Source organism: Lepisma saccharinum, chromosome 24 (assembly GCF_977018435.1).
Source record: "Lepisma saccharinum chromosome 24, izLepSacc3.1, whole genome shotgun sequence".
Taxonomy (NCBI): domain Eukaryota; kingdom Metazoa; phylum Arthropoda; class Insecta; order Zygentoma; family Lepismatidae; genus Lepisma; species Lepisma saccharinum.
Window position 1 is genome coordinate 36372447 of NC_139252.1, and position 54335 is coordinate 36426781.

General features: G+C 38.4%; 1 protein-coding gene across 1 annotated transcript; it reads left to right on the top strand.

The window, feature by feature from the left end:
- Window positions 1-10320: 10320 nt before the first annotated feature.
- On the top strand, window positions 10321-49853 carry LOC145978401 (synaptic vesicle glycoprotein 2C-like). Its single transcript, XM_083111020.1, has 11 exons — window positions 10321-10399; window positions 13822-13863; window positions 16155-16316; window positions 27493-27655; window positions 33485-33606; window positions 37076-37314; window positions 39295-39482; window positions 40549-40811; window positions 43680-43839; window positions 46445-46572; window positions 49380-49853. Exons 1-11 carry the CDS (start codon window positions 10396-10398, stop codon window positions 49433-49435), a joined length of 1527 nt encoding a protein of 508 aa, XP_082967146.1. The 5' UTR covers window positions 10321-10395; the 3' UTR covers window positions 49436-49853.
- The last annotated feature ends 4482 nt before the right edge of the window (window positions 49854-54335 follow it).

The window sequence follows — 54335 nt, forward strand, 5'->3', positions numbered from 1 at the left end:
CCATTTCGGTGTCATACGAAATAAGCTGCGATCTCACAATGTTGAAACTTTAATTGAAAACTGCGAACTAAACAGGTTAACGTGTAAGATCTGAAGCGAGATGCCGCCACGAACGTGGGTGGGGATAAACAGCGGGCGAGTTGTTTTTTCGTCCAATCACACTCAACCTTCAGCCAATGGGCGCAGCTGTCATTCTGCTCGTCTACTCCACGTGGAGTCCTTGAGCCAATGGACGCAGCTGTCATTTTACTCGTCTAGTTCACGTAGAGTCTCAACCACAGATTAGAGGTCTCAACCGTGTGTTGAATGTATTGTTGGAGCTGGTGGGCGCGCTCCGTCGACTTCAAAGCCAGCCGCTCGTCAACGTAGCTATAGCCTGACAAGTTAAGCCCCGATATGCGCAGATCGCTGCGGAGCACTTCCTATTACGTCATCCTCCCCACCACTCTTCTACTCACTGGTCTGGCGTTGAGAGTACCAGTGGTGCCAACTCAGGAAAATTAAGCTAAAACAAATATGACAAACAATTTTCACTGTTTAGCGTGACGGTGCATGCAGGCTCCTATTATATCAGTGGTTCATTTAATTTAATCCGGTCTTTGAAAATGCGTGCGGTGCGCCTATCGTAAACTGTAGTATTACGCACGTGCGTTAAGGTTTATAACGAAGAGAAACTACAGGGCGAATGACTTCATTTTCTGAATGCGACATCGAGCAGTGGCAAGTTTTTTTTTGTTTTTGTTTTTTAACTAGTGGGTGGTGGTTCGTTTGTTTATCCTACAACAATCACTACGAGAAGGTAATCTGATAACACGCTTGCCTGTGTTCTTTTCTAAAGCATTGAAATGTTCATGCTCTTTACTCTTGGCTGCAAGATTCTTACTTTGAAAGAGATGGATTTATGGACGAGCGTGTAGATGAAGTGAATTAGACTTGGTGAAGCCGATTCAGACACGGACACAGATTCATCGGTAGACACAGACTCGGATGAGTGGGAGAGTGAAACTGAAGAAGGAGAACGGGAAAACATTTAGAAGGTGAGCTCAGTTCTATCGATTATATATTTTTCATTTTTCTATCGTTTTATTTCATACATTTCTTATGCTGGTAAGAAATATCCCTAATATAACTTAATTCATTTAAGGTTTAAAGGGAAAATATCAAAATGTATTTAGAATTTAGCGTAATCAATAGGTAACGTAGGTGACGGGATACTAATTCATGCCTTTCACATTCAAATATCGTTGAAAATTCTCAGAGAATTCCGCTCCCTCCAGGTTGCAACACTGCGAACGAACGTCGCCGCAGACAATGGAGTGGGGAAATGCGATGTGAGGTGCGCAAACAATGGATTGCAGCGTCTTGTTTTTAAACTTGTCAAGTTATAGCCGTCGACTATACCCGAGCACTGACTGCTTAAGAAAGAGAAAAAAAGAGAGAGGGGAGTGAAACGAGAGAAAGAAATGGGGTGAGAGATATTTAACTTAACGATGCCGCAGCTCAATGGACATGCTGACAACAAATAGTAATAAATAGGACTCGGAAGTTGAAGACCTATAAATTGCCAAAAAAAGAACTATAAAAATATCAAAAAAAGGACTTAAAAACGGAAAAAAGGACGTATAAATGTGTTCCAAATTAATTAATAGCTTCAGTTCTAATTACATATTTAATGAATATGTGCGTGCTGTCTGGTCGTATACACCGTGCTGAAAGCTTCAAAACAAGATAAAGTTGCCACTTACACCTTCCAGACAAGTTACGGTTAAAGGACCTTGTACCGTACCTGCTTCAGTCTTCGAAATATATATATATATATATATATATATATATATATATATATATATATATATACAGAGTGTCATTTTAATGGCGCCCACGGACCACAGATTCGTATAGAGGACATAAAAACAAACAAGATGTGACAATTACTTTTGTCACCAGTCTTTTTTGTAGTTTATGTAAGTGTATTTTAGAATTTCGTAAATACTCTTAACAACTTTCTGTAACCAGTTGTGCTTTTTGGCTTTTCTTGGATTTTCGGTTCCTGACGGCGAGGGTAGGAAAACAATAGCGAGTTGTGGAATTTTTGACACTAAGGGTGACTTTTACATGCTCAACGAATGGAACAACGTCCAAGTTGCTGACCGAGGGGGAGTTCTTTCGCAACACGTGTGAGGACTGCTCTGTTTTTTTTCTTCACCCCCAAACCTCCCAAGTGGACAACGAGCCTGGAAGAAAGACCACCGTCCAGCATTTTTTCTAAGCTAACGAACTGCGAGGCGGTTGATTTTTGAAGTTTCAAGTTTTCCTTAAATACCCCTGGACTCCAGAGGACCGACACAGTTTAGCGCCATATTCAGACCGAACACCATCTCCGCGTCACTTTGCGCGAGATACGGAACTTTGCTTTGTTTTAACTTTTCGACCGCGTCGTGTTAATTGTCGTGAGTGTGTGATCACAGTGACAGTGCCAGGAATTGAGGCCGTGTTAAATACGTGTTTCACGTGCTCCATGTGTGTTTTTTCCCCTTTTTGTAAGGAGGGACATTGAATAACCATGGGCGGTTAAAAACTACGAGAGGGACGGGACCTTCGGGTTTCCGATTACTGCTGCCATGAAGCCAAGAGAAGAAGCCACGACGCCTGCTTAAGTATACGACGCCTTAAGTCAAGAGAACCGCACCACGACGCTTGCATAACGGCGTCTGAGATGAAAGCCACGCCGCAGCGACAACTCGCATTGCCAACCCAGATGAGAGACGAAAGTACCACAACGGTGAGACGGATGTTACGCCGAGAAAAGAAGAAGAGATAGAGAAAAGAGAGAGATGAAACGACGTCCGCCCTTAGACGACCCGACGCCCTGCGTATCCCCGAACGGCCATTGAAGCCACGATCGGATGCAACGCCCCGAGCAGACAGATGGAAGCGAGGTGCTTTTTCCGCCCATCTTCGTCGCCGCGATGGAAAATAGGAAGAAAAATGAATGTTACGTCTAAGTCGAAGAGACAGTTTTTGCCCGCCAGGAGGACAGACTGTCATAGCCACGAGTATCGTCGGGAAGCCGCAACGAGGACAGTTGACATCAACGAGGACCACGCCGCCATTGAGTCGGTATAGTATCCTCCAGTTATTTCTTTATGTGTGAGAGTGAACATTTGTCCACCTACGTCGCTACTGGTTCGTCATAACACAAAGCGAGATGAAATCGAACAATGTTGCCTGCAATTACTAATTATTTTGGCCAATTAAATCAAAAGTAATCTTCATAAATTAAGAACCTATTTCGCTCACCCTTCGAAATTCTATAAATGTAAAAGACCTACTATTTGTTATTGTTTTCCTATTCTCGCGCCGAGTATTTATATAATTAATTATTTGATTTTTACCGTGCTCTTTGATATATATAGGTATTAGAAAACTAGGTACTCAATAGTATAGCTGAGTTAATCATTTTGAATATATCCTAGTTTATATTACAGTTGTTTGTATTATCAGCACTCGTGTACTTGTAATCAAGTTAATTTCCTCTTGTCACTCATTTAGTGTATGCTAATTCTTTTTGCATAGTAGTGCCTCAACAAGTGTAAGGTCAATTATTATTTACTTTTGGTAACTATGACGCCTAGCTAATCGCGTCTCGTATGTGACAGAGCGCTGGCCGCGCGTATTTACATTGAAAGCAAGCCTAAGGGGCTAATAGAAAATCTCAAATTCGAAGGTACACGGGAAATAAAGCAAAGAGGCGGTTAGATATTTTATCATGTAATGGTATATTGTGTTCACCCCTGAAGCGTGTGTGTGTGTGTGAGTGCATGATGGAATGAGAGCGAGGGGATATGTACAAGTAATGTATTATATTATCATTGTTGTGTTTATATTTGCCGAATACACGTATATATTCGTTATCCTACAGGTGTTTTTGATTCATTTATATGTATGTATAGATGTATATCCTCGTATGGTCAATATTTTTGGTTTTAGTCCTGAGTTTGAAGCTGTATAGCTTGTCTCCATTGACCAGAAGGGTTATAGTTTTCTATTATTACAACAATTATTATTATTATTATTATTGCTATAAATGAATAACAGCACCACTTTATGCACGACGTGGCTTACCGCCGGAGGTGTAAATAACCGACCCGGTGACATGAACCTGGAATTAAACCGTTAGCTGGTGGTAGGAATCGTGTTTCCTTAACCGGAGACGCGAACCAAGGACCGACGACCGTCCAATCGGGCGGCCGCGGAACCCTGAACCTACGGACTAGCGGTAGAGTAGTTTGGCACCTCGAACTGGGGACTTCGGTCTTCCGGACGAGTGGTCAAACCCCGTTACAAACTTTTCTCAGTAACATTTTTCACGTTGGTGCGTCAATTCGACGCTACAGCCGTTCAAAAAAGACCGTTTTGCCGCCTGGATGCTGGCAACCCAACACAACATTTGATCGTATCTGTGACGTCATTTCCTGCGGCGAAACATCGCACGGTAGGGTTGCAAGGAACACACAAATTTTGTGAAAAATGACAAACTTCCAACCACATTATTAGCTGTAAATCGAAGCGAGAAACGCGTCCAGTAAACCGAACATCATAGCCTACCAGCCAGCAGATCAGCAGTCATCTCAGGGGAAGTGAACCAACGATATGAGAAATGGTAAAAACATATTGAAAATGAAGAGTCAATATCGGATTTTGTCTCAGCCTACATGTCAAATATCAACAACAATAACTTTTATTGTACTTACAACTTACATGTGGCTGTTTACGCCCAGCTACATGTCAATTATATTTGCAAATCTCGTGGCAAGTGGCCGCGGTGGCTCAGTCGGTAACGCGTCTGACTACCATGCTCAAGGTCCCGGGTTCGATCCCCGGCCGGTTCAAATCCGGGAACTTTTCTAACGGTGGAAGCGGCCCCGGCGCCTACCCAGCGTCGAATAACATGGGTACCTGGGGGAAACCCTGGGGGGTAAAGGCGGTCAGGGGCGTGATGCTGATCACATCACCCCACTCACGACCGGATCAAGAAAGTGTGGGCCGTTACCCCCTCACCCCCTATACGCCTTCATGGCGTGGTGCTATGCACAGGGGAACACTTTACCTTTTATCTCGTGGCAAGGTTGATATCTACAGGTTTGTGTCCAGATGCCTTGTGGTACTTTGGGCTGATAACGGAAGTATCCGAGGTTCACGTTGCTACATTACGGCTAAAACACGTACAACCACAGTAACAATCTAATGATGAATCAGTAGCGAATATACTGCCGTGTTCAGAGTTGCAAACTATTACGTGTGTATCCGGTGCGTAGATAAACACAGTCGTCGGAGAGTTTTTTTACTACTACTTATATCCCTGTATTTTCAACCATTTTTGCCACTTGCCTCATAATCCCCTGAATATACATTATATTACGTGTTGCTTACCTTTGGAATTTTGAGTTGTTTCATTTCTATTTTGTCATCTGTTCAGTGTGTCACAGACAACTAGTATCAGAAGGACGAAGTGGATAGACTAAATTGTAGATGCCAACTTGGTAACTAGATTTGCAAATATTTGACATGCAAGCTGATACAAAATTCGATATGACCACTTCCACTTGAATTCTATTTTCTTTCTACCATTTTTCGTATCGTTTGTTTACTTCCTGTTAGGTTACAGAACGTGTTTTCTCGTTTTGTTTTACGGTACATAATGTGGCTGATTGTAGCTATATCATTTTTCACAGAATATGTGTGTTCCTGGCAACCCTGTAACGCATCGCTTCACGACGGGATATGACGTCACAAATGCAATGAAATGTTGTGTGTGGTTGCCAGCATTCAGGCGGCAAAACGGGCTTTTTTGAACGACTGTAGCGCCGAAACGACGCTCCAACGAGAAAAATGTTACTGAAAAAAGTTGTTTGTTTTGATGTCCTCTATACGTTTCCGTGGTCCGTGGGCGCCATTAAAATGACACCCTGTATATATATATACACACACACTATCTACCAAAACGTAATTGGGCACCTATGATGGTGGTTAATTTAGTATCTAATTTGAATCATTTAGTATCATTTAGTGGGACCACTGGTGGTTGTTCGTGGCACAATGAACTCACAGGCAGACTGTACAATACTAGACAATGAAATGCTCCCAACCTTGTGGCGTTTTTACGGAATGGACCCCTGTTACTTCCAGGATGACAATGTTAGGTGGCATGTTTCGGAGGTTACTATGCAGTGGTATGCCGACAACAATGTTCACCGATTGGTCTGACATGCACAGAGTCCTCATCTCAATCCCATAGAACACCTTTGGGAGGCATTGGATTGGCGGGTGAGGTCTCGGGAGATGCGGCCAAATTCCATTGTCCAACTGAGTGAGATCTTGCAAGAGGAATGGCGACACATTCCAATGGACAAACTAGTCGAGAGCATGCCTGACAGGGTGGCTGCTGTTATAGCAGCAAGAGGTGTCTCCACGAGGTTCTAACAGGATTCGCACCACCAGACAACCATTTTGTACACGTGCCCAATTACTTTTTGGTAGATAGTGTGTGTGTACATATATATATATATACATATATCTATTATTTCTTTACTACAGAAAGGATGTTTAAGAGGTGATGGTGATGAACTGATGAAGATTCGAATTGAGAATGGTCAGTTAAAACCTAGTCAAAAGAAGGTGAAGTTGCAAGAAAAAGCCGTTAAGACCTAAAAATAGGCTAAAAAAAGACCAATAAGCCAAAAAAACTCCGAAAAAGGCAAAAAAAGGACAAATGAAAAATACCTTTTTCTGGCCTACAATGAACCAAAATGAACATATATTATGTTGGGCCTCGTCTTTGGACACTAGGAAAAAAAGGATTTCTCCTCAACTGCCGAGCCCCAGTAATAAAGCTACCTCAATTTTCTTCTGTTTGCAGTGCTCAATTGCTGTTTAGATTCCCATACATTGTATAGGAAGCTCCTCTCACTCCCTCTGTGTCTCTTTTCTCTCTCCTCCCTCTGTTTCTCTCCCTCTCTCTCCCCCCTTACTTCATTCTCTCTCTCAGGAGAGTTCCCCGAAACGACTCATCCATCAACGCAAACACGTACAGGGAGAGGGGAGAAGATGTTGGGGAGATAATTGAGAGAGGAGGAAAGACAGAGGCAAATAGTCATAGGAATAGAGTCGGATACAATGAAAGGGAAACAAAGAATGAAATGGAATGAGTCAAAAGAGAGAGAGAATGGAATAGACCGTACTTCACAAAATAAGATAAATAGAGGGAGGGGGAGGGAGAGAACCGGTTAGAAAGGAATAGAAGGGATTAAACGTGACAGAGACGAAAGAAGATAAAGGAATTAGTGGTAAGATACACAGGGAGAGAGAGAAGAAGGGGGAATATGCTCAGTTCACAATTACCTTGTACTTTTATTATGGTAATAATTATGAAACTTGTCAGAGTACCAAATAAAAAAAAAGCATTGAAAATGTCATTACAAACCTCCTTCGATTAGGAAATGCTGTTCAAATTATCTTAGGTTTTGGCTCTGGGCCGAGATAGCGGATGGCATGGCGCAGATGCCGGCATTTTCGTCCCGTATTTCTCGCTTATTTACGCACGTACATTTAGCATGTAGACAATTATATTTATATTGCATAACAAGTACTAACCTGTGTTATAAGAGTTGTTCAAAGTTGTTCACGCGCTATCTCGGCCCAGAGCCAAAACGAACGCACTGTATCTCAAGATTACTAAACTTCGTTTCAAAAATTGTTCACAGACAAAATTGGTAATTGGAGGTCATTTTTAGGGGGATTGCATTTATCGTTTTGGGATGTTCCCAATCTCTTTACTGCTTTTATTCGAAAAATTTGATTTTCTCAAAATTTCGGGAAGGGTCTGTAACCCCCTTCAGCCCCCCCCCCCCCCGCGTACACAGTGTTTTAATAGGCGCGTCTTGTTGCATTCGCCACCATAAATTGCCAAAGAAAAAAATTATGACAATTGCACGCCCTAAACTCAGCTCGAACTTGTTTCAATCTCCATGTTTACATTATTCTGTGGAAACTGTAATGCATATGGAGTTGAACGTACGGTGACGTCGGCCTTGAACTGTTAAGTATTTGTAGTTAACAAACAATACCGAAATGCAAGATTGTTGTTTTTGTGAATCAAAGCTTCGAATTCCAGTCTCAATGCTCGGATGTGGCGTAATATAAATAACGTATGTTTACATTCGCTCGATGTTGAATCACAGCCTAAACAGCACTTGAGGGTTGGAAAAACGAAGAAAACGGCAAAATGTTCGGAAGAGTGGCGTCAATTAGGGAGGGAGTGGGGGTAGATGCCTCCCCTTTTTTGCCACCTTTGCCTCTGAACTATGCTAAACCTTATCTACAAAGGAAAGTAAACTGTCCTTGCCCCCCCCAGTTTCGAAACCCAATCGCCGCCACTGGTTCGGTATATAATTAGAAAAAAGTGCATGACTTCAGAGGGCTGCGCGTCGGGGGAGGGGGTGAGTAAGCACTGCCCCCTCTACGGTACTAATAATAAATAATTAAATACAAGTTGCACAGTACACATTGTGATAAAGTGATGTTCTAAAGTTTTGGCAGTCCAAACTTCTAGCATCACACTCCTGTTTAACTGCTGTGTTAGAAAAGGAAGTTTATTCTAAAACGATTGATTTCTGTTTTAGAATCAATCTTAGTTCCTTAATGGCTCATTTCATCATTCTATATTTTGTTTACATTAACAATTAATATTTTAAACAGTCTTGACATTGAAATCTATTTCACGCATGTCGATCGCAAACAGCAGTTATTTGCCTTAGCGGATGTAAGAACATTTTGTGTCACTAACAGCCAATCGCAACGATGAGAATTGAGGACGTCATCACGTAAATTTCAGGATTTGAGTCCCAGCCTGGGCATGAGTGTTCTTTGTGAGTGACCCTTCATCAAATTCCTTCCAATTATCACTCATCTTCAACGTCGCGATTAGCCAAAATTGGAAGAAAAGCGACGTTAAGAAACAAAAATACAAATACAGAACCGATGATTAACTTCATGAAAGGGAAAAGGTGATGGATATAAATAACAATACGGAAGATAAAAATTCGGCTAAGGGAAAATGGGAATAAGATGTTAGAGAGAGAAAATATAAAATTGGAATCGACATTGAGAAAGAGAGAGAAGATAAAATACGAATTATTGAGAGAGAGAGAGACAGAGAATAGAAAATGGGGGAATATGTAGTGAGAGAGAGAGAGAGAGAGAGAGAGAGAGAGAGCGAGAGCGAGAGAGAGAGAGAGAGAGAGAGAGAGAGAGCGTATAGATAATGAATAAAGTGAATGGTACACAAGCTGAGGAAACGAGGCAGATAGCTACACATGGGAGAAGAGCAAGAATGTAGAATGTAGAAAGACATAGAATGAGATGAACGGAGGAAGGAACAAGGAAGGTATGGAGGAGAGAGAGAGAGAGAGAGAGAGAGAGAGACACTTACGAACTGAGAAACAGTCAGCGAATTATGAACTTTCTTTCTTTGGTGTAGGGGGGGGGGGTGTTAGGTTATCCGTTCTCTTTTCGGGATCAGAAAAATCCAGCAAATTATTATTATTACTTAGTAGTAGTAACAGTAGTAGGATCAAAAATAGCTAGAGGAAAACATTAACATTAAAAGTATTATTAACAGCTATAATAAATCATTCATTCGTCCACAAACACATTACTTATTTTGTAAAAAATTTAGCGAAAAATTGCGAAAAGACATTGTTTATTGTTCATTCACGAAGTGAATACCGTAGCCTACATTATTGGGAGTTCACTGCTCTTGTGCGCTAACCGCAAATGTTATGGACACATACAGAACTAGATTTATGTTTAAAATTCTTGTGTACCATGATGAAATCAGATTACACAATCGGTACCTAGTTTTTCTCTATCGTTCGTGTGTCTCAGTGCCCCCTAGAGTTTAAACATTTTAAATCGATCACAGAAACGATTAGTCAATTGCCCTCAATACAAACTAACCTAACCTATCTCAAGCTGGATCGAATCCCAGTCAATTGCTTGTTTTGATCTTTCACAATAACAACACTGTCGACACGGCAGAAATTGCAAAGGCTACACAAACACTTAACGAGTTACACAAGACATTAAAATCAAACGATAAATATATTGAGGACGACAGCAAAAGGGTAATACTTAATCCATATAACAAAGCGGCATTAACAGCCTCTTTATTGCGATGTCCGTAATGTTTGATGACGTCAAGTTCACCCAGGAACGCAGAGTCGATTCTGATTGGTTGGAGGCCGAACCTGGTTCACTGCGCAACAGCTGAGCAAGAGACATTGACAGGTGGTCGCATTAGTAGCTGAATTTTGATCGAGGGCAGCGCCACACTTGAACATGGGTGAGTAAGAAGTTACTAATTGCAACCTTTTAGGTTTATTTAACAAGTAGAATTTACAAGAACACCTTCCAGAAGTACGTTATTAAAGTTATAAGTAACGTTCCATTTGATAAGCCTGTGTAAGTCATCAAAATGCAAGACAGGCCAACTGCTTTTTGAAATTCTTAATCTACACGATCGGAAGTTCAATGTAATGAAAAGTTCAGCTGCCAATTTACGGTTCAAGCTGTCCAGGGTTCGATTCCCAGTGGACTCAACAGTGTCTCGGGTCGCATTTGAAACTGTAGGTCCGGTCCCAATTATTTTATAACCTGCTCGGTTGCCGAGGGCTTTGACTTGCGATCTCTGCATGGTGTTCGTTGCGAGTGTCAATTCATCGCTTCATCTAATCATCAAATCAAGGGGTCCCGGGTTCGATACCCGGTGGAGGCACAGTGGTTCGGATTCCACTTTAAACTGTAGGTCTATCCCGATTAGCCTTCCTGTGCATAAAGTGGACTTAAAACAACAAATCAATCAATCATCTAATAATCACTTACCCCCATCGTCGCGATTGGGCTATATGTGGTCTTTAACTTTAATAACCTTCCGGTGTTTTTGTGGTAGGCCCTGCTGTGGGTTCGAGGTTACTGTTTATTAGATGAGATCACAAATTAAACTGTAGGGTCAGTTCCGATTAACAATACCTGTGCTTAAAGTGAACTCTGAACAAACTTTGCCAACATTTTAGGTGACTTCCAGATAGCGTATTGGTTAGCGCTGTAGCCTTATAAGCATAGAGTTCCTGGTTCGATTCCAGTAGTTTGGATTGACCGTTAAACTGTAGGCCCAGTCCCGATCATACGTTTCTGTTCATTGATTTAACTTGTACCAAACTACGTTCTGTCGCCTAATAGAATAATAGTTCTTTTATATAATATTTTGCTGCTGTTTGTAAAGCAAGGTTTACACCGAATATTACCAACAAATGTTATTAACTTTTTGTTACCAACACTGTTAACAACAGATGTTGTGAACAAATGTTGGTAAACAGAACACTACTTTGACTTTAGTTTTGTAATAACTTTGTTAACATTTTGGCTGCAAGATTCACACTGTCGAGGAAGTGGCATTATGTGTCATTTTGGCGCAAGATAAAAGACCAAGAAGATTCTTGGCGAGACCTTCACTGCGGGCAAGAGCTAATTATAGCGGAAGTGACCTGTTGGTTTTGTCTTTTCGCGGAACAATTCAACTAAGTTCTGCACTTGATCCTTGGATCACCCCATCTAACTCGAAAGATTTTCCATGATAAAAAGAAACTGGCACGAAACGACGTCACTGGCGTGATGGCGGGAGGGAAGCGGGGGAAATGTTACTAACATTCTATGATCTTTACCGACTTCTTATGGATAACAAAATTTTTGTTGCCAACACAGGAAATCTGTTGCTAACATGAAATGTTGATAAATTCACATGCGTTTTTCGAAATGTTACCAACATTTGTTTGTTGGCAAACCCGGTATAAACACGGCTATATTAGCTATTCAATAAGAAGAGGTTTGAATCTCGAGAAAGGAACTTATCAGGTAATAGACCACACTAGTAATAGGGAAAAGCAACGTAAAACACAACCAAGTTGTAGTCTAAGTGAACAGGATTTGCTTTCCTATTTAAACCTTATTTCAAAGATCTGTATGTGTGTTTGAATCCGGACCTTGGCACTTATACGTCATTTAGCTCCTAATGCATATACCATAGTCGCCGAAGTTGAAGACCAATATAAATAAATAATCACCAAATTAGACTCTTATATTTTTAAAAAGTACGAATGTGTGAAAGACATAATTATTTTTCACTTTAGTAGTGATTAAAAATTATTGAACAATAAAATTAATAGCATTTTCTATTACAAACTCCTAGCCAACCACTTTGTCACAAAAACTCTCTCAGCTTACTCTATGTTCATAAATATGAGAAATATAATGTCTCGTTAATTAAAAAATGGATATTTGTTAACTATAAAATATTTTGGTCCAAGTTCCTTTTGTTTTATTGCGATTTCATCATGCTACGAATGCAATTTGAACATGGTTCGATTTCGATTTAAACTACTTCAGAGTTTTAGCGATTACTTAAGATTTTGTTCAATATATACTTTCGTAGTTAGGTTAGGCAGGCAAGGTTTGGTTCTCTTACCATTAAAATAAAGTCCCTAAATGCATTCTACTAAGGTTGCAATTTACTTCTACATTAATTCCCACTAGTTTGCAATACTTAGTCGCTTATCAGCGGAAAATACATTGTTCATGGGAAGCGCGCATGCTTGCGTAAGGTAATTTTCAAGTTGTACTTTTCAACATAAATAACTTTTTTTCGAAATTCAAACCGTGCTCATTACTTTAAAGAAAGTTCAAATTTATTGTGACAATGATTGCCAAAATTCTACGATAATTAGTCTTCCTGCTAGGAGAATTTGAAAAAAATCATAAAACAATCTGAACAGTTACCATTCCAGTCTCATTTTTCGACTACTAATTCCGAACACCGATCTGTATCTAAATGTAAACTGCTGGTCTGGACTAATTGACTTTTGCGTGTAACTTGGACTCGAATGGGGACTTGGAGAAAATGTATTTTCTGTCTTTACAATCCATGTACCGTCGAAGCTCTTTTTATATAATAATGGTAAACATGACACATTGCCTTGCAAGTATTGAAAATAAATGTACAGGCATACCGGTATGCAGTGACCAAAAGGTATCGCACCTACACACCCTACTCGAAGTGAATCAAATTAAGATTGGTGCACTTAACTTTTGGTGCACCAATTGACGCAATTGAACCTGAAAAATTGATTTCTTTGTAATGATCGTGGCTGATATTGTCAGATCATGCATTTTAGTACTGTACGGAACAGTAACTGATAGAAGTACCCTTTTATGCATTTCTGCGTGTATTTTGATGGAACAAAAGTGCATCATGTACTTTATGTACTTTAATGTGTTACTGAATTCAACATATTTGTTCCAATTGACACACTTTTGGTTCTGTGTTGCATATTGTTATTGACAAATGTGAATTTCGAGATAAGCTGCCGTGCAATTTCATATTCTTGTCATTTAAAGAAAACAACTTATATCTACGCCAAGTTGCAAACAGTTGAACATTTTTTAAAAATAAGAATAACTGCACTCCGCTGTATAGCGGTTAATGTCTCGGTGTGCGATGTTAGCGGTTCTAAATTCTAAAAATCTGCCTGAAGAAAATGTTCTTCAATGTACAAGTAACTTGTCAATCGTTATGAAATATGAATATTTGTTACATGCATGCGTACCTGCGGTACATTTATATGTTTAAGTATGATATTTATATGGTAAATTAATAAATATACATTATCCTATTCCAGATATGTTCTAAGTTTGTCTTTTTCTAATTTTCAGAAGGAATTGGAGCAGATTTTGAGACTGCAATCACATCAACAGGTAAACACCTATTTCAATTCAACTTTCTTCTGGGGGGTGTCCTTTTTCTGGTTAACTGCCCTGTAAAATATTTGAATAGTTTGATTGATTTAATTTACTTTACTTCGTGTTTTGTGCCTCTTGGTTAATTTGCGAAGATGGGGATGAGTGATGAAATTGATGAATGGACATTCACAAACAACCAAGCCCTAGCGGGATTCGAACCCGGGACCCTTGGTGTCGCAGCGTGATGTGCTAACCACTCGGCCACAGGGCCAGGCTTGAATAGTTTGATTAGAGCAAATAAAAAATATGTAAATGCATATATTTCTATTTCTGATACTGTATACATATATGAACCTACTATAGAAATGTTTGTTGGGTTTGTTAATGAAACCATAATATTTTCGGTAACTTTTCTTCCAGTAATAATAAAACATTGTGGATGTATTATATAATTAAAATATTTTTAGATTTTTTTGTAGCTGAATTTTGGTGATATTTTTAATGATAGTTTACAAGATATTATCTGCCATGTTTATTTATAGTTTAATGATGACACAATTTACGGTTTAACATGTATATTTTTCTACACCAAATGTTTGTTGTTTTTGTTCATAAAAATTATTCAATTTTAAATCAAAATAAATTTATATGTGCTAAAAGTAACATATTACATTTCCTTTCGTATGAGCCTCACCCCATCACTACATACAACCTCTGACAAAATAGTTCGGTGAATGATCCTGAATATCGAAAGTAGACGAATTCTTAATGAAACCAACCTTACTGTCCTTCGAAGTAGTCCCCTCCCATGGTTATGCACCAGTTGAAAACTGCTGTACATGTCCTGGAAACGTTTAGAAAAGTCTTCTTTCGGGATGGTGTTCAAGACCCTCGCCACGTTCCGTTGGATGTCCGGAATATCCTCAAATCTCTGATCTTTCAATGCGATTTTGAGGCGTGGGAAGAGAAAGAAATCTGGAGGATTCAGATCTGGCGAGTATGGTGGATGGTCAATTTGCACCACCCCCTTCTTAGCCAGAAACTACTCACAACAAGGTTCATGGTTTCTCGTACACGACAATGTTCGCCCTCACACAGCCACTATCGTCCGACAGTTTCTGGCTAAGTAGAGGGTGGTGCAAAGTGACAATCCACCATACTCGCCAGATCTGAATCCTCCATATTTCTTTCTCTTCCCACGCCTGAAAATCGCTTTGAAAGATCAGAGATTTGAGGATATTCCGGACATCCAACGGAACGTGACGAGGGTCTTGAACACCATCCCGAAAGAAGACTTTTAATGTATCAGTTGATGCACCTTCTTGCATCTTCTTGGATGATGCATTCTGGTGCATCAAAACGCATCAGCTAATGCATTAAAGTTCATCTCGACTGAAAGATATCTTCACTTGAATCAAATAATGCACTCTGGTGTTTCTTTCACGACATACAAAATTTCATCAAATGTGAATCTGATTTTTTGAAGAAGCTACAAAACACACTTTAGTGCATCAATCGATATGATGCCTTTAGTTCTCAGAGTGTGGTTGCAACCATGCTCTGTGTAAAGGGAGGGTCCAACGGCTCCAAGCACCTCCCGTTGGCGTAGCAAACTTTTTCATTAATGGTATATTTGCGACAACATTTGGTCAAATCACTATGTAAGTTGGAAGCAAGTTTCAAAAGTTTATTTCTGGTTTAGATTTGGCTTACTGACAATCGTCATACATCACTTAATTACAAAAAATGTGCAAATAGCCTGGACGTTAATACACGTTATAATTTCTTGCAGTTAATCAACCTAAAACTTGAGAACTCAAATTCGTAAGCCGCTGTAATTTGGAAATACAGGGTGTGGTAAAAGTAGCTTTCCCCCAAAATGTTAACAAGGAACAAGTTTCTTGTTGACAATGACAATCCAACATAAATAGCAGCGATGGAACTTGCCATGGCTGCCAACCCCATGGAAACTTGTTTATTTGTTGCGTTTCTTAAAACGAAAATATAATTTTTAAGGAAGGTGACTTTTATTTCACCTTGTAAAATTCTAATTTAGGAACAATTATATTTGCATTTTTATAGTTTTCGTCGCTTTTTTGCCCCTCTGGGCTAATCTAGAAGAAACGCAACCCCAACGTTCACTTATTGGCAGAAGAGCAAACTTCCTTTTCGAGTATTCAGTCGTCAATGTCAACAAATTTGCGTTCATCCTAATCGGCACGATTAACCAAAAGTGGCGGAAAAGCGACGCTAAATACGAATTAAATAAACGCACATGATAACATCACTCTTTGTGTTCATTTCAGAGTTTGGAAGATTCCATTATTTACTACTTCTCCTTTGTGGCGCTGTGTACTTCAATAGTGCGATAGGAATCACCATTTTGTCCTTTGTTTTACCATCTGCACAATGTGACTTCCGTATGACGTCAGAGGACAAAGGCTGGCTAAATGCAGCTCCACTTTTAGGCAAGTATTTCTCTCGTTCATCTACTTGAAAATCTTAATTTCTATTGCTTTCATGGCATTAAGAGGACATCTTGAATGCTGTAGTAGTAACGGTGTCGTATTGTAATCAAGGGATCCCGGGTTCGATCCTTGGAGACACATTGCACGGTGGTTCGGACCCCACTTGAAACTGTAGGTCAAGTTTTGATTAATTTATCTGAGCACATGGACGTCCGTGGGGCAATGGGGGGCCACCGCCGCCCCTGGAAAATGAATGCCCACCTGAAATGTATATATTTCACACATAATTTCATTTCAGTCGCAGTAATTTGTTAATTATAAGGGCGTTGAAGGAACATGGTAATTTCAGACTGAAGCAGTGTTTTTTGAGAGGGCATTACTATTATGGGGGAAAATATGCCTCTTTTGCCCCCCTGGAGAAAATTACCTTCTGCGGATGTCCATGTCTGAGCATAAAATAGACTTAACACAAGACAACGGTTTGCCCATAAACTGTGAAGTTAGTGTTTATGAAGGTTTTGAAGAACGGGGTCAACTGCGGCAAAAAAAAGTCCAGAGAGTGTATCTGACACTCATAAACGCCAATGGCGTGTCAAATCGATATAGTCTTTTAATCGACAGTTTTTTGGTTCGATTCCCGGTTTTTGGCACATTCCAGCGGTTTCGCATAGTGTTGTCCACGGGACGAGACGGGACAGGCTTTTAAAAATTCGAGACGAGACTAGATTGACCATGTGTCATGAGACAAACGAATATTTTCGAGACGAGACAGCATTTCCACGAGACGAGACAGGCCAAAGTCTCGTCTCGTGGGCAACACTAGTTTCGCATCAGGTATCAACTGGCAATCATAGGAATGGTATAGAGTCTTGACAGGTTCTCGTATAGTGCACTCCCGTCCAGGTAAAGTTGCACATTCTTCAACTGTTCAACCTTATAAAGTGTGGTACTTCATGTGAAAGGGAGTGTAAAAAGCAACATACAAACTTTGTCAGGCAAATAACTTTTCTTAATGATGTTTTCGGTTTGACGTCTTGTTTGGACCCTGTGAGTAATCAAAAACGCACTTGTATCCTGAATATATATGCAACCACGCAGTCACAATAGCTACTATACCCTGTCGCCCTGGAGCAGGCGAACGAAAGCAAGTCAGCGCAAGTAGTCCTTCAATGAACATGTGAGAGGGAACGGGATTTCGTGGAAGGGGGAAAGCAACTGCAGTTACCAGGCATCGCTCTGCCCAATCGATCTCCTCCTCCTCCTCCTCCTCTTTGAGCGGCTTTGCTCCAGAGATGACTCCAAAATTGAACAATGGATCAATTTTGTAATTACTACAAACAAAATATATGACTTAAGACAACTGCTTGGCATGTCTGAAGAAGTCTCGCAGAATGTAAATTTGTTTTAGAAAAAAAATCTCAATATCGCATCAAAGTCTCGAACGAGAATGAAAGTCTGACACTAAATATTGGTCTCCTCGTCTCGATTTCACAGACCTGACTCGTTCGAATTCCAGCCTGGCAATAAATATTGCTTTAGTTTCTGTATTCAATTTCATCATTCGTGCTTATCGTCGTAATTAGCCTAAATGTGTAGAATAATGCTTAAAGTCCACAGAAACACACACATTGTAACAATAAATCCTGATGTAAATGTAATTGTTCCCCCTCTACGAGCCCAGAAAAGATAAGGACGACGAATATTGAAGAATGAATAGCATGGAGCCGGATTGGTCCACCAGAGGGGCATCTACCCCATTCTGCACCCCTCTGGCGACTTTACTGTCCTTTGGATTTTTAGAATTAAGCAGACACGACCCTGAAACTAATAAAACTTTAGTGGGCATTGGGATGGTAGCTTTCAAAAGCGTTTCCAATTGCCCAGTGAAGATCGTCAATGCGCTACTGCTCCTCTTTGGATTCATATGAAATTCGCGCCAAAATCGCACACTACTAAAAAGCGCGCCAACCGAAGAGCTAATCGGAGTGCGCCTGTGCAATACGTAATTGAAGCTGTTTAGCCGTGCACGCCATGACGTTGACAGTTTTCGCTGGAAAAGTTATTCCTCACAGTCTATAGTTGACTTTCTCCTCATTAGACTTTCTTAGTGTCCTGTTGATATCCTGATATAAAATGGATTCTCTCTGTATTCAGGATTTCTCAAATAAATAAATAAATAAATAAATAAACCTCCAGTGCTGACGTCATTACAAGAGTCAGCGTTTCCTGTTTAAACACTAGAATCATGAATTATGACAAACGCCTTGAATTGTGTCGTCGATTTTGTTTTCAGCTGCTGTTGCTTCTGCTAAAAAAAAAAAAAAAAAGGTCGTCTGAACGTGTTGAAGCATTGGAAATCTACGTACAGTATGAGCTCATATATTCATTGTCGACCTTGACAACAGTCTCCAGTTTGCAACGTGCTGTTTGAAGTGAACGAAATGTAAACCGGAGATCAGAATTTGGCCGCTATTTTAAACAATTCGAGCTTTGTTTACAGAACAGAAGGCAATTCATGGCATTTGTCAGTGGTAGAAACAAAAACACGCTTTAAAAAATTTCCCATACATAATAATATATAAATTGTAATAACCAGTGGCTCTATAGCCCTGGAAGGGCATTGTCCTATTCAGGGGTGCCCCTCCCCCCCAAGGCCCAGATTCACTCCCCCCAAAAAGGTAGAACATTTGCCCCCTCCCCCCCGTTTATGCAGAATTAAATTACTCAAATTATTTTTGTCAGACAAAGTTTACGGAAAAATATAATACCAGAGGTGCAACCACGAATTTTTGTCGGGGGGGGGGGGCAAGTAGCAGGATAAACGTACCAATAATAATAATAATAATGGTAGTAGTATCAAAGACGTTATTGTCCTCATAAATTACTCAAGAAGAGGGTAGAAGTCTGTGCTAAAGCATTTGTTTGGAACAAACAAACAAAAAAAAAAGGTAAAGTGTTCCCCAGTGCATAGCACCACGCCATGAAGGCGTATAGGGGGTGTGGGGGTAACGCCCCACACTTTCTTGATCCGGTCGTGAGTGGGGGTGATGTGATCAGCATCACGCCCCTGACCGCCTTTACCCCCCAGGGTTTCCCCCAGGTTCCCATGTTATTCGACGCTGGGTGGGCGCCGGGGCCGCATTTTAAATATTTTTTTTCAACACCGTCAATTTCACATTAGCTAATAATGGAAATCAAGCACAGAAACTGTATTTTTGAATGGCAGAAAATGAATGATAAATGCATTCCGAAGATGCATGTGTAACTTTCATGTACAACAAGCTAACACTAAATTGTGTACATATTCAAAGCTTATTCAATACAAATATAAAACACATAATGTTTAAATACATTACAGAAAAGAATTAGACTGCAAGCGAAGACAGTAAGAAAATTTTTAGATCCAATTTTTGCATTTGAAAACCGTATTGATTTAATAGGGCTCAAATAATTTCACTGGACACCATGGCATTCTCTCTTTTACAACTTTTTTTTTAAAATTTAGATCATTCGGCGCCCATGGCCGACTACCGCTGTCCCTAGCTACAGCTCTGAACTTGACGAAAACGAGAAAAGCAAATAATGCGAGTGAAGCAAGCAAGAAAAGTTTACAAATGAATTTTTATTTGCATAAAATTTGCAGGTTCCCTTGGCCGTCAATGTTTGACCCCCCATGCTACCCTAGAATTGACTTCCGTTGAAGGTTTGGAGGGTGGGCAATAACCCCCTGCCCCTTGTGGTTGCGTCACTGTATAATACAGACATATTTAGGCAATATATGTATACTTTAGATACTTTAGGCTCACTGCCATTGTTAGTCAACCTTATTGTCTGTTCGAGTAACCTTGTATTAATGCAAATACCATGCCTCCCGCCATCCAAACCGATTCTAAAGGTTTAAGAGGTGGTGTTTAATTTCAATCCTATCACCGCGATCACCCACAGGTACGTAGAAAAACTATACATAATAACCAAAACTAGAAATCAATAACAAGTCAATCAAACTATACGATCCCTAAAATTTTGTGTGAAGATATATAGTATTGGTATAAATTTTGTCCCCCCTAAAAATTCCCATGATGCAGACGTGTCATGAAACCACCCTGTGGGTATCCCTGGGCCTATTGCGTTTCATTCAGTTATCAAAACACTATTTTAAAAGTAGCTTCACTACCACTACTACTTCTCGCCCAAAAAATGTAGCTTCGGTACAGCTACGGCTACATTTTATCAAAAAGTAGCTTGCTACACTACTCTTGTTCACTTGCTACTTTACATAAAAAAATAAACAACCATATTGTCAAAAGAAGCCCTTAGCGATTGTAATTACTAGATAATAGATTCAGTTTTTTTATTAGCATGAAGACCAGTCATTTGATATATTTTGATAGCATTGACTTATTTTTAATATAGTGTTTGAGAACGATAATGTGACATATAAATTCAAATTTTATATTGTGAGTATTGCAATAAGGATGCTACCAAGTTATTGCTTATGACTATAAATACAATTTGCGATTATTTATATTTGTGTAGCAACGTACTTTTATTGAGAATAATAATTTCATTTTTAATAGACTAATATGAAGATAGTATTTTTCATTCAGATACTGATCAGAATATCTATCTCCTGGATTATCCAGATTGTCATTATCTTATAATAGCCGTGCTCGTTAGAAACATCCTGAACAAGTAAGCATCATTGTTGACAATCTTTTAACACTGTTGTCACACACAAAATTTAACTCAAACTACCATAAATAAATGTAGCTGTAGTGAAAGGGTGAAACCTTCTGCCCTCATGAAGGTCACTCTCTGGATGGTGAACACTTCTGCTCACCGATGACCTCAAGAGATGGTGTTGCAAGATTGCAAGCCACCAATCAACTCCATCCTGTGCATTTTCATCCGATGACAGTAAATTTTTGTAAATTTGGTAATTTTGGCTGTGGTTCCAATGTTGGGCCAACATACGGTTTTACATTGGGCCAACGTACTGAAAACTAAAGATTGAATAGGTTTGTGTTCTGATATATACATTATAATTTATTGAGGCAAAATGTAAACAATAGTAGCCTGCAAGTTATTTATGAAAATGAAAAAATACACAGCACTTTTCTCAGTCACATGGTACCATTGTTTTCAAGGCACCATACCTTCAAGTGGTAGCACAAAAACCTTCTAGAGTTACTTAGTTTTCCACCTTTCATGGAATTTAGTCTGCACATAACATTGTTTAACCACCATCATAATAATACCTGTAAGAATGTTGTTGTTCTACTATAGCTAGAGAGACAAACAATAAGCAATTCCCAACACATCTTTCATCCATGGCATTTGGCATGACTGACAAAGGACCGGTGAGTTACTGCAAGTTAAAATAGCTTCTACTTTCATTAAAAATATATTATATTTCCAGTATGTGCAGTGACTGAAATATTCGGAAAGAAACTGTTACATGTCACTTATTTTTCACTTTAGAATTTTCAGCATACTCCTGAAAGGTGTCTTAGCATGAAAAAGTTTGTTTTTAAACTAATTTTGACTCACTTTTCCATGGTTGGGCAAACGTTGGCAACAACAGTTGGCCCAACGTAAGAGCAACGTCAATTTGCCAAGCAACGTAAAGCCAACCTTTTCCACGTAAAAACTGACCTTTGCCCAACAGTGGTAGTTACAAGCGACCACAACTTAATACTATTCGACTTAATCTACAGGCAACATCAGCTTGAACAGACAAACCAGGAGAACATATTGAACTGGAGAAAAATCGATCATCAAAAATTCCTAGAAAAGCTCATTATCCCTGAACAATTGGACCAACAAAAATCACTCAACACGCTCGCAGAGGAACTCTCTGCAAACATCAGACAAGCAATTGAAAATTCATCACCCAGAAATAACCAAAGGAAAATGAAGAGGAAGCCATGGGCAAAGAAATTAACCAACCTTAAGAAACAAATGCAAAAAGCCAGGAAACTATATCAAAAATCCATCATCGCACAATACAGAAATGCCAACCTCCAGATTTACCGTGCCAAAAAAAAGCAATACGAAACCGAGCTACTAAATTATAAGACACAACAATGGAATATCTTCATCGAAAAACGTCTGGAAATAAATAAATGGGGCACCCCGTATAAAATCGCTACCGGCAAAATAAAAAAACCGCAAACCATTTCCACCTTAATTAATGACGAGAACAACACGAATATGACAAAGGACTTGGAAGAAAGCATCAACTTCTTAATGAAGAATCTCATACCAGACGACAAACCTGAAAACGACAGCGAGGAAAATAAGGATACAAGAAAAATCTATCACCAGCCATATCCAGAATCACCAATATTACCTTTCACTACCCAGGAAGTAGAAAACGAAATAAGCAGCATGAAAATGAAGAAGTCCCCGGGACCAGACTGAATTCCTGTGGAAATAATACAAGAAATCACCCCAGTACTTACGCCTTACATTACTCAACTATTTAATGAGTGCCTTGTTCAGAAGATATTCCCAGAAACCTGGAAGGAAGCAAACTTAATAATCATCAAGAAACATCCAAATAAAGATGAAACCAGGGTCAATTCATACAGACCAATATGCCTTCTCAACGTTTTGGGAAAACTCTTCGAGAAACTTATCCTAAAAAGACTCAAAGAATTTCGCCTGCTCAAACCCATATCAGGGATACAATTTGGGTTCACGAGAGGTAAATGCACTGACGATGCATTACGCCTGCTATCGTCTACAACACAAAACACTCCAAACAAGTACATGGTTGGAATCATGGTGGACATCGCCGGGGCATTTGACAACTTGTGGTGGCCCAGCCTTTTTCAAACACTTAAAAATATGAACTGCCCAGGTACACTCTTCCTACTTCTGAAAAGTTATTTCTCTAACAGAAAAATTAGCATCAAATATCCGGATCTACAAATGAGTAAGATCACGTCAAAAGGTTGTCCTCAGGGTTCCATTCTGGGACCCGAGCTTTGGAATACTAACTTGGAGCCTGCGCTTATGAAACTACAAGACCATCCAGACATAGACCAGATCATAGCTTATGCGGATGACATTATCATGCTCACTTCCGGTAACTCAAGAAGGGAAATCGAAGATAAAGCATCCACTGCAATCAATACGCTATCCAATTGGTGTGATCATGCTAAACTCAAAATAGCTTCGGAAAAGACTCATTATATTATCCTTAAGGGGAAGTTACAAAGAAACCCTCAAATCAAACTCAGAGAAAGAAATTTAAAAAGAGTAAGAGAAGCTAAATACCTTGGCATTACTCTTCAAGAGAAGATGTTTTTTAACAGACACATAGCCCTGGCAACAACCCAGGCCGAAACAACTATAAACAGTCTAGCCACATTGAGTTCAGCAAACTACAACCTTCCACTATCACACATAAAAACATATCTCATTACCATATATAATTCTATTATTTCCTATGGCTCGCCCCTGTGGGCCATGGAAACCAGTAAACAGTACATTAAAAACAGATTGAGATCTTCACAACGCAAAGTGATACTTCGCCTAACGGGTGCATTCAGAACAACCTCAACCCTGGCTCTTCTCATGATTGCGGGCCTACAGCCTATTGAAATCGTTATTAAAACTAGAGCATCAAAGTATTACTTTAGAAATGGACAAGAGGACGAAATCTATAAACTAATTGGAATACGCCCTGCCACGGTACCAGAAATTTACAACCACTTGTTTAGCGTCTGGCAACAGGAATGGACACAAGCTACGCAAGGAAGGAGACTTCACAGCTTCCTTCCAAACATAAAAGAACGACTTTCGATGGACCATTTCCATCCCACGAGAGGTCTCATACATTTCCTAACGGGACACGGTCCCTACGGTCAACACCTATATAAGCATAACCTCAGACAGACTGATAAATGCCTGAAATGTAAAACCGAGACGGACACACCGGAACATAAAGCCTTCTTTTGCCAGACATCAAACAAACAAATCGAAGATTTAAGACAAAAGCTACCAAACTTCAACACGTACCAGTTAATAAGAAATCCCGAGCACTTTACGTCACTAAACGACTTAACAAACCTGGTGTCGAAAGAGGAACATTCCCTCTTCAAATCCGGCATCACTCACCTCCCCATTCAACCCCTACCTCCGGAATGTAATATACCCCCCAGAAGATCACAAAGAATTCACCTTCGACAAACTCAACAACAGGACATCCCTCCTTAGGACTAAGATCACCAAGAGGATAATGAAGCAGAACCTCCCACAGGAACATCAAGAAGGAGACACTAATACAGAAGACAGTGATACGCCAAAACGAAAAAAGGTTATGTCTCCCCGGAGAAAGGCAAAGGATAACACTGCAAGGACTCGACCTAGGAACCAACCGAATTTAACCAAGATTCTTCTTTTTCGTTTCTTTCTTAAATTGTAATCTTACACCCCTTCTTTATTCTCGTTACTAAACACACTGCAAACTTCTCTCACTGATTCTTGACAATTCTCTATATTTCCACTACCGAACGTACTAATGTACCCGATACTTCCCAGGAAATCCCTCCCTACTTCTTCCCTTCCTGATGATGTCCCGGGTACCAACCGTCGTACCGATGTTCATCCCAGTCCGACCAACTCTTGCTGGTCTCTCGCAAGTCTCCTTGCATCAGGTACCACTCGTTCTTTCATATCTCTTCCTACTATTAATACGTACATCTCAAAGCCAATAATACTCTCACTATCTCAAACATAACATACTAGAACATAGACCCTGCTTAACATTCATAGAATCGTGTTAATGTCCATTCCTCATCTCATCCATCAACACTAATGCACACGACACACAATAAAACTTATCCTAAGAAAACATTACCCACCCAATTACACACTTATGTAATTTCGTATCTGTGATCATAAATAATATTAATGTTAAACACTAACACTTATTTACTTCCTACTATTTCTAACCTTTATCTTAATCTTCTTACCTTGTAGAATGATGTGAAACCAAATTTGTTCAGGAAAACCGAACAAATTTGGTTCTTCACACTGGGACATTCTTGCCAATGTCACAGTGAATTATTGTAATTAAAAAAATAATGGAAATCAAGGATGAATCAAAGAAAAGCGGGGGAATCCGTAAAAAATTCACGGAACTGACGCCCTGGGTTAATTTTCAGGTACCAGGGCATAAGCACATACCTCCGAAAGTAGTTTGACTACTTTTATCCGTATACATAAAAAAATAATAATAATAATAATAATAATCGTTCTATGTAACCATATTTTGTATACTGTTTAGGAAATAAAATTCTTTGTATTCTTACTTGCGTTGGCTCATAGCTGGTAAATCCGTTTTTGAGCACTCCTTCGAAAACCGTTGACCAAACCAAAAGAATGCTTCATATGAAAGTTGTTTGAAATTAAACCCTATCAAAAGTGGTACCAAGGCCACCTCATACATTCAATACACTCCTCTCCCCATTCATGTGTAATCTATTTATCAGTTTTGAAACTAGTAGCATATTTGTATTTTTAGTTATTTTTAAGTTGCTTCTCTGCCCATTTGTGTTCAATGTGACATTGACGATGAATGGTGAATGGATGAAAGGCCAGGATTTGAACCTGGGGACCCTTTCGGGTAATATTCTATTGAGAAATAATTGGCAATGTTATGAGTCACCTGAAGTGTCAACCTCACTTCAGCATAGTACAGTGGGATTAATGAGCATTACCGTGCAAATTGTCCATGACTATTTTCATTAATTTTTCTCTTACATCCTGTGTGTTTTTAAGGGATGGACTGTTATGTATGCTGATGCAGAAGTTGACAATAGCTCGTTTTGAATTTTCTTTTAATTCTTGAAGCTCTTATTGGGTCAAATGAAGTGCACGAACATGGTGATGGACAATTTGCACAGTAATACTCATGGATCCCACTGTATACCCTGCAGTCTAATGAGGCTATGGCACCTGGGCCTGGTCAGTATAATCATCCATGCAGCATGTGCTTGTTGTGTCCATATTTAGAAAAATTAGCAGAAAAGAGACATGATAAAATAATCTATCAATCCATCTTTTTCTTGGTCTTCTCACTGGTCTCTTACCATCAGGTTTCCCAACAAGAATCCTTAAACTTACATATCATCTCCCAAGTGTGCTACATGGCCTGATTTAATTATTCTAATTAAATATAAGTCCTGCAATGTGGCCATGCGATCTTAGGTGTCAGGCTTTGGGTATGGGTTATGGGATGCACGCTGGTTCGAGTCTCCTGGGGAAGCATAACTTTTCTCCTGAGATTTTGGTCAGTGTATGAACTGGTGGCAGTCTACTATTATGAAGAAACTGGGGAGCCCCAAATAAGTAGCGTAACACTGTCATGGAAAACCTATAGCAATGACTGGGGATTCGTAGTGTTTATCACATGCCACTCCATAGCTGGTTGGATGATTGGCCACATCTACTGAGGCAAGTGGGGGTGAGGCCGGCAGCCTTGGTCCTCCAGGACTGTTGCACCGTGGATGATTAATTGATTGTAATTAAAAATAATTAATATTGCGTTCATTGGAAGAAATTTCTCTTTACAATGTATGAAAAATATACTTGCTACTTTTGAAAGAAACTTTAAATTAACTTGTAACACATTCCTTTTCTTCTTTTCCAATCCTTGAGTTTATATTTAAGGAAGACTAATTTCTTACTGATATGGAGCAAAGACTCTATATTCTAAAATGTTTTCTTTCTTAAAATACTCGTGCTTTTATTCTACCACACTTCCCTTAGGTGTCAGAATTTGAAGCATGTTCTTACATATATGCATGACATGTTATTCATTATAATACTGCACATGTCTTCCATGTATCACAATTTTCAAGAATACTACTGTTCATTGGCCAATGTAAGCTTGGCCAACTATCTTCACACAATAAATCTTTCCATATATTTATTGACTTGAAGGCTGTCTGTAGATATCAGATTTGCTGCCTCATTAAAGATTGATGGTGTTGAAATCAATTTTCACATTTAAGTGTCCACAGTCATAACTAACATTCAAGGCCATGCTGTTGAAACACATTTAAGAAAGGTTAACTTGAGTCATTAACCAGATGGAAGAAATATGAACATCAGATAACATAAAAAATATAGTAACTAAAGTTCATGCTTCTTTTTTAAACAGGTATGGTCGTAGGATCCTACTTCTGGGGGTCCCTGGCAGATGTCAAGGGAAGAAAATGGCTTCTGTTCAGTGCTTTAATGCTTGATGCAGTTTGTGGGTTTGCATCGAGTATGTCTCAGTATTTTGGAGTCTTCCTGGTGTTCAGATTTTTCAATGGATTCTGGTAAGTTTCCGCAGTATTTATTTGATTATGTAATTTTTCAGTTAAGAGATTTTAAAGTTTGTAGCAAAGTCTTTAATTTTGTGAGTAAACAAGAAAACCATGATTTAAAGTTGTTCTTCTGGTCATTTTCTCCCTAATATCCTGGCATATTGATATTTTCCTCTTTCCTGTCAGGAGTTCTCCATTGGTGTGGTGCTGGTTTGGACAACTTGTGTGCACTTGTGGTAGACCAGTGAGCACTTTGTTCACTGGAAGCTATTGTATGTACACTGCACTTTAAGGGCAATAAGCAACAACTGCACAGAATGGTTACTCATGAATGCGATGATGAGATGTTTTCCACTGCACGGTGATAGATGAAGCCTTCTGCCTCAACCCCATCCTCCTTGACACCCCTGTTACATCCTTAAAATGTTTCAGCCCTTCTGCTCATTCTCCAGGGTGCACATTAGAGTGGTGCAATGATCATTTTTCGCTCGAGTGGCAAATAGTTTGCACTGGCAATGTTGATAGCATTCACAATTGATAGTTCTTCCGCTCGAGCAAAAAACACTCGAATTCTATTAGTACATGTATTTCCATCATTTGTCTATGGTAGTGGCCCCTCAGATATGTATCATTGAAAAATAAGTGATCATAGTCATAATCTCAATGTTAAAATGCAGTTTTGTATATCTAACAGAGAGATGTGAAAATGAAATAGATGATTATGGGCTGAAACTGCCTAGCCTGGCATTTTATGTTTCTTTGATTATTGTCACATTAAAATGTTCGATTGAATGTTATAACTGCATTTTATTATTTCGCAGAACATGATTATCCTTTTCGGTAAGTGAACAATAATGCACACGTACGTTGCACTGTGATACAATATTTTTAATTGCTTAGGTGGGGACTACTTTGGGAGGCCCCTGGACTAAGGATATGATCTACATTAGGAATAAGGATATTAAATTAGGCACCTGGAATGTTCTGAGCCTTTACCGGCCTGGGGAATTTCAGTGTACAGTTAATGAGATAGAAAGGTAAAAAAAAAAAAAAGGTAAAGTGTTCCCCTGTGCATAGCACCACGCCATGAAGGCGTATAGGGTGTGTGGGGGTAACGCCCCACACTTTCTTGATCCGGTCGTGAGTGGGGGTGATGTGATCAGCATCACGCCCCTGACCGCCTTTACCCCCCAGGGTTTCCCCCAGGTACCCATGTTATTCGACGCTGGGTAGGCGCCGGGGCCGCTTCCACCGTTAGAAAAGTTCCCGGATTTGAACCGGCCGGGGATCGAACCCGGGACCTTGAGCATGGTAGTCAGACGCGTTACCGACTGAGCCACCGCGGCCACTCAGAGATAGTTAAGTATAAATTAGATGTATTAGCTGTCCAGGAAGTTAGGTGGCCAGGAGAAGGGAATTGTAAAACTAAAAATTATACTTTTTTCTATGGTGGTACTAAAAATTGTAATTTTGGAACAGACTTTTTCATAAATAATAGAATTATCTCGGCTCTTAAAACAGTAGAATTTATTAATGATAGGATATCATATGCAGTTTTACAGGGTAGGTGGTGTAAAATTATTTTATTAAACATACATGCACCAACGGAAGATAAAGATTATAATACTAAAGATGATTTTTATACAGAGTTAGAACAGGTCTTTGATAAATTTTCTCAGTATGATATGAAAATTCTGTTAGGTGACTGTAATGCACAGATTGGCAAAGAAGAGACATTTAAACCCACGATTGGTAAAGAAAGTCTTCATGAATTAAGTAATGATAATGGTATAAGATTGATTACTTTTGCAACCTCAAAGAATTTAATTGTGAAAAGTACCACTTTTAAACATAAAGTTATCCATAAATATACCTGGTCTTCTCCAGATGGTAAAACTCATAATCAGATAGATCATATTCTCATTGATAGAGAAGGTATACTAGTATAATTGACGTTTGTACACATAGAGGTGCTGACTGTGCCAGTGACCATTATTTAGTAATTGCTGAATTAAGAGAAAGACTCTCAGTGATAAATCATAAGCAACAAAATCTAAAAGTTCTAAAATTTGATACAGGAAAGTTTACTGATGAAAGAATTAAGAAAGATTACCAAATTAAACTGTCAAATAGATTTGATGTTTTGCAGGATTTAAATGATGATGAAAATATAAATGAAACAGACGTAATAAGAATTGGGAGCACATACGTAATGCAATAGAATCAGCAGCTAAAGAAAGTATAGGATACCATAAACCAAGAAAAAGTAAGCCATGGTTTGATAATGAATGTCATAATCTAATAGAAATAAGAAATCAGGCTAGACTTAGGTGGTTAAATAACTCGGATGATATACATCTAAACAATTATAATAGAATAAAGCGAGAAGTTAACCGCACATTTAGAAGTGAAAAAAGAGATTACTTGAAAAGCAAAATTAACGAAATTGAAACAAACAGCAAAAATAAAAATATCAGAGATTTATATAAAGGTGTAAATGAGTTTAGAAAGGGGTGGCAACCTAAAGTAAACTTGATAAAAGATAAAGTCGGTGATTTTCTAGCTGACCCAAGCGATATTCTAAATAGATGGAAGAACTACTTTAATGACCTTTTAAATGTCCATGTAGGAGATAAATCAGAAGTAAATGAAGTACACACAGCAGAACCTTTAGTTCCAGAACCTAACTTGACTGAAGTTAAAGATGCTATTAAAAGGCTAAAGAATAACACCTGGCATTGATTTAATACCAGCTGAGTAATTAAATATGGTGGAAATTCATTAATATGTCAAATTCATAAATTAATTTGTTTAATATGGAATAAAGAAGAAATCCCTCAACAGTGGAAAGAATCCATAATTGTTCCTGTGTTTAAAAAAGGTGATAAAATGAACTGCAATAATTACCGTGGAATTTCTCTACTCTCAACAACATATAAAATATTACCTAACATTATTTTAACAAGACTAACCCCATATGCTAATGAAATTATAGGTGATTATCAATGTGGGTTTAAACGTAACAGATCAACTACAGATCAAATTTTTCACATCAGACAGACACTTGAAAAAAAGTGGGAATATAATCAAAATGTCCATCAGCTATTCATTCATTTCAAAAAAGCATATGATTCGGTCAAAAGAGATAAATTATATAATATATTAGTAGAGTTTGGAATACCTAAGAAGCTTGTTAGTATGATAAAAATATGTACCAGTGAAACAGAAAGTAAAATTCGTGTGGGTATTAATATGTCTGACAAATTTACAATTCATGATGGGTTAAAACAAGGAGATGCATTATCTCCATTGCTCTTTAATTTTGCCTTAGAATATGCTGTTAGGTAGGTAAAAGAAACTAAAGAAGGACTAAAATTAAATGGTGTGACTCAGTTGTTAGCATATGCAGATGATGTAGACTTACTGGGGGATGATGTGAATACAATTAAGAATAATGCTAAAATATTTTTCAAAACTGCTAAAGAGATAGGTTTGGAAGTTAACAAAGAGAAAACTAAATATATGCTTACAGGCCGAAACCAAGTGTTAGGTAATAATCAAAATCTAATCATTGATAACAACTCGTTTGAACCAGTTTCCAAATTCAAATACTTAGGAGTAATATTAACAAATGAAAATTATATTAAAGAGGAAATAAAAAGTAGGCTTAATTCAGGAAATGCATGTTACTTCTCTCTTCATAAACTTTTGTCTTCTCGTTTAATATCTAAGAAACTAAAAGTTAATATATACAAAACAGTAATTTTGCCTGTAGTATTATATGGATGTGAAACTTGGTCCCTTACATTGAAAGAGGAACATAAATTGAGAGCATTTGAAAATTAGATCCTTAGGAAAATCTTTGGACGAAAAAGGGATGAGGAGACAGGTGAGTGGAGAAGGTTACATAATTTAGAACTACATAATTTGTATTCATGTCCAGATATTATTAGAATAATTAAATCAAGAAGACTTAGGTGGGCAGGCCATGTGGCATGTGGCCATGTGAATGGGAGAGGAAAGAGGATTCAGGATTCTTGTTGGGAAACCTGATGGTAAGAGACCTGTAGGAAGGCCAAGACGAAGATGGAGGGACAACGTTGAGATGGACGTAAGGGAAATCGGTAGGGATGGAAAAGAGTATATAGATCTTGCTCAAGATAGGGAAAGATGGAAGGCCTGTGTTTCTGCAGCCATGAACCTTTGGGTTTAAGAAGACTAGAGAGTTAGTTAGTTAGGTAGGTCTACATTTCTGTCTAGATATTGCATACTTACTTATGTATTGTATTTGAGTCTTACATAATATACAAAATTATTATTAAAAATTGTAATTGCATAGAGTGGTTTCCTTCCTTGTATGGGTTTTAGGTTGACAGTGCTGCTTATTATGCTCTGAAATACGGGACTTTGTCAATCATTCCACTGCGAGTGCATGCTACGCTCGAGCATGGGATACTCGACAGAGTTTAAGCAAACGGAAGCAGTCCCATGCAGCGCACTAGCGCACATGCATTCAAGAGATGCCAAGCTCAATGGCAGAGTGCTTTGCACACCATGCTACGAAGCCAGCGGTTCCAGCTTCACATTCCAGACTAGGCATGGGTATTCCCAAGTAACCAAAAGTGGTTGGGCCAACCGTATTGGAAATGCTTGGGAAACATAGCATTGGGCAATGGTAATTTTGGCCGTGGTTCCAACGTGTGGTTCCAACGTGTGGCCAACGTACTGAAAACTATAGATACATTTGTGTTCTGATATATATATAATTTATTGTGAAGCCAAATATAAATTAGTAGAAATTATTTGTGCAATATAAAAAAAATACACAGCACTTTCTCATTCACATAGTACCATTGTTTTCAAGGGTCCTTCAAGTGGTAGCACAATACACTTTCTAGAACTTACTTAGTTTTCCACCTGTCATGGAATTTAGTCTGTACACATAAGTGTTCATTTTACATGTACAGATTTTGAACAACCTTCACAAAAAATACCTGTAAGAATGTTTTTGTTCTGCTACAACTAAACACGCAAGCCATAAGCAATTCCCGATGCATCTTTCATCCATGGTGGCTGACAAAGGACTGACGAGTGACTACAAGTTAAAAATAGCTTCTACTTTCATTAACAAAATATTATTTTTTCAGTATGTGCTGAAAAAAGAAACACTTACATGTCATTTACTTTACACTCTAGAATTTGCAGCATACTCATGAAAGTTGTGTTAACAGGAGAAAGTAGTTTTTAAAACTGATTTTGAGTCACTTTTCCATGATTGGACAAACGTTGGCAACAACCGTTGGGCCAACGTAAGACCAACTTCAATTTGCCAACCAACGTAAACCCAACCTTTCCCACATAAACACTGCAGTTGGTCCAACGGTTGTGGTGATTTGTGTTCTTTGTGACTGCCCCTTCATCAATTCCATCACTAATAGTCATCTTCTGGATTAGCCAAAAGTGGCAGAAGTCAAACTAAAATAACCCCAATCAATCACCGTGCATACAAGAGTGCTCTTTCACAATTTCAGTAGGTTGTCTAGGCCTGGTGTTGTAATAATGAGGTTTCCTTGTAATCAAAGGTCCGGGGTTGGATCTCCAGTGGAGGTATATTTTTTGTAGGTCCACTCTCGATTGGCCTATGAGCATAAAATGGAGCTATAACAAACTTCAACATATTTACCTCTTGCTATGAACTATCAAACTATTGGATTTGAAAGATTAACCAGGTAACTTTTATTGGATGATGCATTTCTCCATATCTTACCCTGTTACTTATTTTAAATGGCTATCCGAACTTTTTTCATAAAGTGTGTTTGTCAATCCTTTAATTTTTTCTAGTGTGTCTGGAGCAACGAGCATTGTCTTTCCATATCTTGGAGAATTTCAGCCGGCGAGAATTAAGAGTGCCATTCTGTGTTGGCTGCAAATGTTCTGGACTCTTGGGATAATTGCTTTGCCAGGTGAACCATTTTTGCATGCTACTAAATTAATTAAACTTTGTTACATATTACTTGAATGTTCGTTTATATTCATTCATCTGTCTGCTTTTCTTTGAAAATTCCTTCCACAACCCCTCCCTCCTTACAACACCCAACAGCAAAAGTAATATAAATATGCAACAGTGATTGATTCAGAATACTGCTGCTAGTTTCATTATGGCATTCCTAGATATAGAGAAGCAAAAGGCATTTGATAGCATAGACAGAACAAAGATTTGGAAGGCTCTAAGGGAGAATGGAGTCGAGGAAGAGATAGTGTGCAGAGCACATACAAGGCCAACCAGAGCTGTGTGAAGACACCAGTGGGAAGAACAGAGTGGTTCAGTATAAGTAATGGACTAAAACAGGGAAGTGCTCTTTCCCCACTGCTCTTCATAATTACAGTGGATGCAATTAACGAAGAGGTGGGGAAGAAGATAGGAGAGGAAGAGATGAAAGCCTAGTTGTTCACTGATGACTTAGTAATATAGGGAAACAGGGAAGAAGTACTACAGACACAACTTGATAGTTGGAATGAGGAAATCAGAAGAGCAGGAATGAAATTCAGTGCAGAAAAGAGTGAGGTGCTAATAACAAGAAACGGAACCAGAAATGAATCAAGAATAAAGATGGACACTGAAGAGTTGAGGGTAGTGGAGAGCTTCCAATATCTAGGAAGCATAATTGAAAGAAGTGTAAGAATAGATGAGGAGGTAAACAGAAGCGGATAAATAAGTGGTAGACTATATCAAAGTCTTTGAAGATTAATATGGAACAGGGATGTACCTATGAAATGCAAGAAGGTAATATACCAGGTGTGTCGGTTAATAATTCTTAATTTCGTCGCTGGATGTTGCTGGAAGCAAGGGTTGGTGCACAGTCTCAACTGTTAAGTCAGTGTGTTGCCAGGACAGTACCTGTCAAAACGCCGTGGATGTGCAACTGAGTGCTAGTGATCGTGATATTGGGTTTGTGTGGGAAACATGTTCACCTTCAAACCAAATAAGGAGCATGTGCTTTTCTTGTTCAATCAAAAGAAAAACTAGAGTGAAAGCCATCGTATCCTTGTGGAAACGTATGGTGACAATGTCCTAACGCAAGACACGTGTGTGCGTTGTTTTCGACGATTCAAAAGTGGTGATTTCGACTTGAAAGACAAAGATCGCCTGGGCCAGCCGAAAAAAGTCCAAGATGCCGAATTGCAAGCACTGTTGGACGAAGACGATACGCAAACGCAACAACAACTGGCAGAGAAGTTAAATGTTGGTCGCCAAACCATATCTGATCATCTTCATGCCATGGGAAAGATCCAGAAGGCAGGAAAATGGGTCCCACATCATCTGAACGACAGACAAATGGACAAGCGAAAAACTGTGTGTGAAGTGTTGCTTTCTCAGCATGAAAGAAAGTCTTTCTTGCATTGGATAGTGACTGGGGACGAAAAATGGATCTACTTCGACACCCCAAAATGCAAAAAGTCATGGGTTGACCCAGGACAACCTTCAACATCGACCGCAAAACCGAATTGCTTTGGAAGGAAGACAATGCTGTGCATTTGGTGAAATCAGAAGGGTGTGGTGTACCATGAGCTTCTGAAACCAGGTGAAACAGTGAATGCCATTCGATACCGTCAACAACTCATCAATTTGAACCATGCATTGATTGAAAAGTGTCCAGATTGGGCGACAAGACACGGAAAAGTGATTTTGCAGCACGACAATGCCTCATCACACACAGCGAAAGGCGTCAGAGACACCATTTCTGTACTTGGCTGGGAATTCTTGCCCCACCTGCCATACTCACCAGACTTAGCACCTTCGGATTACCACTTGTTTTCATTGATGTCTCACTCACTTTCCCAGCAACACTTCAACAATTACGAAGATGTCGAACAATGGCTTTCTGACTGGATCACCTCAAAATGTGAACGATTTTCTGGAAGAGCATCCACAATTTGACGGAAAATGGGCACAATGTATAGCTAGCGATGGCGCATACTTTGAATAAAGCATTTGTTAACTTTCTCCCCAGATACTTGTTTTCTTTCAGATCAATTAAGAATTATTAACCGGCACACCTGGCATAACACATACTATGTGCCAATAATTACGTATGGAGCAGAGACTTGGACAATGACAGAAAGAGACAAAAGAAAGATGCACACAGTGGAGATGACATTTTTAAGGAGTATATTGGGGAAGACTAGAAGGGATAGAATAAGGAATGAGGAGATCCGACAGACAGTGGGTGTGGTGAAGCTTTAGGACAAGATAGATCGGGTACAGATGAGATGGTTCGGACTCATGAAGAGGGATGGATGCAGAAAGACTACCAGTAATAGATTATAATGCACAAGGAGTGGGAATACGGCCAAGGGGGAGACCAAGATGTCGGTGGAAAGAGCAGATAGCAGAGAGTGTTAGAAGAGGAGGACAAGATTGGAACACCATGGAAAGAGAGGAGTGGTGGAAGACCAGGAAAAAGTGGAGAAGCTTGACTTCTATGCCGACCCAGCCAGAGGCAGGAAACAGCGAAGGAGGAGGATGATGCTAGTTTGTATATTTATTTGTATATCTTGGTAACTTAATTTGTATGTGCATTTTTCACATGACACTGGTGTTCATATTCCGTTATTTATGCCCTATTGAATCATTGCTGTCTCTTTAGTAAACACTAATTACAATCATGCAATTCCTATTTAGTATTCTTTAAGGAGCTCATTTTCATGTACAGAGGAACCCTGTATGCTTTACACATCGAACATTGCAAATTGTTAAAAATAAATTATTTAATTATACATTTTCCCAAGGTTTGACTGTATGCATATTGAATTTTACTAGTAATATGTTCAATTAGCATTTTTCTACTGAGAACTTCTCCTTATATTGAGTAAAAATCTGCATTTTTTTTATTGTGAAGCCAGTGGCGTGCCCAGGAGTTTTGAAAGGGCAGGTGCAGTGTTACGTATACTTCTTTATAATGAAATCGCGCATACTCCCAGAGTGGGATCTGTCTTTCTGGCAGTGACCCTCTGTTGCCACGTTTACCTACAAAGGAACTTGCTGTCAAACATCCAATTAGAGCCACTGCTGCCCACTCCTTGGGCAACAAGCGGCAACCTCTCTCCCCAAGGCAGCCAGCAAGGAAACAGGATTTTGTCATTGCACACCGGTTCCCCCGGAATTATAGTAGCCATCTTTTTCTGCCTTTAACGTGTTTTTTTTTCTTTTAAGGAATACTGCACCAAAGCCCCTCTCCCCCCTCCCTCTGGGCACCACTGTCTGAAACCAAAAGTTGATCAGACTTTCAAAATGTTAATTTTGACTGTTCAATAATGCCTGTATTTCACTGTGTAAGAATATAATGTTTAAGATGGATGCAAATAGCCTTAATTTTAATTTAACAACAACAGAATAAAAATGTTGATATTTTAAATATTTTATACCTACAGGTTTAGCGTGGCTCATAATTCCACAGGACTGGAGTTATGTATCCCCTACATTTGTATTCAATTCATGGAATGCATTTGTGGCCATCTGCGCCCTACCCAGCTTGATCATAGCTCTGTGTCTAGCATGCTTTCCGGAAACACCAAAGTTTCTTATGGACAGCGGACAAAATGAAAAAGCTCTAGAGGTGCTTAGAAGAATGTACAGTATCAACACAGGCAATCCTGGAGATTGGTACCCTGTAAGTACAAATTTACCCAATTAATTGTAATATACGAGGTGCAGCTAGAAAGTAAGGACCAGTTAAATGTGACATATGTAGGGTGATCCAAAAACAGAACATCCCAAGGAAGTCGGTTTACCCCCCTCCTGAAGAGTCGGTTAGGCCTAATTATAAAATTATTGTTATTACTAACATTTTATTATTATTTATTAAAGTTAGAATCACATAAATGGTGAATTATGAACAATAAATGAAATATGATCTGTTGTCAAAAGTATTAACTATTATAATATCAGTATGCTCGATAGGACCGTAGCTAGAATTGATCTCCAGGGGGGGTTCACGGGTTATCAGGGGGGGGCTTTGTAAATCAAGTCCAATTTTCTAAAGTTTAACAGTATTAAATTAAGGTAAATTATGTGTGTGGGGTCATTAAGTTATATGAATTTTAGAAATATCATACAAATACTAATTTTTTTCTATATCATTTAAAACATAGTTTTTTTAAAGTTTTTTTAAGTGTTAACTGCTACTGACATGGTCCCTCACTACACATCCTGATGATACAGACATTTATATCACACAAGAAAAAATGCACAATATTCAATCATAGTGCCTACAATACATTCCACCCCCGGCGGAAGCAATGAAACTCCCCTTTGTTTCCAAAACATGGGAGCTGTTGACCTTTGATGCAAATGCGAAGGGAATTTGCATGATGACATCAGTGTCACAAATTTGTGTAAACGGGAGGTCGCAACAGGGGCAGCGAAGGTACAGATAAAAAAAGCTGCCCTGTGAAAGAACCTTGTAGAGTCTAGAGAAGACAATCTTCTAAATACTTGCCGCTACTTATACTTCTTCTTATAAATAAGATGAACAAATGTATTAGTTGTTCATGTTCTGTGAATTTATCCTTCACGAAAGTTGTGAGCAAAATAATATCTGCTGTTTACATTTTTACTCTTCACTGCAAACAAATTACAGAAAATAGTTTTGCCTAATATCAAAGGGCTGACTGCAGTTCCAGGGGGGGGGGGCTCAGCCCACCATGGCCCCTGCCTGGCTATGCACCTGATGCTCAAACGTTCTTGATGACAATGGAACATTTTGATTGTTATGAAGTGGAAACTCAGTCAAGCTGTTTTTCCACATTGTCATGATTCTAGTTTAAATAATCCATCAGTATTTTTTTAGCATGAAATATGTCTGAAATTTAGATTTGGTTTGCAAACTAACCCCTTGACATTTATAAAACAGGACAGGTTTTTTTTTTTAATAATGGGACAACTGGGACACCTCTGAAATGTGACTGTCGTCAAAACTGGAGGTATGGTCACCCTACATACATGCCAATTGTTGGTTATATTTTTAAAATATTTCTACCACATTTCAAACACTTCATTCTTCATTTCATTTCCAAATCATTTTTCCTTAGTGGAGGTCCACGGATGTAGCCCTGTTAAGCCCCCTACCTAAATCTAGGCCAGTGTGCTTAGCACACAATGTTACTACACTTTTGTTTTACATAATCGCCATACTTATTGAGGCATTAGTTTGATGATGACACCAGTTTCTTGTATTCCTTATCCTGAGAAAGCCACCATGAAATTGTTCGACCACTCTTGTACATATGTACATACGTACCCTTATCAACGACTGCACTTGATTATATTGGTTGAAGAAAATTTATTTTCTATTTTATTAATATGAGTGCGGTAATGGGCAATTCCTAAGATATTAATTCTAGAATTGACCTCAGTGACTAAAAAATAAGTCCAAACCTTGGAAAAGCTACAGGTTTCAACTTGCAATATAACATTATCTGTTACTACCAAACCTTTTAGATACTCGTATACATTTTGAAGTACAAACCTGTAAGGTTTTCTTAATAATAATATTTAATTATTATTTTTATTTAATTTTAATTTTATTATATTTATTTTTATTTTTATTTTTTTAAAAATCAATTTTGAAGTAACACTTGATCTTTTCTAGATTAAAAACCTAGCAAAGCAAGTATCAGAAGAAAGAAATTGCAAAGTTGACCAGTGTACAAAGGACGAGAGTTTCAAGTGTACATCATTACTGAATGACATTTTGGTCCAGAGCAAAGGTCTTTTCAAATACCCAACGCTGCGATGGACGTTGCTCACATGCACAATACAATTTGGATTAATGACGAGGTAAGTACTATTATTTTGTTGCAGTAAATATGTAATAAGTAGGGAGCGGAAGTTGATGACCTAAAAATATAGGTATATGACATATAGAATGTCCTTAAAAAATAGGAAAAAATGACGTAAAAGATGCAAAAAAATACCATTAAATTTGTTAGTTTCAGGTTAAAAATTGAGATGAAAAGGAAATTAAACAAAATGCAATCTTGCTTTAAAAAAAGGGTACCAAATGATACCACATGCACTTTCAACTAACATATGCAACAAGGATTTCCAATGGAATCAACCGAATAATTTGAAAACAATTTAATGAAAATGTTGTATACACTGAATGAATTGGTGTAAAATTCATTAATTTTCCGCATTTTTGCCTGGTGATGTAGTGTGGTGTGTTTCTGTGGCACTGTAAAGAAAAATAAATTATCACGATCAACGTAAGACAACTTTTGTTTAGAAATTTAACTAATTGTATAAAAAGTAGGGAAGCAAAATGAGGGACGCATCTGGAAAAGGGTTCATAGACACACGCCCCCCCCCCCTCCCCCAGGAAAAAGTACGTCGGGAAAGCAATTTTTAACATCAGAAATTGTTTGAAATATCTTAGTTTGCCCCAGACGGACACCTGGTGGTTTCCCCCGACAAAACAATCTGTCACCAGTTCAGCATTTCTTTTGCTCGTAAACTGCAATCTTGCGAGATATATATATAGGCCTATGTTCACCTTGGTGAAATGACTAAACAATATTACCAAAATGAAAGAAGTGACAAAATATGACGAAACAATACACTGAATATTGCGAAAAATGATGGAAAAATGCCGAAAATTGGGGAAAATGACCTAAAACCTGAAAATTGGCAAAAATTATCTTTTTTGGGTTCTAGACGAAGTGTAATATTGTGTATATTTAATGGGCATCGTGTCAGAGATGTCAGAAAAAAGATGACATTTCATTAACTTCCACTCCCTAGTAATAAGTATATACATTATATTATATACAGTATGCTAGGTTTAATTTTAGTGATTCCTTCAAATTTATGCTATGGAAAACTCTTTACATATTCTCTCTTTCAGCTACTACACACTGATGCTTTGGTTTCCGGAACTGTTTAAACGATTTGACGTTTTCTACCTTCACTATCCAAATAGAACAGCCTCTGTGTGTGAGGTGGCATCAATCGTTCTGAAAAATACAACTGATGCCCAGCAACAGTTTTGTGGTGACCACATTGAAGATTCTGTTTACCTTAATACACTTATAGTTGGTCTAGCGTCCATACCTCCCAGCATATGGCTGCCACTCTGCGTGAATAGACTTGGCATAAAATTTTTCTTAGGTAAGCAATTGTTTCTAAGTATGGTCTATTTTCCTGCTACACTTTTATATTGTGCTTAACGAAAGCCTTCTTGGTTCAAAATGCTTCAAGATAATATGATACGAGGGCTATTTTTTTTTTTTTCAACCCCCGATGGGGCATGAAATCAAAACCACCACGAATAGCAAAATGGTTTTATTGACAAAAGTTACATACACGTATAATCTAATTTTCAATGTAATTACCAAGAAGATTCAGACATTTATCGTACCGATGCACCAGCTTTCCAATACACTCTGCAAAAAAAGGTTGAGACAGGTCTGCACGGTGATCTGAAGCTTCTCCTCAAGGGTGTGGAAGTGCTGTCCTTCCAACCACTTCTTCATCGCTGGGAAAAGGTGGAAGTCACTCAGTGCCAGGACTGGGGTGTAGTGATAGAACACTTCCCACTAGAATCGTTGACCCAGCAACATGCAGTCGGGCATTGTCATGAAGCAAGACAATGCCCGAAGATAGCATACTTCTCAGTTTGTTCTGGATGGCTCTGCATAGTCTGCGCAATGTCTCACAGTATGCAGCTGCACTGATTGTGGTCCTGGGCTCCATAAAGTCAACCAGTAACACACCTCGCACTTGGAGGGAGAGTAGATTGTAGCAGACATCTCTACATGCCTGTCGCTCAGCTTCAACTGGAGCGTTGGTCTTGGCAGTGGTGGTGGTAGTGGCAGGGGAGATGCCAATCACGCTGTGCGATTCCCTGCTTCCTAGTGCTTCACGGGTCACCTGGCAGCAAAATCGGAAGTTGAAAAAAAAAACAGCCCTCGTACTACCCTTTATCTTAATTTAGGGTAAAATTTCTTCAGTTTTGTGTTCATCCATCACAGTCAATCTAAATTTACTATCTATCAATAATATTAAGGTTTTATTTTCAGTATGACTATGTAAACATGATGGTTTTATTTTCAGTATGACTATGTAAACATGATGACACAGACAAGGAGAACCCCTGAATATTTAATAACAAAATGTAGTGAACATGAGTAAACAAAAAATTATAACATACCTTGGAAAAGGAAGTTTTAAAAGCTATAGTCCTTCAAACTCTATTCTTCTAAAAAAAATACATACATATAATATATACACCCACCCACACACACACACACACACTTACATACTGTAGATGGCTAGGGATGCGGGTGCAGAACGTTTGCTTCCTGGTGCACTTCTCGTCCGGTTTCCTCACTCTCCTGGAATGCTCAGACTTGCAGAGGAGAATTCCACAGGAAACGGAGGTTGCAAAGTACAGCGGAACTGGCTACTATTTAAGCGAAGGGTGCCCTGTCACCAGGCCTTATTTCAGTTGTAATTACGTAGTTGGTGGATCATTGATAGTAGCAGCCAGTGCCGCCACCAGGAAGCAGAGGTAAGTGCTGGCGCATCCCTCAGCCACCTACCCTTCTTCTCCTACTCTTATTTGTTTAGCTCAGTAAACAGTAAAAAACACCATCTGACCTTCTCATTTCTCCCGAAATAAGTGCTCTATCAATATGGTAAAGTAGAAGATTTAAGATACATACTGTTTCATTATTCAGATAAGATTGATTAATTTGATTATTTATGTTGCCTTTTATATCCACTTTTGGCTAATCGTGAGGATGAGTGATACTGATGAAGGGATCCTCACAAAGAATACCCAAGTTAGGATTCAAACCCAGGATCTCTGGCATCATAGCATGCTGTGCTAACCACTCTGCCACAGAGGTCAGATGATTAATCGGGTAACAATAAAAATAATTGGATGAGGGCCTCAGTGATTGCATAGTGGTAACATTATCACCTTGTAACAAAGGGGTCCCAGGTTCAATACCTGGTGGAGAGTGGTTCGGATCCCACTTTAAACTGTAGGTCCAGTTCCGATTAGTGTATCTGTGCATAAGCTGGACTTAAAACAACAAATCAATCAATAATTTGATGAAAATCAATTACGGTGAAATTCTCATGGTTTCCGAGGCAAACCGTGCAGTCAAACAGGTGCCAATACAGGTAATATGACTAGACTTCTGTTTGAAAGGCTACTCTTTAAAATTTACAGTTACTTCAACTAAAAAGTAACTAAAAAGTTTCTCGTTTGAGAAAGTAACTTGATACTATTACCATTACTTTAGAAAATAACGAAGTTGCTTTTACAATTGCTTTATCATAGATAAGATATAACTCAAAGTATTTTCTTGTGAAAGATATTTGTACTACTTATGTTAGTAATGGACTTTAGTCCTTTATTTTAAAAATGGTGGTTAAAACCTGCCGTCCACTTTGTCTAGAATCTGAACCCAGGATCTTCCAGATTTTAAATTTTATGGCTTTACAGGACAAATTTTTTGGTCAGGATGGGATTTTTTTTTTTAATTCTGATGTTTGGGACAGAAAAAAATTCACAATTTCCTGACCAAGTAGGGAAATTTTCGGGTTGGGAAATGTTCGAAATTCTCTGACACTGGAAATCTCGAATTCTACATGCCATTTCACTTAAATGATTGGTGTTTTGCATTGCAATTATTTTCAATTAAGTTTCAGACACTTACAATGGATCAACCACTTTTTAAAAAAAGCTGTTTGGTATTTTTAGGGATCAGAGAGGTCAGGTAATCATTTCCCCAAGTCTGGATCGGGATGGGAATTTTTCCCCCCGATCTCAGCACTGTCTTTTGGGAATCCTGCACACCCCTACCAAATTGATAAGGTCTATTACGGTACATATTAAAGGTAATCTTGGGTTTTGGTTCTACATATGCAAAAATCTTCTTCCGTACAATTTAATAAGTATCAATGCAATTTTGAATTGAATTTGTGAAATAAAAAAATTATTTGTATTGTCTCTCTTTTTCATAGTTCTAAGTTATATAATTTCTGGAGCATGTGCAGTGGGTATGTATTTTGTTGAAAATGCAGACCAGAATCTTGTTCTTTCCTGTATCTTCGGAGCGTTTACAAATCTTGCCTCTAGCTCAGTTTACTGTATCATGGTGGATCTCTTCCCAACTAGCCTCAGGTAAGACATAACTACTGCCCATTGTAATTTTGAACAATTTTGTCATTTACAAAGCATTCTTTTCATTCTTTATTTTTCAATTTTTTAATGCTTGCTGTATACTTATTCTTAATTAATACACGTTGATAATCATGTGCCAAATTCATATTAAAAAATTTATCTGCTCAAGGTTGGAATATAAGTTGATAAAATGCATTCACTTGATGTCATGTTGTAAACAAAAGAAGGATTCATGGAATCAACAATTCATACACAAATCCAGTGTGTCAGACTACAAATTTAAGTTAAAGGAATGGGAATTTAGGTGTTGGAATTGTCAGTTTAACTCTTTGTGGGTCGCATTAGAAAAGTTACGTCGAAGGTTACTGTGACCGAGAGAGGGTTTTTAAAATATGCTAAAACGCCAAATTCTCAATTATTACGATTAGATCTTTCCTTTGAACATTTGAGATTCTACAAAACTATAAAAATGGGAATTCTATAAAATTATAAAAAGGCACTCTTAATTAGTCTGGCACGGAATGGCAGACTGGATTTTCAGTAAACAGTAGGTATGCCTACTGGTCATGCATGGACTCGGACAGCAAGGGGCTTCAACAAACCCTCCCTAGCAGCTCTAAGATCTTTCTAAAATGAAAACAAAATCGTGGTGTTAAAGAGGAAGGTTAGAAACTTGGCTAGACAGGGGGAGGGTGTTGACAAATTAATCACTGATAGATGACTACGTTAAAACCACACACACGTGTGAGATCGTGCGCAACCAACACAGTGTTAACCACAGCTCTTCCTCAGTAGTATATTTAAGTAACTTTTGGTAAAGATGCACAGATGATTTAAAAAATTACAGGCAAATAGTCTGCCATTTCTTTTACCCAATCCAGCATTCAAGAAATGAAAGAAATAAATATATTCTATGTGATGAAAAATATCTGGACACACCGCAAAACATGGGTTTATCATAGAGGGCGACACAGTACTGCCATCTATCATGTGGAACACCTAGTCAGTGATCTCAGTAGTCTGCAGACAGCGCGAGACAGCAGTATGGGACGGTCTGGGGAACTCACGGACTTTCAATGTGGTTGGGTGTGTCTTGTGTAAGAAGTCTGTGCGTGAGATTTCCACCCTCCTAAACATCCCTAGGTCCACTGTTTCCGTTGTTATATTGAAGTGGAAACGTGAAAGGACATGTACAACCCAAAAGCATGCAGGCCGACCTCCCATGTTGACCTTCAGAGACTAGTGTGTTGAAGAGGGTCGTGCAGCGTAATCGTCAATCATCCATCGCCACCATCACACAGGAATTCCGAACTGCATCAGGATCTACTCCAAGCACCATGACTGTTCGGTGCAAGGTGTGGCAACTTGGTTTCCATGGCCGAGCAGCTGCCCATAAGCCAAACATCACACAGGCAAATGCCAAATGCCACCTCTCGTGGTGCAAGGAACGTTGAAACTGGACCATAGAACAGTGGAAAACAGTTGTGTGAAGTGATGAATCACTGTGCACAATGTGGCGATCTGATGGTAGGGTGTGGCGAATGGCATGTACCAGCATGTAGAGTGCACACAGTGAAATTTGGGGGTGGTGGGGTTACAGTGTGGTCATGTTCTCCTGGAGAGGGTTTGGCCCCCTTGTTGCTTTACATGGCAATGTCACGGCACTAGCTTACATTGACATTAACCGCTTTCATGCTGCCTAGCATTGAAGACCAGTTCGGGGATAACCTTTGTGTCTTTCAACACGACCGGTCGTGTTGGGTGCAGGGCTTGTGGGAGAGTGGTTTGATGATAACAATGTCCCACTAAAGGACTGGCCTGCCAGAGTCCTGATTTGAATCCCATAGCACATCTCTGGGATGTTTTGGAATGCCGACTTTGTGCTAGACCACACCAGCCCACATCGATACCTGTTCTCATTTTGGCGCTCCACGAGGAATGAGCTGTCATTCCCCAGGAAACCTTCCACCACTTGATTGAAAGTATGCCTGTGAGAGTGAAGGCTGTCATCAAGACTAAGGGTGGGGCAACACCCTATTGATTGCCCATGTTCCCAATGGAGGGCGACCCAAACTTGTACTTCATTTTCAGGTGGGTGTCCGGATACTTCTGATCACATAGAGTATATGTGTGTGTCTTACCGTTTGAACTTTATTTCATTTTAATTTTGTTTGGAGTCTGAGCAAAACCTTCCTATAAGGTTGAAACGTCACATTCATAGTGTTATTTTACACTAAATTCTGCCTTCGTCACTTTTTTTAGTGTTTATTAAGCCTTGTTTCCATGTTTAATAAGTGTTACAATTAAAAGAAATGTGCCAAGTAAGTAGTACAAATTTCATACTGCTGATTGTACTCTCAATGCATTCATAATTTGTTCCGCTAGGTACTCACAAAATATTCTAGGAAATACAAGCATATCTTCTATATTGTAAGTGCTCGAAGATATTTTTATCTATGATCAAATCGTTAAATTAATAATTATTTATAATTATTATAACAATGCCACCTTCATGACCAAGCACTTTGTCCATCTTACAAATAAAACTACAAAAAGCAATTTAAAATTTGGACAATCCAAATTATAACAATTTTAATCTTTACAGGGTAATGGCTGTTGCGCTGTCCTTAATATTTGGACGAGGAGGAGCTTTACTAGGAAATGTAATATTTGGTTTCCTAATAGATTTGAATTGTGTAATTCCAATGTTCCTGTTTGGTGCTATGCTCATAGGTAAGTAGAATTGCAAGGAACCAGTTAGTAATACTTTAAGTACTAATGTAATTAGGGCTGAGCCTACATCAATTTGAACCAGTACCAGTGATAACACTTTTAATGATTCTCACGGATACTGACACCAGTACTTGAAAATTTAAAGAGAATTGTAGAGAAGACCACAAATTGATGGGACAGAGTAGTTGGTACTGTCAGTATTGACTGATATAGGCATAGGGTGACCATACGTCCTGTTTTGACCAGGACAGTCCCGTTTAGGAAACTTGTCCCTGTCGTCCCGTCCGTATTTTAAAAAATCATTAGTATGTCCCGTTTTGTAGAAGTCTAGGAGTTAGCTTGAAAACTAAATCATAATTTGAGACATTTCATGCTAAAAAAGAAAGTCTATGGGAATTTTTAAACTAGTGTCATGGCAACATTGCTTCAAGATTTGTTATTTGGTGCAGTTTTTCTGCCATTTTTGGCTAATTGCGCTAACAATCAAAATGCTACTCTGTCGTCGAGAAGATTCAAGCATACAAGTTTTACTGTTTAGATTAACTTGCGCTGCAGTTTTTATTGTTTTGTCTGGATTCAGTTATTTCAGAGCATTAAATTTCAATGGAGGTTACGAACAGTTCTGGCATTCTTCCAACTTCAACGTAGGCCTAACATCAAAGGCTGATCAGGGGAGAGAAGAAACACTGAGCTTGCAATTATCCTGTTGATAACAAATCAAATCTTAAACTAATAATAATAATAGTTTTATGATTGCCGATTTTTCAGGATGGGGTAAACTGACTTACTTGATGTCCTACTTTTGGGTCAAAATATTAATGGTCACACTGTATAGGCATGTACAGTGGAACCCCGATTTTAATGTTTTGTTTGTTTGGTTTCCTGAAAAATGTAAAATCGAGGTTCCACTGTATTGGTGATAATAATTATTTTATTAATGATAATATTTAATGTATTAGATAATTTTTCCGATCCAATACATCTATGTTAGTACAAAAATCTGCCATTTAGTTATATTTTTATAGATATAAATATGCAATCTCCATTACATACTTTTTTTAAAAAAAAAATTGCCGACATATGCAGTCATCTGCTGGCATACATTTATTAAGGAAACCAATGAACCATTCAAGGACCATTTGCAATTTTATATTGGATCAGTAGAATTTTGGTTACCTTTATCGGTATCAGGCAAAATTTTGTATTTGTCCATCCCTAATTAATACTGCATAGGTGATATAGGTATATTGGTTTGTCAGTACATTTATGGATTTTAGCAATCTGATGTATATTAGTAGTCAGATATATATTGTAAAATTCTGCCATTTTGTAATGTTCATAAACATATAAATCATACATACATAACCCATAAGGTAAATGTCTAAATACATAGTACTTTTCAAAGGTAGACACCTGGTTATGTACATTAATTGACGCTAAAGAACCATTTGTGTCCTTCAAGGAGCGTTTACTGCATATTGCTATTTAATAGTACACCTAACATTTCATATGTTCCCTGCCTATGAAATTAGTAAATATAAGCTTTTCAGTACATAGAAAGCTCTAATGTTCCACCACCCTAACAATACAATATCATCCCTAAACTGGACATACCAATACATTAGTGAGGCCCATAGCAAGCGGATAGGCTAGAGAAGGCTGAAGCGTAGGGTGCCACTAGACAAGTCGCGACAGAAATTTACACTTAGCAGGGGTAAGGCAAGAAGGAAAACATGCAAGGTTTACTCGATATTTTCAAAGAATTAAGTGACCCCCACATACTTCCACTCTTAGATACTTTCTTTGGAAGTCACCACTTGAAAATAGATTTCACCATTCAACTCAGTACATGTTGTTTCCTGTTCTACCTGGTCGACGAAATAATCTCTATAAATACTTTTCCATTTATGAGGTTGATATGAAGTTACAGTCTTACTCTGTCTACATACGAGGGTTACAGCACAAGGCATGGCAACCATTTTTTTCCACGGTAATGCGGGTCAGGCAAGAAATTTTAAAATTTACAGTGGAGATCCCGTCACATGCAATGTATTGTGATGCCAGTAGATGGCAGTGGCTGCCAAGACATTGAAATGAGGAAAGTGGGAAGTCGGTGCATGTTTAACAGTTGTGCAGGATGAATGTGACCCATTCTTATGTGAAAATAGCAGTTCTCCCTGGATGGAATGCGAGAGAATGTCACAATGAGCTTGTGGAAGTTTTAGGAAATGATTCTCTACCATACCAAACTGTTGCGAGGTGGGCAGCAGAATTCGGGCATGGAAGAGAAGAAACTGCGGACATGCAACGTTCAGGACGACCTGTGACTGCGTGTATTTTGTCTTTTTCTCTATCCTGATACAGATCTCTATGTTGTTCAAAATGCATACATTAAACGTTAGCATATATCGTGACCTTCCAATTGTATATTTTACAATTTCTTGCCTGACCCGCATTATAGCGGAAAAAAATAGTTGCCATGACTTTTGTTGTAAGCCTCGTATTTTACATTATGCTTACTTAACTGACATTCTCAACTTGTGAAATTATTTTCTGATTCATTTCTGAAAAATATAACCCTGGCTATGCTACACCGCTGTTATTGTTGTTTTATGAAATTCATTCAGACTTTTCTGCCACAAGATTGTTGCTCACAATGAGCATAACGGGAGATGTACTTATATCGATTTCTTTTGGTCTGTCGGTGCCTGATAGTTGGAGGGGTGCCAAAATACCTAGGTATGGGGCTGACATTGGTATCTTCCATAATCATAGATGATGCCTGAAATTTCTTCTTTCGTTTTCAGGAAGTGGCCTCCTCTGTTTGTTGTTTCCAAGAGCAAAGAATTATCAGAGTAGCTGACAGCAGAAAAAAAATTACCCAGACGATATTGTGATACAGCTATAACTGAAATATTATATTTACACGAGCTTTAATGACTCCTAAAGATAAAAGTTAGATATTTTTACTTGCTATGATTTACTGCAAGTATCCCATACTGCATTTTTATTTATAAATATTTATATTTTGGCTATGGTGGTATTATTAATAGGAATATTAAAAAGTACACACCATGAAAAGACTAATTCTACTGCAAGGTGTGGAAGAGATACAGAAGGCATATGTAATATGTGGTTGTTATATGTATAGAGATCTATATAAGTGTGTTTATATTGTCATTTTTAATTAAATATACTTGTAAGTTGCTGCTGTTGGTTTTTGCTATAGTCATATAGCAAAATGTACACACCTGTAAATAAAGTTTAATGAAAAATTTTAATTGCTGTGAATTAATTGCTCTACATCTGTCGTATTTGTTGTTGCTTCATTATCTGAGATGGTTTTTAGGCTCGAAGCTCTTTTGCTATACAATGATATTCTACGAACATCTTATTGTATCTTAGAAGAAATGAAGGAAAAACAAGGAGAAGGAAAGGTTAAAACTAGAGGAATAAAGAAACAACATATTAATGCAATGCTTATAATTTTAATGTACAATAAGATTTTTTAGTATACATATCATAATATGACTAGAGATGCATTAAAGCTAAAGCAATATATATTAGCTCTCTCAGTATATGAAAATGAGGAAGACACAATTGTTTTTATTTTTAGAAACAGTATACGAAATATACAAATACAAATATTTGATTGTTAAAATGAATACCACTGACAATAAACATTTCATATCAGCAGCAAAAAGTAAATTATTCTTACAAAACATGATAAATTTCTGGACTTCGTTAATAACAATAAAGTTATATTAACATGAACACTTTAGAGTTATGTCTTTAATGAATAGATATATATACATTGAGTGAACATTACTGGTTTCTTGTTTAGGTAGTATGTTACCTTAAAGCTTCAAGGACACAACAAAATATACAACTTGTTTAGAATAATACATTTTTACTAAGGATGGGCCGATATGAAATTTTGCCCAATACTAATATTCTACCGATCAGATATAAAATTCACAATGGTCCTTGATGACCTGAATGGTTCATTGACCTCCTTAATAAATGTGTATTTTGAGGTGACTGCAGTGCAAAATAATTCAACTGTTGTTTTACGTCCACTTTAAACTAGGTCCAGGCCCGATTAGCCTTACTGTGCATAAAGTGGGATCGAACCACCATGTCCTCCATCGGGTATCAAACCTGGGACCCCTTGATTACAAGTGCAAAAGAAGTTGCATATTTAGATATAACTTTTTTAAAAAGTATTGCATGGAGATTATAAAAAAATATATAACAATGGTAGAATTTTGCACTAAACTGTAAGATGTTTAGTACATATATCAGATCTGTAAAATAATTGGTCATTTTACCAATAAATCGATACACCGATATGCCTATATTGGCTGATAAAATACAGATTAATCTGTCCCATACCTATTTTTTACAAATTAGTTTGCTGGTAGAGTGAAAATTTAGAGCACAAAATTATAATTTTGATACATTGGATAGGTTATGTCATCAGCTTTAAACATTTACAGTTTCTAGCTGGGTTGGAATGGAAGCCAAATCTCTTCTATTCATCCACAACTCTAGTGTTTCAATCCTACCATCTTCTCACACTTCTCTGATCTTTCAGCCAACACCTTTTGGTTTCTTCCCCACTCCTTGTGCAGCAGGAACTCCAAAAATGCAATGTTCAGTTTTTTTAACATATGTACTCACTTTGAAGAACCTTATTTGGGGTCAGATCGATGTATCTCCCTCCAAAAACAAGTTACCTTCCTCTGGTTCTCGCATGACAAATGTCCAAACCATATCATCTATTCAGTCCTGCAGCTCCACTATCCCCACTCTGTCTAATATCTGCATTCCTTATTGTTTAACTACAATACTCCTTAAGAATTTGACCTTCACTGCGTTGATCTCTCTTACCCCCCCCCCCTCTACACACGTCCACTCCCCTGCTCTACATGTAAATGTAGATACATCCTACATGGTTCTAATATATCACATTTTATGAGCCTCACCGATACTGTAATGGTAATGTCACCATGTAATTAATGTCCTGGGTTTGATCCCTGTTGAAAGCATGTAGTGGTTCATATCACACTTTAAACTGGAGGTCCAGTTCTGATTAGACGAACTGTGCATAAAGTGAACTTAACTTTTAAATGTTTCATATATTGCATATTTCTATTGCTCATGACTTTCTTTGTGCTCATAGTTGAATAAAACTAATATACAGTGAAACCCCCAATTATATGTTCTCAGTTTACATTTTCCTGTATACATTCTACCTTCATGGTCCCCATGAAATGTTATAAAATTTTCCTTCGTTGTTTTAAATTTTAAGATTTTTCATTATGGACCCTTCTAAAACATAAAATTGAGATTCCAGTGTAATACCAAAGCATTGTGTACTGTAAAGAAAATATTTCTGCTATGGTAAATAAATCGGTGCAGTGCTCATAACCACGCAAAGACCTTTACACTTAAAAAAAACAGATGTATCTGCTGTTTCGCTTGCAGTGCTTTTTAACTAAATTGTTATGGGTACAATTCTTGAAGTATTAACCTTAACATTGGCACACAGTTGCTTACCCCAAGGCTTATTGGACCCTTTTGTCATGATTATCAAAATGCACCAAACTATATCTTTGATGTGTGGGAGAGAGAAAAAACAAATTTCTGTAATCAACATGGCAGTGGTTTTATATTTAGGACTTTGTCACAGTTTGTACTGGAATAGTTTAAAATTTGATCACAGAAAAGAGAGAACATATTTGTATCCTTTGCTAAATTTAAATAATTACAATACAAAACTTAACTCTGTACTGTGAAAAAAAAAATTTGTTGAATGATTAACATGAGAAAACAAGATGTGTCACTTTTTTTGCCAAGTACGAGGGCTATTTTTTTTTTTTTCAACCTACGATGGCACCGCTAGGTGGCCCATGAAGCACTAGGAAGCAGGGAATCACGCAGCATGATTGGCGTCCCCCCTGCCACTACCACCACAACTGCCAAGGCCTACGCTTCAGTTGAAGCTGAGCGATGTGCACCTAGAGATGTCTGCTACTATCGACTCTCCCACCAAGTGCGAGGTGCGTAGTGTGATACAATTTTTACAGGCAGAGGATCACAATCAATGCAGCTGCATACTGTGAGACACTGCATAGACTACGCAGAGCCATCCAGAACAAACTGAGAAGCATGCTGTCTTCAGGCATTGTCTTGTTTCATGATAATGCCGGACTGCATGTTGCTGCGTCAACCCAAGACCTTCAAAGATTACATTGGGAAGTGTTTGTGATCACCCTCCCTACAACCCAGACCTGGCACCAAGTGACTTCCACCTTTTCCCGACAATTAAGAAGTGGTTGGGAGAACTGCACTTCCACACCAATGAGGAGCTTCTGGACACCGTGCAGACCTGGCTTGACAGACAGGTGGCACCTTTCTTTGCAGAGGGTATTGGAAAGCTGGTCCATCAGTACGATAAATGTCTGAATCTTCTTGGTGATTAACATAGAAAATTAGATTATACGTGTACGTAACTTTTGGCAATAAACCTATTTCGCTATTCACTGTGGTTTTGATTTCATGCCCTATTGGAGGTTGAAAAAAAAAATAGCCCTTGTAACTTCCAAAATATCGATAATACAAAAAATTTTAGCCCTACCTTGCATTAGAACAAAGGAACCTACAGACACACCCAATTTTTTGGAGAAGATATATATGTTAATAAAAATTGTAATAAAATTTTGAGTTTCTTGAAAATGTTTCTCAATTTGAAAAAACACCATGTCATCTAGAGAGACATTAACTACGACAGTAGGTACAAGACTCCTAGAATTGTTATTTCACACCACCTGTTATCAACATCGTAACATTAACTAAAAATGGCAGATATAACTGTCGTCATCTTTGTTATCCACATTTTTGGTTCAACCTCGATCCTTCTGCAGGGTTGGACAGGTTATAACAACATGGATAAAATTTGTTAAAATGTATAAACGCTATTCAACCAATGTTATTAACATTTAACCCTTTTCAGTAAGAAGAGAGCCTGATCTGAAAATTTGGATAACAAAGATGTGAGCTATAACTAATGTTTTTAGTTTGATACGATGTTGGTAACAGGTGGTGTGAAATAAAAATTCTCGGAGTGGTTACTACAGCATGCTATGATGCCAGGGCTCCTGGGTTCAAATCCCAGCCTAGGCATGGATGGATGTTCCTTGTGAGTGTCCAATACATCACTCATCCTCATCTTCACAATTAGCCAAAAGTGGTAGAAAAGTGAAGTAAAATAAACCAAATTAAACAAACAATATTACCGTACATCTCTGAATGCAAGATGACTCCGAATCCAAGACGACCCCCCATTTTTTCAACAAGGGGTTAGGGAAACTATTTACAAAACTTACAAATGGTTACCTTATTACAAGTAACTGAAGGAGACAATAAAAGTAATAAATATAAAATGTTTGCCATAACACTCGCTATGTGTTATCGCACAACAATGCTCAAGGAGCATGCGAACATTCCAAGGCTAAAGCGGTAGGGTAAAAACACAGTGAAGCACATCCCTCATCGCTAATTGCCCGAAACTCGCAGGGACAAGTTTCCGGTAATTCAAAACCATGGAGTTAAATGGGGAAAAACATAGTGGAGCCCCGCTCATCACAAGATGTTCCCAGGATCAAACACAGTTTCATTTTGGGTCCCTTGATTGAAGTGGAAGGCTCCGTGATTGGTCCACTGAAAGTCACTTCTTCGTTTTTTGGAAGACACCCTCC

Bases quoted from the DNA above. Each gene is read 5' to 3' on its own strand.
- LOC145978401 (XM_083111020.1), top strand. The intron at 39,483-40,548 runs GTAAGTACTATT...TCTCTCTTTCAG, and splicing joins CAATTTGGATTAATGACGAG to CTACTACACACTGATGCTTT. The intron at 46,573-49,379 runs GTAAGTAGAATT...TTTCGTTTTCAG, and splicing joins GTTTGGTGCTATGCTCATAG to GAAGTGGCCTCCTCTGTTTG.